The sequence below is a fragment of the Mytilus galloprovincialis genome, chromosome 14, assembly GCF_965363235.1.
Source record: "Mytilus galloprovincialis chromosome 14, xbMytGall1.hap1.1, whole genome shotgun sequence".
Lineage (NCBI taxonomy): Eukaryota > Metazoa > Mollusca > Bivalvia > Mytilida > Mytilidae > Mytilus > Mytilus galloprovincialis.
Window position 1 is genome coordinate 68,380,991 of NC_134851.1, and position 62,235 is coordinate 68,443,225.

At 33.8% G+C, this 62,235-nt stretch overlaps 2 protein-coding genes across 3 annotated transcripts in view; both read left to right on the forward strand.

The window, feature by feature from the left end:
* Positions 1 to 4,342, forward strand: part of LOC143058393 (uncharacterized) — a 19,308-nt gene extending 14,966 nt beyond the window's left edge. For both annotated transcript variants that reach the window (XM_076231894.1, XM_076231895.1), the window contains 4 exons: positions 1 to 126; positions 1,828 to 1,887; positions 3,262 to 3,359; positions 4,210 to 4,342. The exon at positions 1 to 126 is cut by the window's left edge and continues 107 nt beyond it. In XM_076231894.1, coding sequence (XP_076088009.1) covers positions 1 to 126; positions 1,828 to 1,887; positions 3,262 to 3,359; positions 4,210 to 4,257 — 332 coding nt within the window. In that variant the 3' untranslated portion in view covers positions 4,258 to 4,342. The remainder of the gene's footprint in view (positions 127 to 1,827; positions 1,888 to 3,261; positions 3,360 to 4,209) is intronic.
* A 9,170-nt stretch (positions 4,343 to 13,512) lies between these two features.
* Positions 13,513 to 54,511, forward strand: LOC143058395 (uncharacterized). The gene is made up of 22 exons (XM_076231896.1): positions 13,513 to 13,647; positions 17,023 to 17,094; positions 17,916 to 18,095; positions 18,545 to 18,718; positions 19,316 to 19,549; positions 20,068 to 20,263; positions 20,570 to 20,781; positions 21,496 to 21,558; positions 22,292 to 22,471; positions 22,686 to 22,859; positions 24,032 to 24,256; positions 25,800 to 25,995; positions 27,889 to 28,079; positions 45,295 to 45,351; positions 46,250 to 46,555; positions 47,293 to 47,466; positions 48,051 to 48,305; positions 50,433 to 50,625; positions 51,536 to 51,756; positions 52,108 to 52,167; positions 53,164 to 53,558; positions 54,401 to 54,511. The coding sequence occupies exons 1-22, from the start codon at positions 13,605 to 13,607 to the stop codon at positions 54,434 to 54,436; spliced, it is 3,837 nt and encodes a 1,278-aa protein (XP_076088011.1). The 5' UTR covers positions 13,513 to 13,604; the 3' UTR covers positions 54,437 to 54,511.
* Positions 54,512 to 62,235: the final 7,724 nt, after the last annotated feature.

Consider the following 62,235-nt stretch of genomic DNA (forward strand, 5'->3'; position numbering starts at 1 on the left):
AAGACTTTCCTCTTAATTTAACGGAGGTAATCCACAAGTTTGCAATGAAAGTCTTAGGAGAGCTAAAACCTTTCCTTGATGCCAAATCAGCTGATCAAATGGTTGATTTCTTCCGGAAATTTTTAAGTAAGTATAGTTTTGTGATGAGGGAGTGTACAGAATAGAGATTAACAAAAATTAGACTTAAGGTGGTACCTAACACTACAGGGAGATAACTCTGTAAAATCAACAGAACGTTTTAATGACGTTGTGTTCATAAGGAAATATTATGCTTCTCAATGATCAAAATAAGTGTTTGTCAAACTGTTATATAACCAGTGTAATTTTTCTGATAAAATGGTTGGTTCAAATTTTTTGAAATTTTTATATTTTTGTCAAAGGGTCAAAGTAAATACTTTGTCAAAATTGTAAGAAAATTAAACGAGCCAAATTATTTTTTGTTAAAGTGTTGGGTACCACCTTAAGGAATGGGGGAGTGAAGATAATTGAAACGTGAATAATTGAGTGCTGAAATATAAATATAATAAGGGAGCTACCATTTGATTTTTATGGGGGTGGGGAGGGGGGCGGCTAGGATGAAAAATTGTGTCCTGCATTTTTTTTAAGCTGTAATCTGTCCTGCCTTTTTATTTTTCACTCATTCGGTCCTGCCGTGTTTTTTTTTAGTTTGACTTTTTTTTACCTAAATTGTCATCCTGACTTTTTTTTTCCAAGTGTCTCATCCTGCCTTTTTAGCTCACCTGGCCGAAAAAAATGTATAATTAAAAAATACAGAAAATTACAAAAGTAAAAAATGAGGGCCCTTTGTCCAGACCCTCAAACTTGGAAACTTTTCACCTGCTGTCTGACGAAAAGACAGTACATTGAAATGCGAAATGAGGTCCACATGGACTAAAAGTTCTATTGATATTGTATATCATTAGCCAATGTAATTATTCATTGTGTGCATGTAAAATGTATTGTGATATTGATTGTGTCCGTTTGAACGTAGTATGGTGATTTGTATCAGTTTTTGTTAATATGACCACTGAAATAAACTTATAGATTATCGTTGATCATCTCAACGAGATTAATTTTCTCGCTTGAGCCGGGACGGCGAAAGCGAGAAAGGCAATGAGTTGAGATGACCAATGATTAAATCTATTTATCGCTATTTTGTTTATGACGACGTTGTCAATTTCATGTAAATTTCGTTAGCAACGCCACGTGCCTGCTTAGTTTCTAGCGATAATTTTTCCATCTCAAGCGAGTACCATGTTAAATTATCACAAAAGATCAAACGAAAAATGCACAAAATAGCGATAATGGGTTTTACAAAGAACTCTTTTCAATAGAAAATATTATCTCTTAATTATTCTAGATAGAGGGTTTTAAAAGATATTTCGTTAAAGACCATTTAAAACTTCAGAAGTGATTATCCTTAGTTTTCTCAATTTTATGCATGATCCTCTAAATTTTCCAATGTGGAGATTCAGAAACCCAAATGATCTTATTTGTCATGTGTAAAATATATAGATAAATGTGGTATGAGTGCCAATGGATCAACTCGACATCCAAGTCGCAATTTGTAAAAGTAAACCATTATAGATCAAAATAGGATCTTCAAAACCGAGCCTTCGCTCACACCGAACAACAAGCTATCAATTCAAACGGGAAAACCAAAGTCTATTTAAAAAAAATAACAAAACTCTTTGTGAACTACATCAACAACTCATAACCACTGAACATAAGCTTCCTGAATTAGCATAAGTGCAGCCAAATGCAGCAGTTTACACCCCGTTTTAATAGGTTCTAATGATTAATGTTGCTCGCACTACTATATTTCAGCTCCTGAGAAAATGAAATTTGCTGAGAAATTGATCCGAAGTTTGGACATCTTCTTTGAAGGTAGGTACCATTTAGGTGTACGCTTTTGATAACTTATGATTACCTAGAATGCAGTAGTGTTTGAATACTTTTTAACGTTAAGTACCAGTTGGGTACGAGTCTGTCAAAAACATTTCCTAGACTGCATTGAATTGATCCGAAATTAAATATATTTTAAAGGTAGGTACCAGTTATGAGCTTTTGAAAATCTTGCTTGGAATGCACATGTCATAAACTCGGCTGACCATTAGTTCAAGTTGACAAATAATGCACTAAAGTGGTTTTCCCTAGCTGATTCTCGATTGTTTTAATCATTTTCTGTAAAGAATTGAAGGATCCCTTTGGTTTGTTTTCTTTTGAAAGGTTAACAGAAGGTCTTAATAGTGTCGGGTTGTATGCAATGTCTATTTATTAAATAAGATTGATTCTATAATTCATCATGAAAAAAAAACCTTTTTAAAAAAGTTTATGGTCCCTTCTTGGGCAATTATCAATCCCTGTAAAATTGGTCTCTGTCTAGCATATACTGAAGATGTTTCCCCATTTTGCAAGGGAGTATAAAGAGGGGACAGGACCTTTTTCGGGACGTCCGGATCGGATGTTTTTAAGACTGGATTTCCGAATTGATCCTTTTGGGATACGGGATATTTTTTTTTTGAATTTCGGGGTGTCTGGATTTAAATTTCTAAATTCGGAACCTTGGGATTTCGCATTCGGGACCCGTCCGACCCCTCCTCGATAAAGCTTCATCCGGGAAAAGGGTACAAGGGAAGCATGTACGATGAAGAGTATTTGGATAATGAACGCCATATTGTCCATCCCCTAATTAGACTATTTACCGGATTTGTAATCGCATAAGCAACACGACAGGTGCCACATGTGGAGCAGGATCTGCTTACCCTTCCGGAGCACCTGAGATCACCCCTAGTTTTTGGTGGGGTTCGTGTTTATTCTTTAGTTTTCTATGTTGTGTCATGTGTACTATTGTTTTTCTGTTTGTCTTTTTCATTTTTAGCCATATGGCGTTGTCAGTTTGTTTTAGATTTATGAGTTTGACTGTCCCTTTGGTATCTTTCGTTCCTCTTTTATATAGGTTTATTCCTGTAAAGTCGTCAAATGAGCACGTGTCCATGCCCTTATATAGTTTAATTCCTGTAAAGTCGTCAAATGAACGCGTGACCATGCCCTTATATAGGTTAATTCCTGTAAAGTCGTCAAATGAACGCGTAACCATGCCCTTATATAGACCTGTTTATTACTGTTGAAGTTGTCAAATGACTTTTGTTTTACGAAGAATATGTTTTACAGTAGGTGTCCATTGCATTATTACTATAATTTTACGGATATCTTTTCTCCGTTGACGATTTGTAATTATATTTTTCTTTGCATTGGCAGGAACAACTAGTCTTCCAGACCCTATGACGTCATCAGCAGAACCAGTTTATAGAAGATCAAACTGGATGGAAAGTGAATATGAAATTGAAGATGAAATGGTAAGGGAGCAACAATTTTTAATTTAAGGGGGAGGGGTAATAGTTTGTTTTCTTAGTCAGAATGCGGTGCTTAAAAGTGGTGTTGAAAACACCGGAAATCAAATCTTAGTCAGAAATTTATTAAGTTTTCTGATCACACAATCAATCCGAAAATAAAGTCGATGGGTTTAATGTTATCTACTACAAGTTTCAAAATGTAAATGAAAGGAATTTTAAAGTAGGTGTTGATTGTTTAAAAGAATGGATTTTAAATTGTTTTTTTGTTTGTTTTAGATTTGGACAACTCGCAAAATAAGAATAAAACATGTCTGTCATTGGTTTCTATGATGATTGTTTTCGCACAAACGACCCAATCTTCAATCTTCTACTATTATAATGCCCTTGAATGCCTTCTTGAAATATATTTTTTTAACAAGTTAAATAAAGATCCATTTCAGCGGTCTGAAAATATTTTTAAAAATGAGTGCCGTGAGATTTTTATCTGTTGTGCACTTTGGGAAATATGGATTTGGGAAATTGCATGGTTAGCGTTTATAAAAAAATATTGTTCTTTTATTGATTAATGTATAATTTGATTTCCAAGTTTGGCAAAATATAAATATATGACAAACAAACATCGGCTGTGTAATGGGCCAAATTTTAATAATACGAAATGCACAAATTGCGCCATGCGGCTGCTTATATCATTTATTTATAACTGCATATGTCGCTTATACCATGAAAGTTGCAAACAAGAATGAAGTGAGAAGTACCATTTTGCATCAATTTCGGTATTCACTGAATCCCTTATTTTTACAATCCATAATTTCATGCATTTGTCTAATTCAATCTTTTTTTTAATGCTTTGTAGAACAGACTCAGTAAAAAGTGGAGCAGGGACGGACTCAGTAAAAAGTGAAGCAGGGACGGACAACCGGGGAAGTGGAGAGGATAATACCAACAAACCAATCTTGGATATATCTTAATAAAAAATATATTATTTTTTTTTAATTTTTGTTTTGTTTACAAATGATATTGAATTGGTAGTCTTTCTATGGTTTTTTATTTTTAATATATAGAGCTGTCTGCATCTCAAATACGCAAGTTTCTGTCTAGTAAAATTCAGTTTTTTTCGTTTCACTAAGGGGTGTATCTGATTTTATTTATAACAACCACTTTGTTCTTCGAGGATGCTTGCTGCTCTGTTTTTAATTTAATTAACAGGCTGTTGAACGGTCCGTGAAATAAAAGGTTTGATTCCTTTAAGATAGTTAAAGCCGCATATTTAGCGTGAAATATTTTTTGGTAGAATTTTCCTATGATCAACATTTATTCCATTTAACAACAGAATCTTGAAATCCATCAAATTTGTTTCGACTGAAGTTTCAGCCATGGCGTTGTCAGTTTATTTTCAATCGATGAGTTCGATTGTCCCCCTGGTATCTTTCGTACGTCCATCGTTTTCAACAAATAACAAATTTGTTAGACATTCAAATGCATTTTAACACGTCACTTTTAAATATCAATACATGGCGGTAACGATCTATATAAGAATATCAGGTGGTTTGATTTCCAATGAGACTACTATCCATCGGAAACCAGACTAGTGACGTAGATGTCCGAAAAAATAGGTCATCGTAAGGCTTTATACAATTGAGTAAAACCCAGATTCTATAGTAAGCTATGAAAGGTCCGAACATTAATCTTAAATAAGTCCTTTTATTAGTTGATTATTTCTTGAATATCTCTTGTTTCGTCATTTCATTGGTTGTTGCTTTTTTTTATAGTGTGGTGTGTCCATTTTTAAAACCGTCTTGTGCTATCGTCATAATAAAAGTGAATTCTACTTAGTCGAAAATTTTAAGCTATTTTCGACTGTTACACCGTGTTACCGTAGCTCATTTTGTGATTAATCTAGGAATTTATGTGCTCCTAACCACAGGAGGAAGTTGCAGAAAGAAGTTTAAATACTTTCGGAACATTGCTGAACCTGGGAGATGCAACTGGAATGATGACGTGCCCTCTATTTGCGAACATCTGCACGACAGTTCATTGATCAATCGTGTGTGTTGTCGGAATTTAACGAGAGGTCTATTCGTAACACCTTCCCGTTTGCTAGTTATTTGAACTTTTCAATATGCACCCTTAGTAAAATAAAACACAAGAAAATGCCTGACAATTGTACTTTGTAATCGGCCTTGCATATGCATCGACTTCAGTATTGCCTATTCGGACATTGGACACGGACTTCTTTTCAACTGAGTTTATTATTCTATATTGGCTAGAGATATAGGGGAGGGGTTGAGATCTCACGAACATGTTTAACATTCCACTTTTTTGCGTCTGTCCCAAGTCGAGAGCCTCTGGCCTTTGTAAGTTTTGTGTGTTTTTTTTTTAAATTTTAGTTCATTTATGTTTTGGATCTTGGTATGACGTCCATTTTTACTGAACTAGTACACTTTTTTATTGGCCAACCTCCGGATGCTGAATTTTTGCGCTGCATTGAAGACTAATTGGTGGCCTACGGTTGTTATCTGCTCTCTGATTGTCTCTTTGAAATGTTCATATTTCCATTCTAAATTTTATTTAATATTAGTTTTAGAACACGTTTTTTGTCAGTCGAATATTGTGCCTATCAATACCTTCCGTTTTCAAAGTAAAATTGAGAATGGAAATGTGTAATGTGCCAAAGAGAACAACCCAACCATAGAAAAAAACATCAGAAGGTCACCAACAGGTCTTCAATTTAGCGAGAAATTCTTTCAACTGGACCCTAAACAAATATATACTAGTTCAGTGATAATGAACTCCATACTAATTTCCAAATTGTACACAAACTAAAATTAAAATAATACAATACTAACAAAGGCCAGAGGCTCGATCCTGACTTGGAACAGGCTCAAAAATGCGTCGGGGTTAAACATGTTTGTTAGATCTCAACCCTCCCCCTATACCTCTAAGGTTTATCAGACTAAACAAATTGACTGCCCATTGTTTTAAAAGTCGCTTGTCAAGTTAACGATTATACAGTTTCTTAAGGGAGAACTCTTTAAATCAGTTAAGCGTTTGTAAAAGACAAGTTCTTCAATGTATTTTAATCATTTACCTGAAACAGATTTAAAATAATCTATGTAACCTAGAAGCTTAGAATATATTTATGCAAATGGTCTACACAAACGTACTGATGATTATAAAAGTTATTTCCCTTAATCAAGGTCTACATCCTTAAGTTACCATGATTGACTACGTTGATTACAATATATTGAGAAAAATATACGTGTACCAAAGCAAATGAAAACCATACGAAATAAAATGTACATTTTGTAACTGCCTATAAAAAAAAGAGCTTCACAGAAAACGTTATTGAAAGATTGAGCAAATACACTTATTATATATACCAGGATATAATTTTGTATTTACGCGTTTCGTCTGCAAAGCATCGGTAACTAACGAATCAAAAAAATTTAAAAGGCCAAATAAAGAATTTGAAGAGCATTTAGGACCAATTCCGAAAAGTTTTGCCAAATATAGCGAAGGAAATAATCCATTCCCTAGGTAAAAAAGCCTTAAGTGTTTCATAAATTCAAAAATTTTGTAAACCGCTAATTTTTAAATATTACCATATCAATGATATGTAATTCATGTCGGCACAGAAGTGCTGACTTCTGGGCTGGTGATCCCCTCCATGAATTAAAACTCCACCAGCAGTGGCATCGACCCAGTAGTTGTAAAAAAACTCATAGATACCAGGATATAATTTTGTATTTACGTCAGACGCACGATTCACAACCCAAACTCCAAAAGCTCAAGTACCAAAAAGGTCTGCAATTCCTACTCCGCAAATCTCGTTTCTTATTATGACTTGTGAGACTTCTAATCCTGGCGGATTTGTTATTTATCTTTGTCTATTATCATCAAGACTCTACCAAAACCCAAAACACATCGTTATAAACAAACTGTTCAACCATGCAACTTGATAAGCTCCTGGTTTTATAGATGAAAAAACGGAGTAACGTCTTAAACACTAATAAAATAGACCTCACTGTGGAGCTTGTGATTCAGTTGTCGTTTCTACATATCACATATACCTATACCCATTTTGTTCTCTTGAGCTGTTCTTTCTCATTTTTTAATTGTTTCACATTGGTTATTTTGGGGCCTATTATAGCTTTTTATGCGGTATGGGTTTGCTTACTGTTGAAGGCCGTACGACGGTCTGTATTTAACTAGTAATTTGGTCTCTGGTAGAGAGTAGCGGTGTTTCATTGACAATCATACCACACTTTCTTTTTTTTATAATTAATCTAAGCTGATTATATTAAATAAATGGATTGGGATGTATGTTTAAATTGCTCAAAAGTGACTAAGCAATGGTTTAATTAACGTGACCTACTGGAACCCATAAGTTAAAGTGCTGATCAGTATTTTAAATTAATTTTCAGTAGTATTTTTGTACGCATTGTAAAATATTTCTTTTTCGTCTGCAAGAGTACAACCGTACAATAATACATTAAAATCAGGCTAAATATGAAAATAAATGTGGTAGGATTGTCGATGACAACTCTTCAACACAAACAAAATGCCATAGAAGTTAGCAGCTAAAGGTTACCGTATCAATTTCAACAACGATCAAATTCATTCTGCATCAAAACATACTATCTACACTGATCTGTGTCCACACTTGTTAGCTATAAGCATAAGTCTACAATGGCACTTTACCTCGCCTGACATATATAATCGCTATCTAGTGGCGGATGCAAGTGTGTAGAGAGCTTATGTCCCCTAAAATTGTCTTATTAATAGCATAACATCGTCCGATTATCGTACATAAATTGTTCTCAGGGAAGCCCACTGACTGCATGCCTATATAAATAAGTAATAAATAACTTTGTGATACCACCTCCTTATCATAGATTAGGTACATAATTATTTTAATGTAATACTAATTTCTTTTAATAATAATGAGGATATACATTGTACATTTTATATGTACAACGTTTTCTAAATGTGGTCAGATTTATGTGTGTATGTTTATCATATATAGCATTCATTTCATTTTGAATCTTTAGCGTATGTATTTGCAAACGCTTTTTTTTTGTAAGTAGTTCGGTCTACTCGAATATAAAAGGTTGTTCTCCCGCCCTTTTCATTTATCGAGATAAATTCACACTGAAAGCCTGTTCGACAGGCATATTATTGAAAAAAAACTTGCATGTAGCAATATGATATCATTTTTTCGAGCCTTCGACTTTAGTCGAAAAAGCGAGACATAGCAATCCTACATTCCGTCGTCGTCGTCGTCGGCGGCGTCCACAAATATTCACTCTGTGGTTAAAGGTTTTGAAATTTTAATAACTTTAATCTATACTTGATTTCTACCAAACTTGGACAGAAGCTTGTTTAAGATGATAACATAGTATCATAGAAGAATCCAGAAGTAAATTTTGTAAAAATAAAATTCCATTTTTTCCGTATTTTACTTTTAAATGGACTTATATTTTCTGCCAGGAACAACACATTCACTCTGTGGTTAAAGTTTTTAAAATTTTAATAAATGTCTTATACTATTTTGGATTTGTACCAAACTTGGACAGAAGCTTGTTTTTGATCAAAAGCTAATATCTAGAAGGAAATTTTGTTAAAATTTTGTACCTGTGTATCCGTATTTTACTTATAAATAGACTTAGTTTTTCTTCCAGTTAACATTACATACAGTCTGCATGCAGTTACTTTTTTTAAAACATTTATTAGATTCATAAACTATCCTGGATTTTACCAAACTTGGACAGAAGCTTCTTACAATCATGACAATCAAAAGATAGTATCAAGAGGAATAATTTTATTGATTTTTTTCCTCATTTTTGTTGGGCCTGCGATTAACAGCAAAAGTAGGCGAGACACTGGGTTCCGAGGAACCCTTACAATTTTTTTTCTAATATTTTGTCTTTTATTTTGTAGATGTATGTTACTGTTCAGTGAAGTCAACCGTTTTGGACTTTATCGATTTTTTTTGTCATATATATGTTAACACATGACATAGGTAAAATCTTTGTTCTTACTGTGCTATAATCTGGATAATGCACAGCAAAGGTGTGCATTAACTACCTCAGATATACTGCACAGTTCAAATCTATTTTTACCTTTAGGGACGGTTCCCGGATTTTGAAAGGGGCGTTATTCTACAAAATAAAAAAAAATCACCGAGTCTAGCGAGAATAAAAGCAATATTACCATATTATGAGGTCCGAGTACACAGTTATTTTGTAGTGCATTTCTTTTAGACAACAAATTGAAATAAAAAAATCCCACTTGCGCTTTCTCAATAATATTTTTACAGTGTGTTGTACTACTTTTGGGACAAATTATATCGAAGTTATAGAAAACTTCATCAGCTCCAACTCAAAATATGACAATTTTATGTAAAGGGGGTCTTGAAATCTTTTGACAGCTTCCGAAATGCTAATTTTTGACCTTTTTCAACTGGACCAAATCACTACTTTACATAATAATTCATGAATCAATTTTTTTTACAGTGTAATTGTATCCCCCCTTCTTGCTACTTGAGGCATAAAACATAAAGAAATACATTTGGAAGGGGTATGACAAGTTACACACTGTCCACACTAGGGACTATATTCGTCTGTGTACTCGGACCATGATGCTAAAACACGATACTTTGTCCAATCTCTATTCGCCACCATCCCTGAATCCGCCATTTGCCTTAAAATTACGACAAAGTTGAACTTTGTACAAACATCGTAGTTTCAAAATGGGGAAAAAAGAAAGGTCTCTCATTTCTATATTTTATCTAAGCTGGGACCTAAAATATTTCATCATAGTTTGTGTACAAAAGATAGTTAAAACAATTTTTGGATATTTCTGCCAAAAAAGAAATGTATCTTAGAAATCTGATTTGGATTAGTTTTAGAGTCAATGGAATTTTTAATGACTTTTTGAATATATATTCCTATAAAGTGACTATTTTTGGATCTAATTTAATGAGGATCCTTTTTGAGTTAGTTTCAAAACAGGAGGATTACCTGGAGAAGAATCAGACTTCATTTAGATGGACGTGTCTTAAAAATTAATACAGTAGATAAAAAGAAATTTATAGGGTTTTGGGAGTGAAAGATAAGAAAGAGAAATGTATTTTCTGTTTATTTAACATTTTAAATTTGAGTAATATAACATCTTCCTCGGTTCATCTTTCTCTAAGCATATCATTGAGGGAAAGTAATTCAAACGCAATTAATCCAAACTCAATAACCCTTTCAGTTATGATTTTTTTTTGCATACACCGATCATTTGAAATTACACAATTTGTTTAAGTCTTAATCATCACCAATTAAATAAAAATTGGGAATAAATTTAACAGAAACGATAAAAAAAAAAATCTACCATTAAATCGCAATTTTAGAATAAGTCTAATTATAACAAGAACTATCTTTAAAAAAGATATCCGACGTATTTAAATTTGAATATATGTTTAAAACTATCATTTCGATAACCTTCAGAAGCACAATGACTTAATGATGCAGGACCTCTTTAATTAAATCTCAATCTTGTGAACAACAATGCTCTAACTATCTAAAAAATCAATGAATTACCAACAAAAGAACGTTACAAATTGTTTTGTGAATATTCCGTTTATTTTTAAATAAGTGATTTACCATTTAAATAACGTTTTCTCTGTTTGTGCTCAGTATTCTCGGTCCTCGTATCTTTCTGTTTACATTCACCAAACCCCGCGGAAATCTCACATGCGTAGGTGCGTTCTAAAAGTCATCATGTACGTTCGTACAACAAAGTTTACATTAAAAATTATACAACTGTCCCGAATAAACAGCTGTCATGGATGCAAAGATCTATCAGCTATTGGAGAAACAATTATTTTAATAAAAATATAAATCTTTGTAAGATCTATTTCAAATATTTATAGTTTTTCACTTGCTTTCCATCATACTTGTTTTCAAACACAACCAAATCACCCACCATTACAGCATTTTGTCCAATCACAGAAAGGATTTTCGAGCATGCGTATTCTGTTGCCATAGTTAAGCGTCCTTAAGTTCAAAGGGCACAAATCGAAACTATACCGACTACGTCGGAAAAAAACGTTAGTTTAAAACTTACCAAAGTCGTATTTCCCCCTTTTATTACCCTACAAGAAACTTTACTAGGATCCGTAGATTGCGGAAATCGTCCACATTTCTAAAACGTTCACGTAATTGATGGCGCCATGTGTTGAAACAGTTATTGGCCAATCCAATCGGTATATACGATTTAATCTGCACGATCTGGATGACCCTTTAACCCGAACTCCTACGTGCAGATTACATCGTATATACCGACTTGTTTGGTCAATAACTTTAACTTAACATACTTAATTTTTTGGTTTGTGTGCCATCTCAATCCTTTTTCTTTTGTCGCTTTATCTCCCTATAGTAAGCAACCTTTTCTGCTCAAGATGTATTTAAAAAAAAACGAAAAAAGATGTAGTTCATGTCACGAGATATTTATCATTCTTCATGATTCTTTTAAATAAATCGCTAAAAGCTAAAAAAAAAAAAAAGATTTATAAAAATAGAAACATTTAATCTGTGTCGAAACTATCATGTATGTTCCGAGTCTAGCAACATGCACTCTTTTTTTCGACAGCCATCAATATCTGTTTAAATGTTGTATCATACGATTTGTTTTGACTGTCAGGAACATTTAAGTGTAACATGCATTTGAAAAAAAAATATATGCCCCTACTATCAGACACCGGGCATTTATTTTTGTTTAAATGCATGTAGACGATTAACTGGCTTTATATCTGACCTGTAGTCAAGTCCATGTGGGTACAGCACTATCTTATTGTAAAGGTTAAGCGTATATACTTCTTTTTTTTTTACATCCAATTGTATTTTTGTCCATCTGATGAGTTAAGCCCTTTTCAACTGTTTTTTTATAGTTCGTTCTTATGTTGTACTGTTATACCACTGTCCCAGGTGAGGGGAGGATTAGGATCCCGCAAACAGCTTTAACCCCACCACATTATGTATGTATGTGCCTGTCCCGAGTCAGGAGCCTGTAATTCAGTGGTTGTCGTTTGTTTGTGTTACATATTTGTTTTTCGTTCATTTTTTAAAATAAATAAGGCCGTTAGTTTTCTCGTTTGAATTGTTTTACATTGTCATAATGGGGCCTTTTATAGCTGACTATGCGGTATGGGCTTTGCTCATTGTTGAAGGCTGTGCGGTGACCTATAGTTGTTAATTTCTGTGTCATTTTGGTCTCATGTGGATAGTTGTATCATTGGTAATCATACCACATCTTCTTTTTTTTAAACATCTGGAGTCAGTTTCACAAAAAAACTTACGACTAAGATTGATCGTAAGTCATAAACAATTCAGTATACTTAAGATCAATCTAAGTCGTAAGTTTTATTTGTAAAAACGACTTCTGACCTGTATTCAAGTCCCTATGATGTACCTGCATATTTATTTAGATTAATCAGTAAAAATATGTTGATCAGTGCTTGATATTTGAAACAGTATTCAAGGTCAGCATTCAGTTTACATGAAAAGAACAGTACAATACACATGCAAATACAATGCTTGGTCGAAACGAAGAGCCAAACTGAGAACGAACGCATTCGAAAGCTAGTTTAACAATGAGAGGTTAGCAACAGGTGCATCAGAATTTTTTCGGGGTTAGGCATGATTGTAGATTTCTGTATGTTTTTTTTTTTTTTTTTTTTTTCTTTGGCTTTTTTTTTTTAGGATTTTGTACAATTCATTTAACCCTATAAAAGATACTGTAGACTTCTATTGTTTTCGTTTGCAGGCAAACATGTTCAAGAAGCAAAATTGATGATAAACGAATTATTTTTTTTTTCAATGCAAAACCCGTTATTCCTAATTTCTTTTTGAACTGTTGGATTTAATGCAGACCATTGATATGCGTTAACGTTGTTCCTAGTTTTGAGGTACACAAATGGGATGTCGTTATCTGATAACCTTTAACATATATTTAATATCAAACAATAATTAAATATATAACAGAAACTTTGAAAAAAATGACAGTGATTTGAAACTATTTCATCAAAATGTAATTAAATTTTGATTATGTCAAATTGTTTTTTAATGGTGTAATCAACCTGTTTTAAACCCCTGAGCAAATTTACGCGCCAAATATAAAATAATGTAAATTTCGTGCACGGCATTTTATAGGACACTATAAAAGACAAAATCGTACCACTTTTCAGCAGAGACTTCCAGGATGAAGTTCGTTGGAGTTATATTCGTTCTGTGTTTCATCGGAGGTAAGTTTTATAACTTTTACAGCTAATTTCATAATACGTGTAAAGCAAGACTTTTGTTAGTTTGCTTGCTTTGTTTGTATATAGTACAATTTTTATTGGGATAACGTGCAATCAAATTCATATATAAGGTTTAACTATGCCTGTCTATATTAGTATAAAATTATTGTTTGATTGTATTGCTTGACCCTCATGGGTGTAATTTTGCAATAAAGATTATTAAATTATTATATTGTTTGAAAATGTCAATGTTAATCACAAAGCTTGAATTAATGTGCATACAAACAGAGCATGCATTTACTCTACAAGCATTAGGAAATTAGCTGTTATTTCTCTTGCTAGAATATAATTTTATATATTTTCAATCTTTTAGATTAGACAATTTTTCAAAGTTTGCATGACTATTTACACAATAACATTTAAATGTGTATAAATGATTGGGAAAGTATTTATCTAAAAATCTGAAATAAGGAGAAGTTCAAACATAATAAATGGGGGGGGGGGGGGCAAGGGGGGGTCCCAATAACAGCAAAACAGCAAATTGATTTGGCTCATAACAGATAACAAGGAATTAAAATGGACAAAAACAGATAACAGTAAATGAAATATTAAAATAATTCGGTCTTTGACAAATCAGTATTTCTTATTACGGATATAATCCTTTGTAATGCATTCCATTTTTTATGACTATGCTTTTAGTATTAATTTATGTATCTAGAATGTGTTTAAATTACTACTCAATATATTATAATATTTTTTATGCACTCGTTTACGGAACGTATTATGGTACACTGTTGTCCGTCTGTTGTCAACATGTCGGACATTAACTCAAAAACTCTTTAACCATTTGCATTAAACTTTGGGAAATTGTTTATATCTATTGACGTGAGCTCCCTGTTTGGTTTGTTGTTTCTTTTTATAAATTTTAGATTTTAAGTTTCTGGGTAATGGGTTTTTATTCAATAAAATTGGTGGTTTTTTTTCAGTTTTCTGATAATATCTCAAAAATGCTTTCACAAAGCAAGGAATTTTGGTGAATTGTTTATATCTATTAACATGAGGTAACTTTCAATTTTTATAAATTTTAGATTTTACGTTTCCGAGTTAACGGGTTTTATTAATTAAAAAGGGGTGATTTTCCAGTTTTCAGACATTAACACAAAAATGTTTTCAGCAGTTCTCATGAAACGTTGGTGTATTGTTTATATATATTGACTGCAGCTCCCTTTGTTGCTAATAAAAAAAGTGACCTAAAAGAGTTTGAATATTCTGACTTTTTCTAATTGACCATTTAATGAGGTGTGTGAATTTTTCTTAATAAAACTTTGAGGCAAAGTGGTATATAGTGTAGAAAAATCAAAAGCACCAAGTATAAGCATGCAATTTATCAAGTACTTCGAACGAATTTTGACACTCTAAAAGCAATTTATTCCACTATTTCCAAAGGCCTTATTTGAACAATTTTTTATCAGCTGAGGTTTTTGATTGTACCAAGTGTACTAGTAAGTAGAATTGAATACATAGTTTAGTAGGGAAACAATGGCTTGAAACGAAATAAATATTTGTTTGTAATGAGTTATGTGCAGCTTCGGACCCAAGTACATGGTTGGAACTTTCATTGTACAATGCATTTGGTTCTGCTTTGAAAAGAATTACAGAGCTGAGTCTATGTACCATATTATATAAAAGGTTAAGTGGTTGTTAGGACCTAGTCCTTAATTGAGATCCTTGTCAGATATTCCTGGCCATATGTTTTCCTTTTTGTCATATTAAGAATTGTTTTAATTTAATATGTTCGTACGGAAAACAAGGAACATTATTCTCATACAAAAAATTAAGATAATTCTAAATACACATTCATAAAAAAAATGGAATTTTTACAAAGGATAATCATAAGATATACTTGAATTGTCCTGGACCTCACTTCTGTGAAAGGTATATGTTAATGGAATCCTTCTCTGAATACGGGACAAACTTATTAGTAGTGGTAGACCCCAACCGAATGGCCAATGATCTTCAATTTATACCGAATATTGACTGTCAAAAAAAATGCTAACATTCCAATTTTCAATAACAGTTAACAGCAAATACATTATCACAATAACAGATAACAAAAAAACTAAAAGCCCAATAACAGCTAACAAAGAATAAGACAATAACAGCTAATAGCAAATATATTTTCAAAATAACAGATAACAAAGAATTAAATTGCCCCATAACAGCATAACAGTTAAACCCCTTGCCCCCCCTCTCATAAATGTAAATTAGCCCCAAATATATATACAGTCGAGAAGTATATGATTTTGAATTGTATATTTTAAACAAATTGTATTCTCTGGTTCTGTCCTGGTCTTCTATAACATTTTTAATAGTATTAAACGACGGTGTTTTCTTGTATGACACTAATTAATGTCTATTAAATCTTATGTACTTCAAACTTCAAACTTAGTACTAGTATGTGTGATCAAAACTCTTTATAGGGATATTCTTATTTTTTTTCTTATAGTATACCTTTATTAGACCGAATTTTTCTGTCTCCTGTGTCTTATGATTCACCCTTTCCATATTTAATTTTCTTCATTTTGAACTTTTACATTTATTTTTAAAATTTTTGGATACGCGTTGAAAAAATATGAATATGTTTAACTAGATTATTCGGTTTTGCCTTTTATATTCATTACCCCCATCCGTTCTAGAGAGTATATATAAAAGCTGAACGAGATTTTGACGTGCATGTTTTTTACAGTCTGCAGAAGATGGCAAAATAAACAAACACACGACTTTTACCCACTCAGTTACAGTTTAAATCACCTTTAATGTTTACAGATGTCTATTGTTAATTCAAATCAATACCACTCACAACATTGATAATATGAGGGGAGCTTCCCGCACGTTTTTCCCAACTTAGTTTATTTTTGCCCCTTCTGCAAGAATGACAAAAAATGAATAGAAAATCAAGAAAAGTTTACAATTTTCTAAACTATAAAAACCCCGCCACATGTATGTATGTGTGTGTCCCAAATCAGGAGCCTGTAATTCAATCATGGTTTTGATTTTGTGTTACATATTTGTTTTTCGTTCATTTTTTAAAAATATAAATAAGGCCGTTAGTTTTCTCGTTTGAATTGTTTTACATTGTTATATCGGAGCCTTTTATAGCTGACTATGATATGGGCTTTGCTCATTGCTGGAGGCCGTACGGTGACATATAGTTGTTAATTTCTGTGTCATTTTGGTCTGTTGCGGAGAGTTGTCTCATTGGCAATCATACCAAATCCTATTTTTTTTATATTTATGTATATTTTTATGCATGTATACTTTTTCCGCCCGAATTTTGTTCTCTCTTTTGCACACATTTAGTCTCCTGCATTCTTTCAGGATTGGAGGGGTTTAAATCCCGTGGGATGAAATCATATCCAGGCAAAGGTGGCAGAGCAAGTGAAGATTACCGTAAGAGAATTTGAGATTTTTTTTCTAATGCATGTAATTTAAATGTTTGGTGAGCTTGTCTGCTTTCTATGTATAAATGTTCGCTCTAGCATTGTAACTAAGGTTAACATATGCATTCAAATGATTGACGGGGCTTAAGCGGTTATAAATACATTATACTTATAGCCGATTTCATTGAGTGTAGCCAAAGGTAATATCTTTGGTTAGCTAGCTTGTAAGCAGAACCGTGTCGGGTATACTGCCCTCCTTTCGAATTAGCCTAGTCCAACAGATTGGTTATCTGCTGGACTAGTCTACTCTTAAAGGGTAGTTTACCCGAAATAACAATGACTTCACAGTTCACCTAACAAGCAAGCTAACCGAAGATATTACCGATGGCTTCACACTCAATCAAATCGGCTGTAATGTTATTCTTGTATGTTTACAAGGAAAAAAAACTTTAAATTACAAGCATAAGGAAAATGGCTCTAGTTGTACATTTAATATTGACATTTCAGCTTCTGACACCTAACTCGGAGCCTAACCATGTTTGTACCAAATCGGTGTTTTCAGCGCTCACAAAAGTGTTTTACAGTCGCACAGTATCTGTTTATTTTGACGTTGCTCTTGAGAAATATTACATTAAATTCAAAGTATAGTATAACTAGCTATTCCAGATAGAAAACACTAGCAGGAGAACGTCAAAACAAAACATTCGTTCCAGTTTTTCGTTTTTCTCATTGTTGAAGACTGTACAATGACCTAAGTAACTTCTATTTGGTTTGGTCTCTGTTGAAAATTTGTCTCATTGGCATTCATTCCTCATTTCTTATTTTCTATAGCATCTCCAATGGAAGTGAGGGATGAGGATGTTGAAATATCGTTCACTGGACGGAGTGAGCAAACATCTGGTTCTAGTGAGGAAGATTCTGGATCAAGGGAAGACGAAAATGAATGCATTAAACCTGACTTTTATAAACTGCTTTCAGTTTTTAGAGGATTTCCAGACAAGGATAGCAGAGGTAAGTAAGACATGGCAGGACCTAGATATATAAAATTTATATTATGTTTCAGAAAATTAAAAAAAACTTTCTTGGTAATTGATACATACATGTGCATTTTTCCGGGCTGCAAATTAAACGCACTAGTTTCATTTATAAGGGTCCACTCTGTTGCAGTTTCAATTACCTATTCTTGGCAGATTTCTTTCCTTTTTTCCATGCATCTGATGACATGTCCATTTAAAGCAATACTACTCGCAAATTTAACTATATGAGTGGAGATTCTCAAACCTCTTTCACAACGTGGTTTCTTTTGGCACCTTCTACAGGTACGAAAAAAAATGTATAGCAAAAATAATAAGAATAAAGATCCAAATAAGTGTATTGTTTAAGCAATATAATGATCGTATTGTAAAACCAAGTAATTTGTGTCATTTTTCAGACCAAGTAATTCATTTTATGTTTTTCAGAAATGAATGGTTATGAACCTGATTTGTATGAACCTTTGTTAGATCAATTTTGGGACACCAAAGATAAGATGGGTGTAGATAAAGCCCTGGATATTTTCATGAAGGACTTTTCCAGGTCTCTTTTTGTAGAGCGTTACCACTGTAAAGGAACACAACTTAATCAGATATTAATCTGTAAGTATCCATTATTTCTTTATGGGCTAGGGTCTAAAAGGGGGGCTGAAGACCGTTCATTTTTCTGTTTTATAATTTTCTCCACTTTTTATGCCTTAGCTAATTTTTATATTCTTTAAAGTTTAGCACATCGTTATTCTCTATATTCTTTATTTGGTGTCAATTTTTCTATATTCATTATATGCTTTGTCCATTATCACTATTATGTTAACACTACCATACACACCCTCATGTCGACATTTTTAAGAATTACATTTCGAAAGCAAGCTTTAGGACAGTGCATTGCTTTGTATTCAAAGGGACCACACATAATCTTGTTTAGAAAAACAATTAATAAATTATATTCAGAGTTGGGGGGGGGGGGAGTAAAAACAGCCCAAAATGCTTTACCTGACAACACTCTGTAGCCATTTTTTTTATTTATTTACGTTTTGCCTTAATTGCAATCAGTTACTTAGTATATGTTGGCTTTTTTGAAAATCTTATTTAGTATCATTTTTGTATGTCTTGTACTAATGATAATTTTCAGATTCGAATACATTATATGCTTTATGGTCGTGTATACTTAATATGACATGTATTTCACTTTTAATATAGCTATTTTGAAGAGCAAAAGTAACAGCTTCATGCCAGAAGAATTGAAAAGTTTTAAGTCTGCAATTGACAAGATAAAGCCTAAATTAAATGATGGCAAAAATGCGAGCAAAGATCTATTGGATATGAAAAACCCAAAAACCAAAGTTGAAGACATTGTGATAGATGCTTTTATGGTGGTCTACGCTATATTACATGAAAATGCAGCCTTTGGAATGGAGTCTCAGGAATTTAGTGGTACGTAATAGAACAAGTGTATCTGATCTGTTTACAAATACTGGGGTTCGATTCAGGTTACGTACCCCATGTACTCGTGTTATTTTGAAATTATATGCTGCACTGTGACCAATCATAACGTATTTCTTATACGTACAAGTCGAACTACCTTAATGTTTGTATTCAGCAAAAAACCAAAAGACCACGAAGACATAAAAACTTAATACACATAATGATTTGATGGTAACTTTTTGTATATTGTTGATCGGGTTCATGAAATAACTCTGCCCTTATCTGTTAAGAAATATCCAGTTATCCGTTCTATTCATACCATTAGGTGATATTTTGCCAAATTTGGTCGGACTGAAAAAGATATCGCCTGTTTTAATATTTTTCTGAAACACGGGTATTATTTTCCTTCATATGAGCATGTCCAACGCATAGATGTAGCATAGCATTTCGATATTTTCTCATAAGTACCGTAGGGGTATACAAATAGCTGGACATGGCATACGTATACACCATCTTGCTTATTTTAGATGTCGCCTGCTACCTGAGATTTGTAAGGCAAAATCTAAGACGTGAGGCCGAGGCAGACGTTACAACACTAGAACAGATTAAACAGATGTTTGCTGAATGGTCGACACAAGATTATCCTTCCGTGTTTCAATGTACAGAACCTCGTCGTGTCGTCGAGATCTATAGGGAAAATTGGCAGGGGATTAATCTTCCAGAGTAAGTGCACTAAAGATGTAATAAAGAAAGTGGGTTGGTGTGGTAATGGATGCATGGATTTTGTTAATTCAATTAGACGTAAATGACTTGATTTCGATTTTTTTTTCTGAGAATTATTTTTCAATTTGTATTCTCCCTTTGAAAAACAAATTGTCTAAATCTTCATATATCGATGCGAATAACAATATATATATCTAATATTTATCGCGTAGTGTATTTAATGTTGTCTTGCAGTCTTCTGGGGTGCTTCTGGGATAAGGAGTAAACATTTTGTTTTAGAGGTTGTTGTTTTTTTAATAATTTCAGAAAGGAGAACAAAGTATTCCAACTAGTGAGTCAATCTTTGAAGAAATTTTTACCAAAGTTTCGCAAGTCTCTGCAGACACTTTATGACACATTACATATCACTTTATCAAGAACAATTCAGAAGTTTGTAGTGAAAGTTTTTAATGAATTAAAGCCATTCCATGAAGCACAATCGGGCGATGAAATGGTTGAGTTCTTTCAGAAAAGTTTATGTAAGTATTTTTTCAGGTTTTCAAACTTCTAGCTGGTCACTCAAATACACTTGTTTTAAAATATGTTCCCATTTGTTGAAATAAAGAGGATAACATATATTGAATGTGTGTACATTTTTTTATGGTAAAAATAGGATAAATCGATGTTTTTTTTGTATCTTTTAATTTCTAAATATGTGCTATTGATTTTCAGAATGTTCTAATGAAACTTTTTGTTTTATTTGAACAAGAGATTTAATTCGGAAGCAGAACTTCTCGTTTGTGCAAACGTTGTTCTCCCTAATTATGGGTAGACCAGAGTTGATCGACTTAAGCTATCATGGTTCCAGTTTTATGTATTGATTCAAACAGCTTCTTTTGGAATGTTCTTTTTTTTTATCTGAATATTTTGAATAAGAACAGAGCAGGATTTCGGTGACTTGCAATTCAAACAATGGAAGTTCGAACAATCTTCACTTGAAAAGCATAAAGGGTTTTCTTATAACAAGGTCCTATCGAATGAATGATGTTTACCAAATAATGATCATTAAATAGTTTTCCTACAGGAATGATACATTTTTTCCTACAGGAAACAATATTCACAACAGTTAAAAATAAATTGATAGAACAAATTACCTTCTGAAATTATAGGTCCTGTTTGTAAGCTCACATGCCCTCATCTTTCAAAGATATCGGACTGATCTTAATAAATACTTCAACATTCTATCTTTTCAGCCTCCGATACTAGTGAACTACAGTTTGCTGAAAAATTGGTTCAAAGTTTAGACATCTTTGGCAGTAAGTATTATATTCCCTTGAACGAGGCTCTTAACTGTCCTTCATTTCTGTTTTTTTTTTTTTTTTTGCTGATATTTCTTATCCCGATATTTGTGCCTGTATTGCTATGACAAAAGTTTGTTTGTCTTGCACTAAAGAACTTCTATTTAATTTTTAATGTCAATTTTCTTTATTCTTTATATTTTGGAAATTCATTTTCATTTTCAGCTGTTTTGCCAATTTTTCTCATCCAAACCATTATGGGTGTTTGATAAGCACCAACGAACAGTCTTTCAATACTATATAGGACAAGAATGTCTGTAATAAAAACAAACCCCCCGTTGTGTTTCTGCACGGGCATGAGGCTTATGGGATCAGGAACGTGCTAGTTCTTCGAGGTGGCGTACAAACGACCCTGAAAAATAGTCAATATTCGTTGTTGAAGACTGTACAGTGACCTTAAGGAGGTAGACCTAGGTTAAGGGAAATAACTCTTAAAATCATTAGTACGTTTGTGTCAACCATTTTCAAAAATATATTCTAAGCTTCTAGGTTACATAGATTATTTTCAATCTGTTTCAGGTAAATGCTTAAAATTCATTGACGAAACTTTACTTTTACAAACGCATAACTGATTTAAAGAGTTATCTCCCTGAACCAAGGTCTACCCCCTTAAGTTAACTTATATTTGGTTTGGTCTCTGTAGGAAATTTGTCTCTCTGGCATTCATTCCTCAGTTTCTTATTTTCTATAGCATCTCCAATGGAAGAAAGGAATGAGGATGTTGAAAGATCGTTCATTGGACGGAGTGAGCAAACATCTGGTTCTAGTGAGGAAGAATCGGGATCACTGGAAGTCGAAGATGAATGCATTAAACCTGATTTTTATAAATTGCTTTCAGTTTTCAGAGGATTTCCCAAAACAGACAGCAGAGGTAGGAAAAAAATAGCTTTAATGTATAAGGCCAATTAATGGTGTTTTTGACTCTTGAAGTATGGGAAAGATCATGTTAACATTCGTTAAATTATCAATAAATTTGAGAAAAAAAATCAGACCAAGTAATTCGTGTTATATTAATTTTTCAGACCATTAGTAATTCGTATTATATTGAAATTTTCAGACCAAGTAATTCGTATTATATTTTTCAGAAATAAATGGTTATGAAGCTTATTTGTATGAACCTTTGTTGGATCAATTTTGGGAAACCAAAGATAGTATTGGTGTTGATAAAGCCCTGAATATTTTCATGAGGGACTTATCCAGGTCTGTATTTATAGATCGTTACCACTGCAAAGGGACACAGCTGAATCAGATATTAATATGTAAGTAGATGTTAAACAAAATTCATTATGAGGGTCTGGCTGGGGAATAGTGGATTTTATATATATATATATATATATATATTGTTTTATCCTTTTGTCTATTTTTGAATATTTAGAAAATTAGGGTTTTCTTATCCCAGGCATAGATGACCTTACCTGTATTTGGCACAACTTTTTGGAATTTTGGATCCTGAATGGTCTTGATTTTTGAACTTGTTTGGCTTTATAACTATTTTGAAATGAGCGTCACTGATGAGTCTTATGTAGACGAAACGCAAGTCTGGCGTACTAAATTATAATACTAGTATCTTTTATACTACTAAGCCAATTTTTTTTTACATTTTAACCCCATGCACATCCTCGTATTTTACACCAATATTTACCACTGCTCTAGCGCCTAGACCATTCGTTTCAACTCGGCCGATTCCGTACCCTCATCTAAAGGATAGAAAGAGTAGCGGATTCTAACGAGGATTGCCGAATGTACCGTACCCTGCTCAAATTATCAATTCAAAATGTATTCAATTTTATGGTAAATTTTAAAAAAAATCGATTTTGTATTAAAAAAAAATATCTTTAGCTGGAGGGAAACAATTGGTAAAAAAATAATTGTTTCCTGCCAATGTAAACCTGATAAATCGTTTTTGTGCATTCAAGGGACTTTATTGTTGTATTTTTATGGCCATTGTCATCATTCTTTATATTTTTTACCCATTATTCTCTATTCTTTATATTTTTGCACCTCACTAATTTTTTTTTGTGTCTATTCTTGTCTATTCTTTATAGTTTTTGCCCATTATTTTCTATTCACACTCGAGAAGGCAATCATTCAAAATTACCAATTCAAGAGCATGCTTTGGGTTTGTTTGTTTTTTTTTTTTGTTTTTTTTTTAAAGGGACTAGTCTTGTTATATATATGTTATGTGGGGTTTGGCATAATTTTGATCACGTGCCTCAAAAGGCTCGAATCGACAACTTGGTAATCCTAATAATTTGTTTATCTATGTGTTGCTTTTATTGCAATCTGAGTGAGTTATGTTTGCTAAACATAGATCTTTTCTATTGTCATTTTTGTATGTATTGTACTCATGGTAATTTTTAAATTTTCAAATACATTTTATGATCTAATAATAGTTCACAGCTAATATATAATTATCTCACTTTTAATTTAGCTATTTTAAAGAAAAAAAGTCACGGCCTCTTTCTAGAAGGAATGAAAAGTATTACGGATGCATTTGAGCAGATGCATCCAAAGTCGAATACCAGACGAAGTTCTTACAAAGATATGGAAAACACCAAAACATATAATCATGCATTGATTCCAAAAGTTTATACGGTGCTCTTCGATATGTTACATATGACCTTGACTGGTCATCTTGAGACTGGGGAACTTGGGGGTACGTATTAACAATGTTATTTCAACTGATCGGGCGGAGTTTACGTTTTAATTTGCACATAGACGGTCTATTTGAGGCGTGTGTAATAAGGAGGATTGCCGTTATGATTAATATTGATTTCTAATCACCTATCAGTGTCATCAAAGGATTTTACTTGAAACAATGACTGGACACGTCATTGATGAGTTTATCCTATTGTCAACGTATATTTGTTCCACCTAACAGAAGTTCCAGTGGAAACTTTGTTATAAACAATGTCATAATACCTGTACCTGTTGGAACAAATATTCTATACTATTTATTCCGTTAGGAATATCTACTGTAATATTTATTCCTGTGGAAATAATATTCCAGAATATTTTTTCCCTTTGGAACTAATATTATGAAGGAACTTCTATTTCGTGTAACTACATGTATTACACATATCTATAGATGGACTGGTGTATTATGAGCGAACCGGTTAAACGAAATAAATCGAGTAAATAATACTAGTACAATTTTACCTGTTATAGATACAAGTATTTAAAAGTGTTTTTGGAAAAAAAAGTTTGTTTCCAGGTTTTGGTGAAAAAAATAATTTGTTTTGGACCCTGAGAAAAAAAATTGTTTGTTTCACCCTCAGCTGCCACTATATGTAATGCTAAAATTGAAAGAAAAAAATTGTTTTCGGTTTGTCGCTAAAAAAATAGATTGTTCTTCGCCAAAGGCGAAAAAAAAAGTTTGCACAGAAAAAAAAACCATAGCCCCCCCAGAAAATCAAATGGTTGCTGCCTTATAATCCTGGTACCTTTGATAACTATTATTAAAGTGTTCGATTTAGAATGACCATTCACATAAACGGTTCATAATTTCTTTAAAATTTAAAAACCATCTACCCATCTTAACATACTTCTTATATTATCCTTTCTACTTAAAAACATGAGCATGTATTCCGCAAAAAAAGACAAATACAGGAGGCATCGAACTTGTGATTAAACCTGAAGGCCTCACTGTGACTTTAAGATGAAGAATATCAATAAAAACGCTGTTCCTTTGTTTTTTGTGTGTGCATGTACTGATTTTGTATTGTAGATTGACAGCCTATATTATAAGGGGACTTCTATTACGGTAAAAAAATCAATAAAAAACAAAAAAACTGGAAAATTTCATTCTACTTTTTTTGTTTTCAGACTTTTTTAAATTCCCGCATTTGCACAGAAATCTACTTCCTTTTTCCGGTCTCTGTTTCATGAGACTTTGAGTAAAATATATATTTATCAGTCTAGTAAAATACAAGAAGGAACACGACACCAGGATTGGAATTTACTTTTTGACGATCATTGCTTTTGAATGAAGACATATGGTTTGGTCCCCCTTGTATCCAGGGTAAAAAAAAAATGGTGGGATCCGCCCCTTTGGGTTTTTTTTTTTGTAAATTAAACCTTGATTTTTTTATTTCACCCACTGATCATCGAATTTCGTCAATGACTTATACTCTATAAGTAGGGCTCTATAAATAATACCTTGCATGACGACATGGCATACATCATCTTGCTTATTTCAGATGTCGCTTGCTACCTGAGATTTGTAAGGGAAAATCTAAAAAGTGAGGCCGAGGCTGATGTTACACCACTAGAACAAATTAAACAGCTGTTTGCTGAATGGTCAACACACGATTTCTCTTACGTGTTCCAATGTACCGACCCTCGTCGTGTCGTCGAGGTCTATACGGAAAATTGGGAGATGGTTATTCTTCCAGAGTAAGTATAATGGCATCATAATATAAAAGTGGGGAAGAACCTGCATAATTGAAATAGAAAGTGGGAGGAACCTGCATAATTGAAATAGAAAGTGGGAGGTTCCTGCATTATAGAAATATGAAAGTGGGAGGAACCTGCAAACTTAAAATAGGTTGCATCTACTCGGTAGCAATGAGAACCATTTTACAAAGTTTTATTTAACTATTGGTTCTACTTTATTATTAAAAACTGTTTAAAAACTAGATGTGTCAAAGCGACACGAATGGCCCCGTCTCAAAAATTGGAAAAAGCTGCAATTTCAATAACGCATGTGGACACAAACATGATGGTAGTCTCACATATAAAAAAAAATCAGCTCAACACCTGGTCGCGTATAGAAAAAGTATGTATAACTGTGATTCCAACAATTTTTAGTTTTAAACCCTTAATTTTGGTAACAAAACTTAAACTTCATCTTTAACGCATCATGGATAACTCACACACCAAATATCACCCCAATATCTTAAAGCATTTAGAAACAAGAATGTGTTCACAGTACACGGATGCCCCACTCGCAGTATCATTTTCTATGTTTACTGGACCGTGAAATTGGAATAAATTCTCTAATTTGGCATTAAAATTAGAATGATCTTATCAAAGGGAACATGTATATCAAGTTGATTGGACTTCAACTTCATCAAAAACTACCTTGACCAAAAACTTCAACCTGAAGTGTAACAGACGGACGAACGAACGAACGGACAGACGGACGGACGGACGGACGAACGGACGCACAGACCAGAAAACATTATGCCCCTCTACTATCGTAGGTGGGGCATAAAAAGTCTGTATAACTGATTTTCAACAATTTATCGAAGTCAATAGCCTGTAATTTCGGCAAAAATTAGCCGAGCAGAAGAAAACTTGAACTTGATCTGTAACTCATCTTGGTTAACTCACATGCAAAAAATCATCCTAATATATGAGAGCATTTAGAAAAATAGTCTCTAAAACAGTGATTTTTAACAATTTTTTAAAAATCGGCCCCATATCTGAAGGCGTTTAGAAAAAAACTCCGTATAACTGATGAAGTCCAAAGCCCGTAATTTCGGTAATAATTAGCGGAGCGGACCGATACTTAAACTCTGGTTAACTCGCATACCAAAAATCAGACCAATATCTGAAGGCGTTTAGAGCAAAAACCGTATAATAATGGTTTGTTGCGGAAGGACGGAATTTTTGACAAGGGTAAAACTATATGGCACCGACAACTTCGTTGCGGGGCCATACAAAAGAATTATTTCTTACATCTATTAACCTGTCGTATGCAGTTCTCGCACACGACGCGAGAACTCGAAATGAACTTGATGTTTGACGGTATGTATTATTTCTTGCAGTATGCAGAGATAATTACTCCCCCACTCCCCTCAAAATAAATTTACCTGAAAGACCTTTCCTTAGTTCCGGTTGGATCGTGGCAGTTTATCAATTTTTGAAGAGTTATCAGATTTTTAATTGTTTTTACTGAAAACAGTCGGGTTTTGAGGGTTGTGTGCTTACTTCCTTAGCATCTAATGTCTTACCATAAGAGAGGGACAAAAGATCCCAGAGGTACAGAAGATCCCAGAGGTAAAGTCAAACTCATAAATCGAAAATAAACTGCAAGTCAACGCATAATAAAAAATGAAAAGGACAGACAAACAATAGTACATGACACAACATAGAAAACTTAAGATTAAGCAACACGAACCCCACCAAAAACTAGGGGTGATCTCGGGTGCTCCTCAAGGATAAGCAGATCCTGCTCCACATGTGGCACCCGTCATGTTGCTTATGTTATAACAAATCCGGTAAATAGTCTAATTCGGTAGGTCACATTCATGAAAATAATCTTATTTCTTTTAATTATTTCAGAGATGAAAATGAACTATTCCAACTAGTGAGTGGCGCTTTGAAGAAAATTATACCACGAGATCGCAAGACATTACAAAGTGTTTTAACAAGAACAATTCAGAAGTTTGTAGTGAGAGTTTTGAAGGAATTAAAGCCATTCTATGATGCACAATCAGTAGATGAGATGGTTGAATTCTTTCAGAAATCTTTATGTAAGTTATAATTTTCATGTTTTCAAACTTTCCGCTGGCAACTTAAGTACACATTAAATTGAATGGAAATGGGGAATGTGTCAAAGAGACAACAACCCGACCATAGAACAGACCTCACCAACAGGTCTTCAATGCAGCAAGAAGTCCCCGCACCCGGAGGCGTCCTTCAGATGACCCCTAAACAATATATATACTAGTTCAGTGATAATGAACGCCATACTAAACTCCAAATTGTACACAAGAAACTAAATTTAAAAATGATGCAAGACTAACAAAGGCCAGAGGCTCCTGACTTAGGACAGGCTAAAAAATGCGGCGGGGTTTAATGTGTATGAGATCTCAAATACACTTGTATTACATGTGTTCCCTCGTGTTTAAATAGATGAAAAGGTTTAAACCTATTGCATGTTTGTGCTTTTTTAATGGTAAATATAGGATGAATCGATGGTTCATTGTATCTTAATTCGCCGTTTCAGAATTTAATGCATTCTGGGTAATATTTTCAAAACCGATCACAAAAATGTTGATTGGTTTAAAACGTTTTAAACAATAGAAAAACATCCAATGACGTAACTTTATTTTCATTTTGGTGTACGAACAATAGAATAAGCATGCATAGTCCTTTAGATTCTGAATAGGCGAATTTCTTAATATGCGCTATTGATTTACAAAATGCACCGATGAAGCTTTTTGTGTTGGACAAAGAGATTTGATTAAGTCAAGAACTTCTTGTTTGCAGAAACGGACATGCATGTTTCTACTCAGTTAAGTGAAGATCCGTCAGCTGACTGAGGTCTGGTTGCAATTTCCTGTATTGAGTCCATCAGTTTCTTTTGCTCCTTTTTGTGTGCAAACTTTCACTACGTTTCACTACGTTTCACTAGGTTTTTCTGGTGCCTCGTATATTTCTCACTAGTAGCACGATTTCAGTCTGAAACGGTCATGTTGGTCTGATCACATCTTGATTGACTGGATTTACCGCTAGAAAAAATCGTCAAGATATTTAAGATAGTTTAAGTCGCCGTTCAGATCGATAGCCTCATCAGGTAAATCAGTTCGTTAAGGCGTGTCAAGACGGAAAAGACTGAATCGTCTAGCGGGTTGTTTAGACCCGTTAAGACCGTGTCAGACCAAAACAGACCATGGATACAAAAGAACGTTCAAAATTTTCAGACCCTGTTTTGATCCGTTCAGTATACCGGTTTGATACCACGAGTTGCGCCCCTTCTACTCGATAATGTATTTTAGATTAATACATGTATATATGTATTTTATTATTACAATTTGAAGTATATTTTGATTAATTAAAAAAAAAAGATTAAATCTTGTGTTAATTCTTTATTTCTTTTCTTGTTTTGTTGAGGAACTAATAAATTATTCGTCTATATATATATGTTGTTTATTTTTTGATAAATGTTTATTTATATAAATATAATATTGATAATTAAATGCAAGGACGTACGTTAATTGTATACACACCAGAATGTATGCCATAAATTTAACCTTGAAATGTTGTGAACACCGGTAAAAATGTTTTTTGTATTTGAAGATTAGTAACGGAAAATCCTAAACGTAACCTAAAAAAGTTAAGGAGATGTGGTATGATTGCCAATGAGACAATCCACAGAAATGCAGCGGAGGCAAATTAACACAGCCATGCATACTTTTGTTTTATGCATGACAGTTTCTTTAATTCGTTTTCTGTTGATATATGTCCTAGTTTACCGTTGAAGCTGTTGCTTTTTTGGTATGTTTATTTTTTTTTCGTGCGAGTTACTCTATTAAAGTTGGAAAAAAATATTCCCGACATTCGGAAATTCGAAAAAAAAACTTCCCGGATCCCGAAACCTGATCATATAATGCATCCAGTCTCTGTCGGGACGGTGTTAAAGTATCACCGTATAAAAATTTTCATTCAAACAATATATCCTTATAATATTTATTTTCTTATCCATATAATATGTATATAGTACTTTGTATATACTTTGTATATATATATATATGGCGTTGATTTAAAATAAAATCTGTTTTAGTTAAAACGGTCGAGTTCAATGGCACGTGCTAGTAATCAACCGGGTCAACAGGTAACAAAATCAATGATCCATAACGTAAGAAAGTACATGCCTATTATATTTTACAATTACTCTCATCATCATTCTTGATAAAAAGGTCTAAACTTTAATAAAGAATGAATGAACACGTATTAGTGATGTCTGACCTTCAGATTTTAATATAAATTAATGCTTATGTTTTTTTTATATTGAGCAAAGTAACGAATGTGAATCTATTATACGTTAAAGGTTCTTACAATATCATATATGTCTAAACACTATACCAAAAGACCATGCAAAATATTTGAGCGCCGCATGTAAAACCATTAAAAAAACATGTACTGTTAGGAAGTTTGTTTAGTATTCAAAAGAAACGTTTCGCTTCTCTACTTATATAGTTTAGAGAGTATTCCTTTAAATTGTGTCAGTTATATAAAGTAGTGTGTATTTGTATTCTATTTATTCATCTAAATGTATCATTATAATATACATTTTGTATTTCACAACTATATATACTATAAGTTGTAGTGTGATTGATTGTTGTTTAAAGTCCAGTGGCAAATACTTCATGCATGTTCAGGACCAGCTGTAAGTTTATGACATGTATGGAACTCACCGGTGTAGTTTTCACGTGTTATAATAGATAAAAGAATAATTAATTTTTAAGATATCGAAACATAAAGGAGGCAAGGCGCATGGATTACCCGCACTTATCAGTTCTTTTCTCTTTTTTGTCTTAAAAAAAAAAAATCGATTTTTTTTTATAATGTTTATATAATTTACGATAACTGTGGTGTATACGTGCTGTCAGACGAAAGATACATATGTGCCCTCTAAATATCTTTTTTTACTATGGATTGTTTGCTTTCGTACTGACGTTTAACACACAACTTTAATTACTGACTGTGATGTATGTAGAAATTCAAACGTACTGGAGAATGAAGGATGCAAATCCAAGCTTTGAATTAAAATGGTCATTAAATTTGCCACACAAATAAAAGAACAAGTGTAAGTGTTGGAATGACATATACAATATATCAACATGTGCATTGTCGGAGAATTTAATTTTGATTTTACTTTGGTAACTGGACAAAATTGAAGAGAGGCAGCCTAATCTTTTCTCCTTTTTGTTACGAGTACAAATAGATTTTATTTGCTTTATAGACATCGAATAGAATTCAGGGCATAACATTACGGAATATGATCTTCAAAATATACAATTTAATACCAATAACGTAACAAATACATTGTTTTTATATATATATATATAAAAGTAATTTTTATATCATCAGTGCAAGCAGTAGCGTTTGTTTGATTTTAAAACATGAATCGATCTATACTATTTAAAATTACAATACGCAAGCTGAAACCGTACCAAGTGATTATTATTTTTGCACACGACATCTAGGCTGTCGTCCCACCTCTAACAGTAGACGGTTCTCTTGGTGGGGATATTGTGCATTCAACCGTGGATATGATAAAATATCTGTAATAAACAAAATTGTAATGTTTTGATTGTGTAATGTCTTAATTTTTAAGGTTACGCGGGTTCGGTATTAAGCGGGACAATTGGTATGAACACATTTCGATATACGTGTAAATTATATTAAAAGAAGCTTTCAAACGCAGTTATTTTCGAGGATATTTAAAGATACAAATAAAAAAATCCTTTTTATGTTTTTGAATTAGGCTTTTAATTTCCATTCCTAATTATATATCATTGTAGAAAAAATTTATTTTATACATTTAAAGTACATGTAATTCTTTATGCTAGCTAGTCCATGAATAAAATTGCATAAATCACAAAAACACATTCGGGAATAGCAAGAAAGTTTACCAAAAAAGTAGTGGGAACTTTACTGTTTTTTTTTATCATATATATTTCTGATAGTTTTCCCGACCTATTCACCTATTTTCAAACTTGAAAAGGGACCCCTTTCAGCGGCACGAGCCTGGAACATGTACACATGACAGTTGTAAGTAACAGCTATATAAATATACAAGAGAAGATATGGTATGATTGCGAATGAGACAACTGTCCACAAGAGACCAAAATTACACAGACATTAACAACTATATGTCACCGTACGGCTGTCAACAATGAGCAAAGCACATACCGCATAGTCAGCTATAAAATGCATTTCAAAGATACTATAATTAGAATAAAAGGTTAACGTACTTACAAAATATGTCATCTTAAAGAATGTGATTTCACAAATAAATTATTTTCAAATTCGCAGTCCAAGTCAACCTAAAATCGGTTACACACATTTTTAATGTTATAAATCCATTCCAACAATATCATTTTAAACACACACTAGCTTGCCTTTTCATTAATTTGAATAATACAAATTCAGCTAAATTTTGTTTATTCCCATCAACAGAGAAATCTCACACTCATCCCAGACGTTAATAATACTCATGCACTTCAATTTTGATAAACAATTTATTGATACGGACGAAAACGCTTTAACATACGGTTACATTAGGGTTAAAAAAATGTGAACTTGTTTTTAATTGAATTCAAAGATAGATTAAACGGTAGCTTTAGGCAGCAACCATTTGATTTTCTGGGGGTGGAAAGGGGGCGTGGCTATGTTTTGTTTTGAAAAAAAAAGTTTATTTTGAGTTTTGGAAAAAAAATAATTTGTTTTTGACCCTGAGAAAAATAATGTTTGTTTTACCCTCAGCTGACACTATATGTAATGCTAATATTGAAAGAAAAAAAAATTGTCGCCAAAAAAATGTTTGGAAAAAAATCCATAGTCCCCCCTAAAGGAACTAACCAATTAAAGGGAAGTTTTTATTTCTGACTGAGAAGGTACGAAATTAAATTCATTCATTAATGCTAAAAATCCATTTGATCCTATTCTGCTGTACTGTTATAATGGTATATCTACTTATATGATTATTTGACTAATTGTTTAAATGTAAATATGTTTCACTGATGTAATTGAATATTTGTAATAATTATTTTCTGCAAGTTGTATTGCTTACGAATAAAAGATTATATTATTAATAAAATAAATATTATAACTTTCCTTTTTTGATTGGATGACCATGCAGTGGTGTTGCAACGCCAAGGAACTGGTAATAGAAAGCTATTTTGATTTGATACATATGACAATGAATCTTAACAAAAGGTTCTATAAATTCAATTGTGAAAAAAATCACAATACCGTGCATTAACTCAACAACCGTCCATCGACAAATATTACTCGATATTCATTGAAATGATAACAAGTAAACAGTTATTGTAAAAGCAGAGCAGTCTTAAATTCTAATAGTTTTGTCAAAAATGATTCAAAGTTTTACCGATGCAACGATATTTTATATATTTTGAGTTGAAATGGCCTAGCGGTAGTCTGATCACTTCGAATGCAACACGCTTAATCTTTGCTGGGCATTCGTAAAGTTTAAAAACTAAAATAAGATCTTTATTATTAGTTATCAAAACATATGTTATATGTAAGCTATCTATTATAAATCTACGAGGAGTTTCAAGAAAAATGGGGGGGGGGGGGGGGGGCATTGAAGTCTAACTTTATATATATAAAAAAAATAAAAAAAAGATCGAGATGTGGTATTGATTGCCAATGAGACAACTCTCCAAAAGCATGAAAAGAGATTAACTTCATAAAGTTATAACTAACTAACCCCTTTCAAGACAGACGTTGTCATTTCTGCGGCTCAAGAGATATCTGTGACGAATATCATTATATCATGACATGTTAAGTGTTGGATGTAGTTACAGATAGACAGACATTTTATACTGGAATATTGCTGCAAATTTTATATCAAAGGAATCGCTTTCACATTCTATACTATTATGTACTATATTAATACACACTTAATCATGTTTTTTAAAGTTCAAACTCTGAATTGAGACAGCACTATCGGTCATCTTACATAAAAATAATCTAAATTTCTACAAATGTTACAGGTAAATCGGTCCTGCAAGCTACATTCAAGTTAAATCAAGGTTTTTTTTCAACCAATGTGCATGGTATTAATAATTGTAAATATATATTTTCTCTGTTACTATGAAATGTAGTTTTAAGGTAATAAAGTTCATTCGTTCATTAAAGTATTCTTTTTTAGATACTGATCTGTCTTATAAATATTTTAAATTCTAATTCTAAACACAAGGACACCAGTATGGGTTAAGCCAGAGAGCTTCCGAAAAGGGGAAATCCCACCTACGTTTACCTAACAAAATCACTCATTTCTGCTCAAAATATCAAAAAGAAATTTTACAGAAATTCTCTTAGATGGCCTTACATTCACATTATAGCAAAAAAAATGGGGAAAAATTCAAAGGAAAGGCAAAAAAAAAATTTAAGAAAAAATATACTGAAATTAAAGGGAACTATATTTGTGAACGAAAATTGAAGGGGGATAATTGTGTTCCCGGACCAGTACTAACAACACAATTCATAAACAAAAATAAGATAATCCGATCAATTTTGTTGATTCAGGGACTTTCCTGCTTGGTTGGATAATTCACGGCTCAGTAATTGGTGTCATTTTTTCAAAAGAATTAACAAATCTATCTTAGTTCGATTTCAAATTCTACCAACATTTAACTCTTAGATAAGCAGCGTGTAACGAATATATGCATCCATCCTGCAAATACGATGAATATGAAGGATCCTGAGTGCACATTGTATGTCCTGAGTGCACTCAGGAGGCCATTAGCGGTATTCAGACGTACCCCAAATAAAAGATTGGATTTGTTTTCAAACTTAGCGCACATGCAATGCACCACCTCTTCGGAGTCCTCCAAAAAGGTAAAATTTACCTGTATTTGTATATCTGGTGTATGAAATTCATTGTGTATATGTTCCAGACCACATGAGTATTTGGACCGTACGCGTACGGTCCGGACCGTATACGTATACTCGTACGGTCCGACCATACGCGTACGGTCGGACCGTATGAGTATTCGCGTATGGTCCAGTACGAGCTGACCATACATGTTATTAGATCATATGGGTTAAATTTCAAAAAATTAACATTAATCACAATCTTTATTTTCAGATTTACTAATTTAATATTATTACAATTACACGGATAAAATGAACAAATGAACAATTGAAATAAAATATTTGTTTAATTGTATATCTTAATCCTAATTTTGGTACTCTCAACCAATGTTACACTTGCTACCACAAGTAACGTACTAATATTTTTTACATTTACATTTTTGCAGTTCTGTATGTTCCTTAGCAAAAATATTTTTCGGTAAAGTTGCGTACGGCCCAAATACTCATACGGTCTGGAACATATATTACACGTTCCATCTACAATATACGGCAATGACACGGCCGGGTATTGTAAAGCTATTGAGTGACCTAATACGGTATATATGGGGTCAGTAAATTCCATATGGGGTGCCAGCCCTCTAAATGCTTATTTGTCCTTCTGTCTGGTGGTGGTTCCAAGTTGGTTGTGGGTATCTGCCATCTCTTCATATCACAATTATACGTTAACTTGGTGCAGGCATTAGTTTGTGGTGCGTTGGTTAAGTATTTGGTAAACGTGATTGCAGTTTTGTCTGATAGAGTACTAATCTCCTGCTTTCGAATACCATGACTTATAATAGTGTGGTTTTGGTCTTTCACGCTGTCAGACCTTTTGTGTAGACACCTGTTTCTTGTTGAAGACTAAACATGCGCTCTTGATTCATTTATGATTTTTTGTCGTTTGGTTGCTGTCAAATTGAAACATATCCCACATCTCCTATAGTATGTGTTCCGTTTGATTAAAAAAGGTAATTATAAAGAGATAGATTATTTAAATTCCAACGATCACAAATCTAATCTAAATCCGATTTCAATTATTTCGTAAAATACGTTTTTTGACAGACATTACCTTTATCTGATTATCATAATATTCCCAGTTTAAGGAAGAGAAAAGACATTTTTTCTATATATTTTTTTACAAAGTTGCTAATGGTTTAATTATGTCGTAATTTGCTAGGTCAGTGTCGGATTCCGGGCGACATAGCGTACACTTTCCTTTTAATTTTTAGCGTTATTAATATCGTAATTTTTGTATCCTTGCTATCCTTGCTAACTCTTCTACTGTATATCACAGCTAGTGAATAAGTCTAAATGTCCGTACAGTGTATAGTAAGATCTTTTTTTCCACACATGGACATTTCATTAGTAAAGAAAGTTCGCTATAGTGTTCCATCATGGTCTTAGTGCAGTTTTGGGAGCTTATAGTGCACCGAGGCGGCCTAGGTTATTTTTAGACGCACCGTAAAGTCCCAGTCACACCATTGCAACAACGTCCTGTTTTGATAAATTTGTTAAAATGCTGGGACCATGATACTAATAGTATAATATTTCCCTTTTAAATAGTAATTGTTATGAATGATAATATTTTATATGTATGCTGTCTTAGTTTTTAAATAGTTATTTGGTTAATATGGTGTCTCGTAAGTCATTTTTGGACAGGATATTTTTGTTTTATAGTGTATGTATATTCTGCACGAATAATTTTTATCGCTATCATTATAAAAAACTAGACTATGTGAACCCTAGTGTGAACCGTATGAGATCGCACACAAGACAGCTGATTGGATAAATGGGATGAATTGTTACGCCTACATAAAACTGATATCCAATCGAATGCCAGCAGACACCTGTCAGTAAAAACAAATTGTAAGCGTGGATGGTTAGAGATTTATTTGTGTATTCGATATTTGAAAAATAAGTTAGATAGTCACTATTCGTTTTCCCTTTTTTCAGCCGGATTTCAATAACTGTTTTTACACTTTCTTAATTAACAGAAAGGTATTTAAATAGAAGCGCACCACATGTAACAGAGATTTACAAGCATTTAATATAGCGACTTGTGTTTTCCGGAACGTCCTATTTTCAATTATTCACAGACTTTTGCAATATTATTAAACCTTTATTTTTTACCTTCAAAATTTGCTCAAACTTTTATTCTCAGACTAGACAGCATGAAAGACATAAACACTTTTATAAGTCAGTGTACACACGGTGTTTTCCAAACTTGGTAATTTCTTCGCCCAGGGATATGAATTTGACATTAAAAGTCCCTCAAAGCTTTACAATACCCGGTCGTGTCATTTCCGTATATTGTAGATGGAACGAGTGATATACATACACCAGACATACATGTTCCGTTACAGGTAAATTTTACCTTTTTGGAGGACTCCTAAGTGGGGATGCGTTGCATGTGTGCTAATCTAAAAAAAAATCAAATCTTTTATTTTTCTAAACTGCGTTACATGCAAATGCGAAATAATTGGTGTTGTTTGTTCAGTCCAATTTATTTATAAATATTAATTTATTCTTTTGAATAAAAAAAACTACGCATGTAAACTTCAATGAATACAATAGTAATTAATACTAGTAGCCTAAATGTAAAACAATTGCAGCAAGATTTGATGTTGAAGCGGCTCGATCAAAACGTGAATAGATGAGAAATTGTCATCATTCTTCTAATTAATTACAAAGTATGTTGTGAGAACAAATACTTATATTTTAGTGATGGTGATTCATTGTTGTTTGCCTCAGTCCAGTGGCAAATATTTCATTCGTGTTCATAACGAGAACACACGTTTTAAATATAATAGGAAGCACTTCAAATAGTCGTTCGACAATAAGATTAAAAGTAAACTTGAAATACCACTGAATAATGAGAGAAGATTTAATAAGGATAGAAATTTAGCCTTGCAACAGCTCGCTATAATGGGACCACTAACACCATTGAGGAAGAGTTTTCAATTTGCAGAGAGCGATGGTCCTTTCAATCTACTCTGATGTCGGCCATCTCTATTCATACGTGTAGATACCAACATCACATAACGGTATCTAATTTAGATAAGATCATGACTTTAAAATCGCATCAGTAACGGTGATAATTCTGTTAAACTGTATTGTTTATTATGCTCGAGTTTTTGGTATGACTATGCGACCTCTCTCCTGGTTGGTCTCGTGAGAATAAGTTCACCTCGACAGCGAGAGGACTTTAGTCCGAATCCCAAACGGGTCTAACAAAGAGTTTTTTTCTTTCTTTCGAACTGTTAGCTTGTGAACTTACACGTTAAAAATCCATCTCAGTGTGTCGGTCTAGTACAAAGCAGGCTTAATTTTCATATTATATTTCCATATTATAGTTTTGTCCTAAATCTACTGATTTATATCACACCTGCTATAATTTTCAACGATCGAAATAAAAAAAAATGGCACGTGAAATATTTCTACGGAACACTTGCATTTTTGTCTAAAAAAAATCACTGCTCCCGTATTATTTAGTCTTGTTGCGGTTTAGGCTTTTTATTCTGTATAGGTTTCTTTCTATTACAAAAATCTGTGTGTTGACTCTTAATGTTTTGATTGATATGTGTCGTTGGGTTGATGTCGTATTAATGTATACCTTTAAAATTGTTTTCAAAACCAAATGATGGATTGGGTATAGAAATATTCACATCTCCTGTTCGACAGTATATCTTTGCTAAAATTGGGTGCGGACGTTTGGTTGTTCGGTTGTATAAATAAGCATATAATATTCATGACGAGATGCGAAATGGATCGACCTGAAGCAAATGATTGATACATCACCAAGACAGAGAGTTCGCTGAGGTAAAACGTATGCCGTACTAGAATGATGTATGGATTTTGCTCATTGTTAAAGGCCGTACAGTGACCTTTGAACGACTTTGACCCCCCCCCTTTGCAGAGCTATAGAAAAACAGTACATTAAGGGGTGTTACACAGACTCTTTTTCGATGATACACAGACTCTTCTTAATTGTTACACGGACACTTTTAATGAATAGAATCACTCGTGCATGATCAGTGAGTTCATGGGCACTTTAATTTTCAATTAGATTTGAACTTTTTGGTTCACCGACTTATTTCCTGTCTTTTTATTGGATAAAATATTTACGTTAGCATCAATATCTATTTTCCGAAACAAGGGATTGGACATTTAACTTCAAGGGAGGGGGGAGGGTATGGTATAATAAATCAAATTGTCATCACTGTTGGGTTTCTCGTCTGAATATTTTACATTAACTGTGTCAGTTACCTCATTACAGGCTGAACCTTTTATAGGGTGCTCATTATAAAGTTTTAGTTTTTGGTCATTGTTCAGTGAAGGGTGTGCAGTGACCTATTACATGTATATAGTGACTAACAAGTAAATCACTTGGTCTACATGATTTAAATGGTTGATAGTCGTCTCACCATATCTCTTTAGGCCAAAATAAAAATTGTTTGTTTCCCCTCCCCATACCCAGGTAAAAAATAAGCCCCCTGGGATGGGAAACAGACATTCTTTTAAATGTGGCCTTATTCATGATCTTTTTATTGAAATTCTGTAATAAGAAGATTTTACTAGTCTATAAGTATCACATAAACTTTACATTATCAATAATCCATTAAAATGAAGTCCAGTCAAAATAACCATGCCAGACAGATATATGACAGATAATTTCATGAATTTCATGAATTTTTGAATTTCACAGTTCTTCCATACCCCAAATTTATGGTTAAACGTTTATAGTAACCATAGAAACAGAGAAAAAGACTAAACATAAAAACCATGAAAATGGTGTCATTGTCAGATGAAATAAGCCATTCAAAAATGTCAAACATGTACAACTTACATTTATTCCATAATTATGCCAAAAGTAGTGATCCTATAAATGTACAATGTAGCTTATAGCTTATGAGAAACATTGATGACCTTCGGCTATTGTCTGCTCTGAAGTTGGGTTGTTGTCTTTTTTGGCACATTCCCCATTTCCAGTGTCAATTTTATTAGGAAATATAAACTGAGAAACAAACCTAACCATGTTAACATTGTATCAAACTGAAATAAGGGTTGAGATCTCACAAACATGTTTAACCCCGCCGCATTTTTGCGCCTGTCCCAAGTCAGGAGCCTCTGGCCTTTGTTGGTCTTGTATTATTTTAATTTTAGTTTCTTGTGTACAATTTGGAAATTAGCATGGCGTTCATTATCACTGGACTAGTATATATTTGTTTAGGGGCCAGCTGAAGGACGCCTCCGGGTGCGGGAATTTCTCGCTACATTGAAGACCTGTTGGTGACCCTCTGCTGTTGTTTTTTATTTGGTCGGGTTGTTGTCTCTTTGACACATTCCCCATTTCCATTCTCAATTTTATTAATCACTTAAATTATCCATGAAGGCCAAGGTCAGGTCAACCCAACCTGATAGACAAGTAGATCTTTCAAGATACTCATATACAATAAAATGTATCCAATTACATATATAAAATATACAGTATAAGAGAGCATTTCATTGATTAAGTAACAGTATATTTTACATGCAGTCATTGAACCATGAAAATGGGGTCAGGTGCAATGTACATATAATGGCAAACTGAAACATCATAACATATTAATTAGCTACTAGCATCTGAATACAAGACAAGAAACATCCAGCTCTTTTAGCTTTTAAAATGTAAAGCTCTATAAAATAGCTTACATCATCACCCCAAGACTGTAATACAAATTTCTTGTATACAACCAACTTTCATGACTTTTGTGTAAGGCGAGACAAAATAAAATGATACTTTGAAGTACATGTATTGTTTAATATGTTTGACTACTATTATAAAATGCCAGTTTCAGAATGAACAGTAATTTAGAAGATTATTTAAATACATGTAGATACATTCAGACTATTATAACTATACAGCAATCTGTCATTCGACTCTAACCAACAACCATGCCAGGGCTGTAAAGCTTGTCTAGGTTGGTAAAAACTTCCATCATTATGCATATATATGACAATAACCAATAGTGATGGACCGTGACAGACCCTCATGGAAAGTAAAGGAGGTTTAACACTCCCTGGTGGTACATGTAGCCAACAATAGCAATGGCAGCATAGAAACTCTTATTATATCCAAATTCTTATTTCAAATGAATAATTATCCAAGGTGAATCAGATGATGTATGATCATGATGCTGCACTTTTAGTATTGACAATGATTGATATATATTCACTGAAACTAGAAATTTCCATTATTCCAATTTTCTATTCTTAATGATATAACTATCCAAAATAATCATGGAATTAAGATATGATGCACTACTAATATTCCTAGAAAACTTTAAATTCTCTTTATTTCAAATTGTTAATATTACTTATTTCACATATATATATATATATATATCAAAGGTATGCTCTGTCACCAAGTAATGTAGTACATTGTATTTCCTACATTTTTTCTATGAATTGTAAGTTTGCTATTTGTTCAATTCACAATTCTCTTTTTGTCCAATCAGATCATCCCATCAACTGTACATCATGACATAATGCTGTTAGCTCTATCAACGTTATTTCCAAACCAATAAGTAACACAAAATTATGAATGAATCCACCATTTCACAATTTATAGCTACAGGTACAAATGAGGTACCATATGAGAGTAACTTAGCGACACTATATATTTCCTATATATACATTGATATACATGATATATGCCACTTCATAATCTGGCTGGGAATCATGCTCGAACCAATGTGATATCTTATCTACAAAAAAAATATACATTAAGAATAAAGTATTTATTATATATAAACTTGTATTTATCTACAAGAAAAACTAGCAATCATAAGTTGCTTGACAACAAAGTTTAATGATGTAAAGAAATGAATTTATGACTTATACAATTTAATTGATAAGTCCCTTATGAGAAGAAGAATAAAACCCTTTTTTGAGGTTCTATTTCTAAAACAAAATGTTCTCTCTTTCTACATCAATGTTTTCTTAGGTGTATACTTCATTGAAGGGTTACTGTCTAATAGAGGCTATAGCACTATACTTGTTGTGATCAATTTATAATACTTTTTTATTTTAAAATAGAATTTGTTGAATATTACTACCAACGTGACATGGTGACAAAGCAAATAGTATTTATAAGATTCTTCTTCTTCTTCTTTATAATCCATCAACATACTGATGATAACGTGTCGGGCACTTATTTAACTATGCCGCGCATGCGTGGGATCTCATTTTTATTTAGTCATGACAGTCATCATGGTCATGACAGTGAATAATAATACAAAAGATAAATAAAATTAAAAAATAAAAATTTCAACATAATTTCTTTTTCTTGTTATAACATATATTTAAGTTCTACAAAATTAAGAGCATAACAAATCATTTATAACAAAATAATGAATCATACCCGGTAAAATCTTAAATTTCTTATCACAAAAGATGAAAAGTGTTAAAATTGTTGTTAAGGACGCAATGCCGTCTCATCATTTGGAATCAGGCATGTCAGGGCACAATATCAATATACTCTTTTTTTTTGCCCCGGGCAATTTTGAGGTTATTGCATATATACAAACCCAAGCCTTGAGCATGTTGAAGGTATTCATAACACATATGTGACAAATTATAATTATTGTACATCACCCACCAGTGGCTATATAAATAGGTATACCATCGTCGTAACTAGTCCGAGATTACTCTGACGTCCAAACGTAACTAGTCCGAGATTACTCTGATGTCCAAACGGCTGTTTTGCCAGACAAGCTTGTCTCGGACTACATCGTAACATGTGAAGATTGGTTGGTTATTGGTTAATAAAAAAAAGAGACAAATATTTCATGCAAATTTAGGACGTTACAGTTATCAATTCATTAACATACAATATGTAGGATTACTCGATCAGGGGTTTAGGTCTTGTAACTGTTGTATAGCCTATAGGCCATCCCGCACAACCATACCATTGTGAATACCCCACATGTCAATGCATGTTAGGCAATAAACAGGGGTGGATCCAGCCATTTTTAAAAGGGGGTTTAAACCATACTTGTTTATATGTAACTTTTTAAATCATGCATTGATCTTCCAAAAAACATGAAAAAGGGGGGGGGGGGTCCAATCACAGGAACAATTTTTTAACAAGCCCAAATTCTTACTTTGTCTTTGAACAGGCTACTATCAAAGAGTGTGGAGTATTGGAACGTCGATTCATACCTGTATGCACAAATTTAACAAATGTGAACATTTTTCCTTCAAACTCTTGGGTGATGATCTATGATCAATGATTATTCTGATAGACATGTATTAAAATATTCATTTCTACTCACCAATTGCAATTTCCAGCTCAGCTTATATTGTACTATAGTTTCCTTCTACCATGTCAACGATTTTGTGTAAAATAAGTTAGCTATTAGAAGCGCTGACACTGCCGACACACATGCGACATGAATGCAACAAAAATAAAGGAGGGTACGGTAACGTTAAATCGTTTACGGGCGAAGAATTATTTTCCGTTTTTAATTAAACTTGTCAGATTTGATTAATTATCGTCGAAAAATGTCCCTAATGGATAGTCATTCAAATTAAACCAGCTTTATTATGCTGTATGCATGTAATATATATGTAACCTGGTCTTTAAATGTACTTTAAGTACAGTGTCTGACGTATTTATAAACATTTTCTTGATTATTTATCCTACATTGTATTTCAAATATTAATTTGAATGAATTTATAAGCCTTTTTCTGCTATAATATTCAAACTTTATTTTTTAACGAAGGCTTCTGGTATGTAGTTTTTTTACAAAAGGCCCTCGAATTATAGACACATTAAAAAATAAAGATGGAAAGTCAAACGCATGAGTCTGGCAAAAATAAAGTTAACGGACAATGTCATGACAATAAACGGAAAACGATAAAAGACAGAGTTATATCTATATATTTTTGTCCCTGCCTCAAATTTACTCAAATGCAATTTATATAGGTAACATAAAAAGATAAATGATAATGCATTCATTTACAATATTTAAAAATAGTTACATCTTAAATTTAATTTAACATATTAAGATCACGTTTTCAAGTGTTCACGGCCGACATCCGTTATTATAAAATAAGGGTGTAAAAATGAATGACAAATTCTTCACCACATACGGCAGTCTGTAATTGCATGATATAAAACGTATTGCAATCACTTGTAAACCATTAAATATAAAGGTTCAGGTGCTTATATTCAATAATCAAATATTATTTCGGCAATCTGTTGATTTTTTTTAGTCAATTCGCGGCGATTTGTGCAGCAGTATGACTTTGAGCTACTTTTTTTATTTATATAATTATAAAACAGTGTTAAATAATTAAATAGGAAGAAGTTAGAATTCAAATTGAATATTTGTTTTATTTAAATAACATGATTAAAGGGACGTGGTAGACTTTCAGTTAAAAAAATCGTCTTCTTTCACAGTTTTATTTTATTCTTGAAAGGGGAGCAACCCCTGATAAATAATGGGAAAGTTTCACTCGTTTTGTGTCCAAATTATTAAAATCTGAACACGACTGGACACGGTCTGACAACATCTTGACGTCAGTTTGTATCCATGGTCTGTTTTGGTCTGACACGGTCTTAACGGATCTAAACAGCTCGCTAGAAGATACAGTCTTAAATATCTTGACATGCCTTAACGGGACTAATTTACCTAATGAGACTATCGGTCCGAATGGAGACTTAACGAACTGACAAATCTTGACGTTTTCCTCTAGCGGTAAATCCAGTCAATTAAGATACGATCAGACCAAAATGACCGTTTCAGACTGAAATCGTGCTACTAGTGTCTGCCAATCATAATTTCAAATTACTGTCTTTTCTTAATGTGTACAATTTTATCATCGGATTTCCTTTGCGAAATATTTTGAATAAAATAGGACAGGATTTTGATAACTTAGAAATTTAACAAATATGGAACAATCTTCACTTGAAAAACATAATGAACTTTCTAAGAAAAGTTCTTGTCAAACAATTGATAAGTACTAAATAATGAATGTTGAATAGGTTTTCCTACAGGAATGAGATATACCAAGTAATATACGAAAAATATTTAACTACAGGAAACATTGCTTGACATAACAAAGTTACTTCTTCAAATGATGAACCCCTTTCTGAAAAATTACTTGTTCTCCTCTGTACACGTGGAGAGGGGACGTCGGGATCGGGTGTTTTTAAGCTTGGGATTTCTTTTTTCAAATTCCGGGATGTCGAGATTTAATTTGTTTTAATTCGGGACCTCGGGATTTCATGTTTTTAATTTAAGCCCGGGATTTCGGGATCAGAACCCCTCAAACCCCCCTCAGTAAATCTGACTCTTTCTTATTCTATTTCAGCCGCTGATCAACTTCAATTTGCCGAACAATTGGTTCAAAGTTTGGACCTCTTTGGTAGTAAGTATCATATTCTCATTTAGGGCATGTCTTGTACAAATATGTTTCGGATCATAGGTGAGGGTCTGGGTGGGTTTCATTCTATGTATGAATTTACATTCTATGAGCTTGTATATATTTTGTTCAAATTGTAATGTTGTACAAATTATAATGTGTACAGATGTTTTGTACAAGTGATCAGTGATTGATAATAATAAGATTAACGGTACCAATTTTCTTGCACCATATGCGCATTTCGACAATACATGTCTCTTCAGTGATGCTCGTGGATAAACTGCTTTACACAAATGGATGACGCAAGCACAGTCTTTTGTTTGGCATATTTTTTCCATATTTCCTTGACTACGTGATACAGTTTAATACTGAGCATCAATACAAAGAACATTAGAACACAACAAGACTTTTTATGGATATGATTTTGATTTAAGTAAACTAAAATTAGAATTTAAACCATTCAGGTTTCCTTATATTTCTAGTATGAAGACAAAGATATTAGCGCTAAATGTTATGTCGAAGTATAAACATTTTAAATTAAAATGTTTAACTGATATATTTTGAAAGATGAAATTATTATTTTGAGTTAAGACTGAGGCAGGATGAGTGATCATGAGTAACTTGGCAAAATAAAAGACAGAATGACAATGTAAAAAAAACTTCGGGATGAACTTTAATAAAATAAGGCGGTTCCGAATAGGGTGACTGAAAATTAAAATGCAGGCCAGAGACTACATCAACAAAAAGGCAGGACAATTTTTCACCCTAGTCCCCCTTATCCGAAACAAATCAAATTGCAGCTGCCTTCTAACTCTTTACTGTTTTGCCTAAAAAGATGTGTTAATATTTGCCTAGTCTATTTTCGATTATGGGTGCTTTAATTTTTTTTCTCCATTATAACCAGGTGACGATATGTCTAGTGAGATTACAACCGAATTCACGCCTACTACACCAAATGTGTACAAATCTACTACACCAAATGTGTACAAATCTACTACACCAAATGTGTACAAATCTACTACACCAAATGTGTACAAATCGTTTCGTCGAGAAATTGGCGGCAAGACATCTACCCCTAGTCCAACAAGTGGTGGATCTGAATCTAATGAGGACGATTATGGATCTGGTGAAGACAAAGATAAATGCATTAAACCTGCTTTTTATAAACTGCTTTCGTTTTTTAGAAAATTCCCCAAAACGGAAAACAAAGGTAGGTAAACGTAGTTTTTTTAGTAATCAGAACAAACATAGAAGCTTCCATCAGTTTAGAAGCTGGGTTAGGAGGGGTCCTGATCCCGAACTCTTAGGCTTAATAACCCGAAATCCCGAGGTCCCGAATTTAGATAAATTTATATCCCGACATCCCGAAATTCGAAAAGAGAATTCCCAGATCTCGAAAGGGTTAATTCCGAAATCCCGAGCTTAAAATCACCCAATTCCGGAGTCACGATAAAACTGACTCAACACTCGTTAGCCCATTCATCAATCAATCAACTTATATACGGGCGTTTTTGTTTGTTTTTACTATCATAGTCTATTGATACACTTTCTAAATGAAAGATTGCACAACATACTTGAAAAAAAAACTATTCATTCTAAAACACTTCCATGGCATTTCCAATTTTTGGATATCTATTAGAAATGCATTAATTGAACCGACTCGATATCTAATGCAGAAAAAAAAACAATAGTTGTACAAACAACTTCGTAATTATATGAACGAATTAAGATTCTTTCATGCCATGCATTGTTCTCATTTTAACATGGGAAGGAATTATATTTGTCACTATCTTTATACCGAGCGATACTCATCCAGGGAGTGGACTTGTTTTTGACGATTAATCTTTACACAGTAAGATTAAACTGACCAAATTTCCCTTAGCTAAAAACTTGACACGGTTAAAACCATTTACTAAGATCTAAGCCCTCCCCCTTTTATTTTTACAGAAATGATTGGTTATGACGCTGCTACGTATGAACCTTTGTTGGATAAATTTTGGAAAAAGAAAGAGAAGGCCGGTTTAGATAAAGCAATTAGAATATTCATGGGAGACTTTTCGAAGACTCTTCTTGCAGACCGTTATCAGTGCAAAGGGACACAATTGAATCAAATGATGATCGGTAAGTAGCTATTAAAATCTACCGATTTCTCGTTATGTCTCGCATTTACTAACAATTGTTTTTAAATGAGAGGCAAACACCAATTTTTTTTTCAAAAGAAAAATACAAAATAAAATTCAACCGCCTTTCCTCGATATGTCAATCTTTAAATATACTTTACTGTTTCATAATTTTCTTTCACAATTTTTTGTTTGTTTTCTCAATGAATCCCCAATCAAACAATTTAATATGAAAATAAACCTGCACCTGTCGTCCCCCCACACAAGATGATTTGTTGGTGGTGGCAAGCGTACCTTATTAATTTTGTGAACTGTATCGATGGTGTGGTGGTAAATTACTGGACTCGGTTTTTGAAAGGTCAATGAGTCTTTCCCGGCATCATTTCACTGCTACGCATGCCACATAAAGCAGCAAAGACCAAACGGCTGAGTGAATAATGTATCTACTGCTGAGTTGCAGTTGGCGCATGCGTATAGTATAAGGTCATACTGCGTGTGAAGTTTTCTTCGGATATTTTTTTTCTTAAGTTTATACGACAAAGACAAAGATCTATGTACGGGAACAAAATATAATTTTAATTTCAGATGTGTTGCGGAATACTACGACTAATTTCATGGCAGGAGCCTGGAATGAGATCCAAACGGTTATTGATCAATTAGGATCAACTATATCTGTTCCTAAACCATCGATTAAGGGAAAAAGGTCGGAAAGAGTTGGAAAGAATGATATGAAAGATCCAAAATCAAGACTAGGAAAAATTGTTGGAAAAGTTTTTTGGGTTCTCCAACAAACTTTACGTGAAGATGTAGCGTATCATCTGGAAAAGACTGAACTCTACGGTAGGTACAGCGTATCATCTGGAAAAGACTGAACTCTACGGTAGGTGCAGCGTATCATCCGGAAAAGACGAAACTCTACGGTAGGAACAAACTATCATCTAGAAAAGAATGACTCTACGGTAGGTACAGCGTATCATCTGGAAAAGAAGGAACTCTACGGTAGGTACAAAGTATCATCTGGAAAAGAAGGAACTCTACGGTAGGTACAACGTATCATCTGGAAAAGATAGAACTCTACGGTAGGTACAACGTATCATCTGGAAAAGCTAGAACTCTACGGTAGGTACAACGTATGATCTGGAAAAGCTAGAACTCTACGGTAGGTACAACGTATCATCTGGAAAAGCTAGAACTCTACGGTAGGTACAACGTATGATCTGGAAAAGATAGAACTCTACGGTAGGTACAACGTATCATCTGGAAAAGATAGAACTCTACGGTAGGTGCAGCGTATCATCTGGAAAAGCTAGAACTCTACGGTAGGTACAACGTATCATCTGGAAAAGATAGAACTCTCCGGTAGGTACAACGTATCATCTGGAAAAGATAGAACTCTACGGTAGGTACAACGTATGATCTGGAAAAGATAGAACTCTACGGTAGGTACAACGTATCATCTGGAAAAGACTGAACTCTACGGTAGGTACAACGTATCATCTGGAAAAGATAGAACTCTACGGTAGGTGCAGCGTATCATCTGGAAAAGCTAGAACTCTACGGTAGGTACAACGTATCATCTGGAAAAGATAGAACTCTACGGTAGGTACAACGTATGATCTGGAAAAGATAGAACTCTACGGTAGGTACAACGTATGATCTGGAAAAGATAGAACTCTACGGTAGGTACAACGTATCATCTGGAAAAGATAGAACTCTACGGTAGGTACAACGTATCATCTGGAAAAGATAGAACTCTACGGTAGGTACAAATTATCATCTAGAAAAGAATGACTCTACGGTAGGTACAAAGTATCATCTGGAAAAGAAGGAACTCTACGGTAGGTACAACGTATCATCTGGAAAAGATAGAACTCTACGGTAGGTGCAGCGTATCATCTGGAAAAGCTAGAACTCTACGGTAGGTACAACGTATCATCTGGAAAAGATAGAACTCTACGGTAGGTACAACGTATGATCTGGAAAAGATAGAACTCTACGGTAGGTACAACGTATCATCTGGAAAAGATAGAACTCTACGGTAGGTGCAGCGTATCATCTGGAAAAGCTAGAACTCTACGGTAGTTACAACGTATCATCTGGAAAAGATAGAACTCTACGGTAGGTACAACATATCATCTGGAAAAGATAGAACTCTACGGTAGGTACAAAGTATCATCTAGAAAAGAATGACTCTACGGTAGGTACAAAGTATCATCTGGAAAAGAAGGAACTCTACGGTAGGTACAACGTATCATCTGGAAAAGATAGAACTCTACGGTAGGTGCAGCGTATCATCTGGAAAAGCTAGAACTCTACGGTAGGTACAACGTATCATCTGGAAAAGCTAGAACTCTACGGTAGGTACAACGTATCATCTGGAAAAGATAGAACTCTACGGTAGGTACAACGTATCATCTGGAAAAGATAGAACTCTACGGTAGGTACAACGTATCATCTGGAAAAGATAGAACTCTACGGTAGGTACAACGTATCATCTGGAAAAGATAGAACTCTACGGTAGGTACAATGTATCATTTGGAAAAAATGGAACACTACGCTAGGTACAACAGATAATAGCTATTAAATCTCTTTTTGGGTTGGTACTATACACATTATACTGGTTTAGAATATCTGTCACTTCATAGACATTAACCATGCTAATTGGTTATTAATAAAGTATTAATTTTGGTTTTGACCTAGAGGTTGGCAATTTACAGGTCGGCAACAACATGTCGCCTAGAGGTTGGCAATTTACAGGTCGGCAACAACCTGCCGCTTAAAGGTTGGCAATTTCCACGTCGGCAATTGGTAATTAACACGTCGCCACCAAGAGGGTGGAAATATCCAGATTGGCAACAACCTGTCACATAGAGGGTTGTAATTTACAGGTCAGCAACAACGTGCCACCTAGAAGTTGGCAACGATAGTTTTTTTTTCTGTCAACTACAGAAATAACTTTTATTTCAGATGTGGCCTGCTTCCTCGAATTTGTCAGAGGTGAAGTCAGAAGTGAGGTCGAGACTGGAGCATCTTTAGCACAGGTTAAAAACCAGCTGTCTAAATGGTCAACTCAGTACTTCCCGGATGTGTTCGAATGTACAGACCCTCGTCGTATCGTGAATATCTACGGAAAAGAGTGGCGTGAAGTTAACCTCCCCGAGTAAGTTTCTAAGGACAAATACAATGTGATTAATATGAGGAGGTGATTTTAACCTCCCAGAGTAGTTTTATAAGTACAAGTTTAATTCGAATGATATGAGGTTAACCTACCAGAGTAAAGGAGTAGGTCCGGTAAGACCCCTTTTTGGCCCCAAAATGTAGCAGTTTTACAAAATTGTTAAAATGTAAACTTTTAGTTATTTATTGGACAGTTGAGTGCTTCTGCTACATAAATATGGGCTGTTTTTGACAATACAATGCACATATATCGGGTACTAGCACCATTAAGTCATGCTAAAATACTGAAATCTTCACACTTCTAGCTTTTTAGTTAAATTTTAGACAGTTTTCGTGTGAAACGAAAGTGGCCGCATTCGTGTTCATCCTTAATATTGAAATGTAAGTTGTATTTTATGATAATACATAACATATATAAAGGTTGAGGATGAACACGGATGCGGCCACTTTCATTTTTGACTAAAATCATCAGAAAAGTGACATTTTTCGGCATTTTTGGTAGATTTTTCATATTTGAGCTTGAATTGGGTTGTTTTTAATGACTTAATCAGTTAAAATCTTTCACATAAATTGATTGATTCAAATGAAATAAAAGTGGTAAAAATCTTTCGTAAGATGAACCTGAAATTTGAGGCCAAAATCGGTCCTTACCGGACCTACTCCTTTATCATTGAATGACATATATACGGGGGGAAAATGCAGAAAGTTAACCACCCCGAGAAAGTTGATGACAAATATAATGTGAAAAAGACGAAGGTAACCTCCCAAAGCAAATTGATTAGGGACGTATAATTGGAAAGACTAATTTGAAAGGGGGAGGGGGGTAATACAAATGAGCGTCTTTTTTTTTTTAAAACAATTATGATTAAATTAACCGCCTTTTACATTTACAGGAATGAAAACAAGCTGTTCCAACACTTCAGTGAGGTTATGAAGAAGATTATACCGCGTCTTGGAAAGGGACGTCACTCTGCCACAGCCGTCATGGACGATTTACATATAACTTTAACAAGGACAACTCACAAGTTTGCAATGAAAGTTATAACACAACTGAAGCCCTTCCTTGATGCCAGGTCCACTAGTGAAATGCTGGTATTCTTCACAAAGTTTTTGAGTAAGAATTGATTTCGTAATTTTCAAATTTTCCACTGAAAACAAATGACATATCCTATAACTTAAATTTGTATGCGTTCAAAAGCACAAGCCGTAAACAATTGAACAAAGGATGTACAAATACATGGAATAGGTGTCGGTGGCTCTTAAAATGTTACAAACTCGAGCAAAACTGATTTTTGACATTTGCCGGAGGAAGTTTTTGAAAAATAATTAAAATCATCTTACTAGTTTATGTACGTTTTTGGGCATTTTTTTTCATTTTTATTCTAACTTACAATAACATACATACTGTTGAAAAAAACACACCATCCATTTGTCAGTGCCATACTAATAAAGCTTATTTTTTTAGCCCCAGAGAAACTGCAATTTGCTGAGAGATTGATTAGAAGCTTGAACATCTTTGACCAAAGTAAGTTACCGCGATTTGCCATTTCATGTAATGCATTCTGGGTAATATTTCCAAAAGCGTACGACAAAACGTTGTGATTGATTTAAAACGTGATAAACAATAGAATTTCAACCAATGACATAACGTTGTTTTCATTATTGTGTACGAACAATGAGATTATCCATATAATAGTCCTTTAAATTCTGAAAAGGTGAATTTCCAATATAGTTTTGGGGTCCTCCGTGGTCGATGACTGCATTGTTGACACTGAAGATATGGGCTCGAATCTCGCACGTAGTAGGTGCGCTCGACTCCAATCTTAATATACTCGCATCGTCATTTTACCGTCCGCATGTGGTTCTCTCAAGGCACTTAGGAATACTCTACCAATAAAATCTGCCAGACAGTATATTAGTGCTACATTAAAGAGTGGCATTAAATTTCAATCCAGTCTTCAGTACATTTGGTTCGGTACATGAATTTCATCATGCTTGAAATTTTTCCATGGACCATGGTGGCTATATAACAATACCTTTTTGACAGCCTTTTAATAAAATATTGAATGAGAACGTTATCTGATATAAATATGTATATAGAAAATAGAAAATGTGGTAGGATTACCAATGAAACAACTCTTCACAAGCGACCAAATTACACAGAAATTAACTATTATAGGTCACCGTACGACCTCTAACAATGAGAAAAGCCCATACCGCTAGTTAAAAAAGGCCCTGGAATGACATGCAAAATAATTCAATCGAGAAAACTCAGGCTCAAATTTATGTCATCCAGCAACAATTTCAAACGGCCGTTAACAAGTCGCTCAAGATTTATGTCATGAAAAATACAATTTAAGGGTTTTGCTCGTGCATGATTTTTTGTAATTTGTCTATTTTTATTTTTAAGCTCTATTTGTGTATAAACATCATTCCGGATTGAGAGGTTAATTGTCCTGTCCTGTAACAGTGACTTTTTCTGCTGTGTTATTTAGTTGTTTTATTTACTTATTTATTATAGCGCCAACCATGGGGCCGACTTTAGCTCCCACAGCAGCGCCGACATGGGCTCCGACAGAAGCGCCAACCATGGCACCGACAGCAGCGCCGACTTTAGCTCCGACAAAAGAGCCGACCATGGCTCCGACAGCAGCGCCGACCATGGCTCCGACAGCAGCGCCGACCATGGCTCCGACAGCAGCACCGACCATGGCTCCGACAGCAGCGCCGACAATGGCTCCGACAGCAGCACCGACTTTAGCGCCGACAACAGCACCAACCAAGGCTCCGATAGCAGTGACAACCATTCCTCCGACATCACCGACCTTGCCACCAACTGAGGATATGACGACAGCACCATCTGAAACAAGGAAAAGAAATTACTATCAAAGACGTCTCATGCTTCAGAATATTAAGGTAAGTCGATTGATTTAAGTTTGGTACATATTTAAAATTTAAATGAAAAAAAAAACGAAACCTCTGGCAAATCACGATAAAGATTTTTGTTTACCTATCATGGTAACATTTTAATCAATTTGACGCTAACGGTAGCCAAAAATGACTGATGCCGGATAGTAAAGGGCATTACCAGAGGCGGATTGAGAGGGGGCCAGGGACAAGTGCCACCCTTTTCTGGGGGGGGGAATGATTATATAGGGAATCACTAGAGCATGACCGGAGCGGGCTCCCTCTTCGACGGTCTGTCGGTCCCAACTTATGAAATATCTGATTACTACCATTTTGAATGTCTGTTTGAAATGGTTTTTTTTGTTTAAAAAGATAATCAAAGATAAATTTTGGCAATCTAAAAATGTTTTCTGAAAATGAGAGCTGTCAGATGTTTATTAAAGTTAAGGCCCTTGGAAATATTGATATATGTGAAATTGCATAGTTCAACTCTCTAATATGTTCAATTTTGTCAGAAATTTATTAAACTTTAACCATACTAGGTTATATCAATAACTTTTTTGCAACTTTCGAAAATAAGTTCTTTAACGACTTGTACCCCTTGGAAATATTAATTGTAATGAAGATCCTATTGAACTTCCTCGGAAGCTTTCCTATTGATAGAAAGTTTTAAGAGAACAAAAACGCAGTTGTTTTAGTTATTGCCCTTGTACCTTGCAGTTGAATAGATAAAATATGGGCAGCGTGGGGGATCATTTATACAAAAAATATGTTTTTTTCTCAATCTATGTATAAATTTACAATCCACTATTTTAGGCATTAGTCTAATTCATTCTTTTTATATTTTGTAGAAGTTTCTCAGTAAAAAGTGGAGCCGGAACGAATAATACCAACGGACCAACAGTCTTGGATATTTCTGAATAAAAAATATAAAAAAAAATGTGTTTACAAATATGTTTTGGTCGTCTTTCTATGGTTTGTTATGTTTCAATATAAATAGAGCTGTCTGCATCTTAAATACACGTTTCTGCTGAGTAAATTCTGTATTTTTCGTTTAACTAAGGGATGTATCTGATTTATTTATCACCAACACTGTTCATCAAGGATGCTGACTGCTATGTTTCAAAATAACAAGCTGTTTATTGGTCCGTGAACGGAAAGGTCCGATATTCCTTGTTTCAGGGATTAAAGCTGTTTAAAATTTAGCGAGAAATGATTTTCTGTAGAATTTTCCTATGATCAACATTAGCACCTCTGGAATTGGTGATGATTCTCGGTTCCAATCTGCAATTGTATTTGGTAGGAAGCTGGGATCTAATTTCAAAGTGTCCGTCTTTGTTGGAATTCTGAGAAAGTGTTGAGCATGCATTTTCTTTGTGGTCGTTTAAGATTTTTTGTTGGTAGTTCTGATAGATGTATACCTTTGCCAAAAACAAGAATAGGTCTGATTTGTCTTTGCCTATCTTCACTATCAGGGGTTCTAGTTTGATTTGATTTCGGACCACTTGTTACATGTAGTAACAACTTATCAAGATGATCAAGGATACCAGTATTATAACTTTGTATGCCAGAAGCGTGCATTTCGCACACAAAGGACTCGCCGGTAGCATTAGAATGAAAAGGTTTTAAAGGTCTAAGTGCGAAGTTGAAGAGCTTTGAATTTAGACTAGATTCGAAAAGCTTTTTGCCAAGTAACTAGTTGGTGTTATGAATCTTGCCGCTCTTTTCTGGAAGTTTTCTAGTTATTGCATATTCAAGGACAGAGATATAAGATGTGGTGTGAGTGCCAATGAGACAACTCTCCATGCGAATAACAATTTATAAAAGTTAACCATTATAGGTAAATGTACGGCCTTCAACACGGAGCCTGGGCTCATACTGAACAACAAGCTATAAGGGCCCCAAAATAACTAGTGTAAAACCATTCAAACGGGGAAACCAACTGTCTAATATATATAAAAAACGAGAAACGCGTATAAATAACATAAACAAACAACTACTGTACATCAGATTCCTGACTTAAGACCGGTGCAAATGCATGTTACATTTCGAAACGCAATTCTCGATTTTCAACCCATTGAAAGTTGCGGTACGATTGCCAATGAGACAACTCTCCACAAGCTGGGCTGGGACACAAGAGAACAAATTGTCACAAATTAACTATAGGTCATTATCGTAAGGCCTTCAGCAATGATTCAAGCAAATAACGCATTGACCGCCATAAAAAGCCCCGAAATAACGAATGTAAACAATTCAAACTAAAATACCATCTATCTTTTTTCTGTACAGATCTGTTGCACTAATGACCATTGAATTATTTGTCACTGGTTTAATATTTAGTGTTCTCGCTCATATGATTGAAGTCTCCCAGTTTGTTCTCTCTGGATTTTTCTTGCTGTGCTGAGGTCCCATTAGTGCATGCTTTTGGTTGTTTTCTGCTCTTTGGTCAGATTGTCTTTTTGACATATCCCCCATTTCCATTCTCAATTTTATATTTCAGATCTAGATTTCTTTGACGGCCTGATCAATTAACTGTATATTTCAGTGTCCCATAACTATTTCGTGGTTGCTTAGTTTATCATGTGTTTGAATGTCGGTAAACTGTACAGGTTGGGTCGTAATTATAAAATCTAGAACGTATATAGTTTACGTTGTTTTTCCCTGGTTGGAAATAGCACTAGCTGTTTGGCGTTAGCTCGGCTATTTAGACCAATATGGGACTGTCGATGGACATCGCAAATACGGATAGTTTACAATAAAAGCAAAACTCAATTCTGCATTATTGTAGGTTACAATACACCATTAGATTTTATGGGCGCAGCCATTTTATTAGCATAACATGGTATTCAGAATTGTGAGTATGGCTAATCCTGATTGGTCGATATGTGCACCCGTTATTTTTTATATTTAAAGACTTCGTGCACTTCGGGCAAAATTGATAGGCATGGGATATTAGGAGCTCATACAATTACATCCTTTAATGGCGCTTGCAAAACGAAAAAAAAGACAGTAGCTGTGATTACGATTACATACATGTATATAACAAAATCGTATACGGACTGAACAGTATTTCCGGAAACGCGGATTCAACCCCCTATATATATTACAATAAGTACAAAATACGCTAAGAAAACCAACTCGAACCTATATTTTTGGTACCTAATAACTTTTCTTTGATTCTAGCAAGGTTTCGTTAAAAAAATGAACTTTCTAAAGTCTGTATCTCGAAAAAGGCTACCATTGTCGCCTATGGGGAAATAAATTGTTTATTTCAATCTGTAATCGATAAGCAATTTCTAATTGGCACAAAGGCTGTGAGTTCGAATCCCGCACATTACAGGTGCGCTCCACTCTTAATTCTAATTGATTAGTATTGATAGTTATCCTACCGAAATCCGGTGGTTCGTATTCTCTTGGGGCACACCGGCTTCCTATACACCGATACAAACTAACCGCCACTAAATAACACGATAACGCTGAAAGTATGTTAAACACCAATAAATTAATCAACCTAGTAATGTGACACATACACTTAGTTTGTAGAAGAAAGATGTGGTATGATTGACAACGAAATATCAAGGAAAAACAGGACCTGAATGTAAGCAACTAATAGATCAATGAACGGTTCAATAATGGACAAAAAGTGTTGAATTGGAGCTAGACTGGCAATAGTTCTTACTAGAAAACAGCAAGTCTAAACAATTTTACGGAATCGGTTCCACGTTTTTTTTTCTCTCAGAAACTTGCAATACAATGTCAGTATCTGTGGTCATAGAAACTTGAGTTTTTGAGAAAACGGAAAGCTAGAGGCGCCTGTTATTGGTTGTGGGAAATTTTTCTCGAGCAATATAAGATTTGGTAACTAACAATTCTCAAAAAAGTCCGCACGTTATATGTTGTCGATTTATTGATACACACACACACACACACACACACATGCGCTATTACTTCATTCCTAATTGATCAGCTTGAAAGATGGTCACGTGATAGATTTTTTTCACTGCCTTTTCCAACAACGCAAAGTAGAGATTCGAACAGTGTTGTATGTCAATCGAATAACTTGGTATTGAATTGAATATGTATTCTGAATATTAATAATAAAAAATATGAATATTTTTTTTTTCTTTTTATATATATCGAAAATTCAATTTAATCATATTAATTTAATGAATATCATTTCATACCATGAAAAAGGAAGGATATAATTTTAAAGAATATTAGAAAACATTTGTCAATATCAGATTTCTTTTTCATATATAAAAGATGAAAAATAACTTCGGATAATATTATGAAACGATAACTCTTACAAGCAGCAGATAACTCATAATGAACCAAATTATTACAATGATAAGCACACACTTTATTCAACACAGTTTATAAATCATATAACGTAGATTGTACTATATAATATACAGATATAAGAAGCTGTGGTATGAGAGCCGATGAGACAACTCTCCATCCAAGTCGCAATTGATAAAAGTACATTATAGGTCAAAGTACGGTCTTCAACATGGAGCCTTTGCTTAGGGAGCAACCATTTTATTTTTATGGGGGGGGGGGGGGGGGGTGCTAGGATGAAATTTGAAAAAAAATAGGCAGGACAGGAGTTTTGAGTAAAAAAAAAGGCAGGATGAGACACTTGCAAAAAAAAAGTCAGGACTACAATTTAGGTAATAAAAGGTCAGGACAAACTAAATAAAAATAAAGGCAGGACCGACCAGAGTGAAAAATAAAAAGGCAGGACAGAGATTATAGCTACAAAAAAATGCAAGACAAAGTTTTTCATCCTAGCCCCACCCCCATAAAAATCAAATGGTAGCTCCCTTACACCGAGAAGCAAGCTGTAAAGGGCCCCAAAAATACTAGTGTAAAACCATTCAAACGGGGAAAACCAACAGTCTAATCTATATAAAAAAAGGAGAAACGAGAAACACTTATGGATTCCTTATGAACCACATCAACAAAAAAATTCTACTGAACATCAGATTCAACATATTTTATAAATTAAATTACATGTACGTAGATCATCTACGTATCAAACGAACAAAACACCAAGTTGAAATGGGCCCAAAAATTACAAGTGTAAAACCATTCAAACGGGAAAACTAACGGTCTAATCTATTCTATTTAAAAAACGAGAAACTTTATATATACATCAAACAAACGATAGACGTTGAAAGACACCAAGTTCAGTGAACCTCTAATTACACTATTAACGAAATAAATGAATGATAATTGTTATTTTTAATCCTTATACTCCGCACACCATCCTATTATATTTAGATACACATTTTTTATTTAGTTTGTCCACACAGTGAGTTATTTATCAAAAGATTATTTACATGTTCACCTACTACGTTGGTCATTTTCATACACCTTTCCCCGGGGACATGAAAGTATTACTAAATATATCTATTAGTATATACAGAACATCGTAGGTGTCTTATCTCTAAATAAATTTTGAAAGATGGTTTCCGTACCATTTGTGGCAGTTTTCCATTTCCCCACGATAAATCACAAATTATTTGAAAAACCGTGAAAGACAGTTACTTAATACATACATGTACATGTACAAACGTTACATATCGTGTCTTGATTGCGTTAAGCCATTCCAATTGAATTTTGTAGTGTGTCTTTCTATGGTGTGATGTTACACTATTGTTTCAGATTAGGGAGAAGGTTTGGTACCATTAAAACGTTTAAGATCTCAACCCCTCCTATGCACGTTTTGGTTGGTTTCATACATTGAATGCCTAGACTTTAATGGAATGGTATCAGAATTGAACCCCTCCCCCTTTAAGACGATGTTGATAGATCACGAACGGTTCCGAATACAAAATCAAATTCGATTTATTCTAAGAAGATGCAGAAACAGTGTTAGCTGCACATGGTGACATTGATTATAAAACCAATTCATAGTATTATTCCGGTTTATTATCTTTGTTTGATATCTTGCATGATATGTGTGTGTAGACTATTAGTTGAATATACCAAATATAATACCAAGCATTTAAAGGAAACAATCTTTTGTTAAGTGCATTTTTTAAAAATTATTATGCGTTTCTTTTTTCGCAGAGTATACATATACAGATTTATTTAGGGAGGAACTATTTAACTTAAAAAAAAGGGGGGGGTGCTTGAGTCAGAATGCAAAGCGCTTTTATTTTCAACGCTATCAATCAATTTTTTCTTCTTCAAAATTTAGCACTTTAATGTATGGGGAAATCCATGTGTCATTTGCTTGATACAATATTTTTTTCACCAAATTGGGGATCTGCAGAATATTATTTAGGGAATAAAATCAGCCCCGTTTGAAGTTAAATGGTTGTTCGCTTATTATTATGTTGTCTGCCTCGCCATGTTTTTGTTTAAATAACAGACTGTTTTTATTCGTCTTACAATGTGATTTAGATTATATTGATACATCGACATGTACACTCCGACCTTTAAACCATTTTTTTCTACATGTAACAACCATTTTTAATGTTTTTAAGTTCTAGAGAAAGATTTCGTTCAAATAGCGAATTTGCATACTATAAATATTCAACCAATTCCTAAAATAGATTTGTCACACAAGAACAATTTGTGTCAATTTTCACGATTGAAAATATGTGATAAAATTAAAAAGTTTGGTAAAAATTATAATACGGAAAGAAATTATGTATAGTGTATCTATTCTTGATACAAAATCACAACAAATAATAACCTATTAATGAAGAACAATGTTTTGCTATTCTTCATCTCAAAGTCAAAGCAAAAGTGAGGTTTTCAAAATGGAGCCAAACTCTCACCTCACTCTAATCTAAAATGCCCCTAGCACCAGTTTGAGCGGAATTCTTTGCAGATAAGGTCGACCACGATACAATGACGCAAATTAAATTATTTAATGCCCAAAAAAGGCGCAAGCCAGGGCCGACCGTGCAAGAGCTGTATAGCCAGTCAAGGTCGTTTAAATCTTCCATTTGTTGATGACGCAAATTTAGGGTATTGGTGGTCATTCACACTTATACTAAATGTCCTGAAGATAAAGTTTTGGCGTCGAGTACCATTTATCATATCGCATCACATACGGTGACCCATAACCTCATCAAAAGCTCCGAGCAAGTAACTTATAATCCACTGTCAAGACTACATTTACAAAACAATAAAAAGTCGAGAAAACAGAAGTGTGAAAAACTTAGTTTTATTGTCATCTTACGGATTCAGTCAACTGTATTTATGATGTTCTAACATTCCATTATACACCGCGTCTTTAAATACCACTGTCAAATCTACATTTACAAAACAATAAAAAGTCGAGAAAACAAAAGTGTGAAAAACTTAGTTTTATTGTCATCTTACGGAACCAGTCAACTGTATTTATGATGTACAGTGAAACTTGACTAATCCGAATCCTGTATAAACCGAAAACCTGTAGAAACTAAACATTTCGTAAGCACCGTCATATCAAATTATGTGCGTTGTGCGTTGTGAACCTGATAAAACCGAACAAAACCTTAAGTCCCGAATAGGTTCTGTTTAAACGGGTTTCACTGTACCAACATTCCATTATAGACTGCGTATAACAATACCATTGAAGTTAAATATAAGATCATCTGAGATCACACCAGTTTTTGGTGGGGATCGTGTTGCTGTTGTACCCCTTTTTGTGACATTTTTACCTATTTTGTCTGCTTGTTTTTTTCACGCATCGTAGTCAATATAATGGAATTTGATGTGACTGTCATCCAAGTGAGAGGTTTAGCTAGCTTTAATACCAGGTTTATTCCACCATTGTCAACATACGAAAATGTCTGTACCAAGTCAGGAATATAACTGTTGCTATCCATTCGTGTGATGTGTTTCAGCTTTTGATTTTGCCATTTAATTAGATATTTTCCGTTTTGAATTAACCCCGGAGTTCAGTATTTTTCTGATTTTACTTTTTGCACATGTGATTGTATTTATGGTACTTACTCTTATAATGTATGTGCCTGCTCCAAGTTAAGAGTTACATCAGGCCTTGGTTTTCCTTTATGAATTGTTTCACATTTCGTAAGGCCATGGCTAAAAATGGCTTTCATTACGAAAGGGGTTTGACTCACAGATAAAAGTTAATATAGAGCTCTATAGTGGTGACATTCAATATATGAATGCAATTTCTTTTTAGGTAGCGATATAAAAGACAATAAAACCAAAGAATGCTCGCAGTTACAGAAATTAAGTTTAATGTATCGATGACCTCACTTCAGAGTAAATATCACACCACAAAGTAAATACAGCACACGACGGCTTCCTGTGTAGTTAACCTTAACTGAGTCAGACTAACTTGTCTGATATAAATCGGGTTGACATCTTTTCAAATTTTGTTGATATTTTGAGAAACTTGACAAGTTTCTCAAAATATCAACAAAATTTGAAAAAAAATTGAAAAGATGTCAACCCGATTTATATCAGACAAGTTAGCCAGTTTCTCAAAATATCAACAAAATTTGAAAATATGTCAACCCGATTTATATCAGACAAGTTAGCCTGACTCAGTAAGATATGTTTTAATCTGATATTTTGTTATTTCTGCTTGCAAATATCGAATACTTTACGTGCTTTGCACTTTCAAAACATTGAGATTCAAGCGGTGGCACTTTAATATATACATTTTTGGTTTTAGGGGTTCTTGTGTCTTATAATAGGTTTTCCACATTGGAAA

Coding starts and splice junctions, on each gene's coding strand:
- LOC143058395 (XM_076231896.1), top strand. CDS start 13,605: ATGAAGTTCGTTGGAGTTATATTCGTTCTGTGTTTCATCGGAG. Junction 22,472..22,685: donor TCCCAAAACAGACAGCAGAG/GTAGGAAAAAAA, acceptor TATATTTTTCAG/AAATAAATGGTTATGAAGCT. Junction 25,996..27,888: donor GAGATGGTTATTCTTCCAGA/GTAAGTATAATG, acceptor TAATTATTTCAG/AGATGAAAATGAACTATTCC.